The sequence below is a fragment of the Pan paniscus genome, chromosome 18 (assembly GCF_029289425.2).
Source record: "Pan paniscus chromosome 18, NHGRI_mPanPan1-v2.0_pri, whole genome shotgun sequence".
Taxonomy (NCBI): domain Eukaryota; kingdom Metazoa; phylum Chordata; class Mammalia; order Primates; family Hominidae; genus Pan; species Pan paniscus.
Window position 1 is genome coordinate 33,485,883 of NC_073267.2, and position 60,150 is coordinate 33,546,032.

General features: G+C 42.4%; 1 pseudogene; it reads right to left on the minus strand.

Annotated features, from left to right (window-relative positions):
- Nucleotides 1–6,057: 6,057 nt before the first annotated feature.
- On the minus strand, nucleotides 6,058–55,575 carry LOC117976220 (serine/threonine-protein kinase SMG1-like; annotated as a pseudogene).
- Nucleotides 55,576–60,150: the final 4,575 nt, after the last annotated feature.

The following is a 60,150-nucleotide window of genomic DNA, read 5'->3' on the forward strand; positions in this document are numbered from 1 at the left end:
CTCGCTGTGTAACTTCCCTTATAACTCAGCCTGAGGCCAGTGCTAGAAAGGCACATCACCTGACTTATTCTGTGCCTGATTCCACCTAGATCAGTGCAACCACTGGCTTCTCAGGGGGACTCTTGAGTACTGGGCACTGATGAACTGCTGCCAACACAGTCATCATTTCTGCCATTAAAAGGTCCTAAGCTCTCTCCAGTGGCAGGTTCCCCAAGTCCCCACTATGCTCTATAATGCCCTATGCTTTCAGCTAATGACTCAGTCCTCAGAAAAACAAACAAATAAACAAGAAACACAGGCTTTAATTTCCTCTACCCCTACCCCCAATCCACCATACACTGCTGAAATTCTGTCTATACCAACTTTGACTGCTTTCCTTGGGGCAGAGAAAAGGTGAGGGCCAGTTAATCTATCAATGTTCTTTCTCCTGTTTCTTCAACCTCTGCTTTCTAGTGGCTCCTTCCCCTTGGCCAAAAGAACATAATCTCTCCAACATTTAAAATAAACATCTCATATTTCCCTCCAGCAACAGCTTCCTATCCTCAACTTCAAGAAAAACTCACTGACCAAATAACTTACCTCAAGCTTTTCATTTTCAAATGTCTCTACCACTCAATAGTATTCAATCTAGCTTCTTCTGTCTCTCTACAAAACTCTTTTGCCTTATAATCCCTAGAGCATCTGACAAGGCTGACTACTCCCATCTGGATGTCCTATATCTAGGACACTTACCTTCTCAATGTCCCTGTATTTTTTTGAATGGCTTCCTCTTCTATCCTTTCACAAAATTGCTAAACTAGGATTCTGACCCAGGCCTCCCTACCTCTTCACTCACTATTCTCCAGAGGCTTCTCTCTGGTTTGGTTGCTTACAAAGGCTCTAGAGTATAGAGACTGAAAAGGAAAGAGGGCCTTTTCTGTGTACTAATCATCTGCAAATCTCTCAAGCTTAGACTTTCTCCTTAGTTCAAAATCCAATTCTTAACAGCTTACCCAACAATCTCGTCTGCACATTTCATTAGAAATCTTAAAACATGGCTTGTTCTCTGTGTGCTCCTACTCCAGTTAATAGCATTGTTTCTCTTCCCTCTACCATTGCCCCCACAAATTAATGGTCTCCATGCTTCCATACTTGCCCCCCACCTCCAGTCTCTTCACCATAGCAGAATGAACCACCAAGTCAGATCACAACACATCTCTGTTCAAATCCCACCTGAAATTTTCAGTCTTACTAGAATAACAGCCAAAGTTCTTTTCTCAGTTCCCAGCTACTTCTCTGCCCTTATAACCTACTGTTTAAGGCGCTCCTAAACACACAGGCCTCCCAGCTATTTCCAGAACACTCCAAGCCCATCATTCTCACATCAGGTCTAGGCCCAAAGGGCATCCCGATGGGCATGTCTTAACCTTGTGTCTTCCCTCCAAAGAAGGTCAGCTTTACCTAACTGCTTTCCTTATGGCACAGAAAAGGTGAGTGAGGTCCAATTAATCCTTCTATCAATAATCTTTATCTAATCTTTGCTTTAAAAGGTTGGAATAGCGCCCACATCTGATCATGTACAAAAAGTGGGAGATAGCGCCCACATCTGATCATGTACAAAACAAAGTAAGTTTATGGCTTCTCCAAAATAAGCACAAGCATACAGAGTTTATCCTTCAAAACAGGGGTATTTGGACACTTTTAAATTAAAATTACAGATTGGAAGGGATCTAGTACACTACACCTGGGACAAATATTTTGTGAAGTCAGTAAAGCCGTTGCGTGCAATATAGCATCTCTATGCAATGCAGCAACTCCTCGTCTATCGCTACAGTAAGAAAACAGCCACAGGTCAGGTGTTGTGGCTCACACCTGTAATCCTAGCACTTTGGGAGGCTAAGGTGGGCAGATCACTTGAGCCCAGGAGTTTGAAACCAGCCTGGGCAACACAGCGGGACCCCATCTCTACTAAAATTACAAAAATTAGCTGGGCATGGTGGCGCACACTTGTAATCCCAGCTACTCGGGAGGCTGAGGCAGGAGAATCGCTTGAACCTGGGAGGCAGAGGTTGCAGTGACCCGAGATCATACCAATGCACTCCAGCCTAGATGACAAAGTTAAGACTCTCTCTCTCAAAACAAAACAAAACACCAGCCACACACAAAACACAGGAATGAGAGTACCTGTGTTCCAAGAAAACTTTCTTGAGTCGGAGTCTCTCGTTCTGTTGCCCAGGCTGGAGTGCAATGGGGCGATCTCAGCTCACTGCAACCTCTACCTCCAGGGTTCAAGCAATTCTCCCTGCCTCCGTCTCCCAAGTAGCTGAGATTACAGGTGCCCATCACCACGCCCTGCTAACTTTTGTATTTTTTTGGTAGAGATAGGGTTTCACCATGTTGGCCAGGCTGGTCTTGAACTCCTGAGCTTGGGTGATCTGCCTGTCTCAGTCTCCCGAGGGATTACAGGCGTGAACCACTGCGCCCAGCCCAACGAGAACTTTCTTTACAAAAACAGGCACTAGTGTTGCGATGGTTGTACACTTCTGTGAATATACTAAAAATCAGTGAAGTATACACTTAAAATAACAGACAAAAAACAGGTGCTGGGCTGTATTTGGCCCACAGACCATAGTTTGCTGATCTCTGGTCTAAACAGAGCCCTTTGTATGTGCCTTTTGTGGAAGTAGACTGTATTTCCTCAATTTTCCATATACTGCAAATGGCAAGGTGCCCTGTTCAATAAGGAAACAAAGGCACACCCTGCCACCCTACACCTTTTCCATCCATCTTTTTCCTTTACACTGCGAAGACACTCCATTCCACCTGACTGCCCCATCCCCACCCACTTTCTCCTTATTTCTAGAGTACAGGACATAAACATCTTTGAATCTGTAAATAATGTGAATAATTTTCCTCAAAAATCAAGCTTTCATGTTTGAAAAAGAGTTTATTGTGACTTCAAACATAAGCTGTAACTGGTAATAAGCGAAGCAGCTATGGAATTATACAAGGCAATCCAATCAAACAACACGGAGCACATTGAAGCGCAAACATCAAATTTTACCTTCTTCCTCCTAAAAACTTTATTCCCTAATTACATCCATTTCTTTCTTTCTTTGTTTCTTTCTTTTTTTTTTCTTTTGAGACAGAGTCTAGTTCTGTAGCCCAGGCTGGAGTGCGGTGGTGTGATCTCAGCTCACTGCAACTTCCACTTCCTGGGTTCAAGCAATTCTCCTACCTCAGCCTCCAAAGTAGCTAGGATTACAGGTGTGCACCACCACCCCTGGCTAATTTTTCTATTTTTAGTAGAGGCGAGCTTTCACCATGTTGGCCAGGCTGGTCTCAAACTCCTGACCACAAGTGATCAGCCTGACTTGGCCTCCCAGAGTGCTGGGTTTACAGGTGTCAGCAACCGTGCCCAGCCTACACCTATTATTTTCTATTAAAAATAATGTTTTTCAACTCTGTGTGGTCCAATAGGAAGAAGAAATACACAAACCATAAACAATAAATACAAATCAAGAGCAGGGCCACGTCGAATTACTTAAAAAAAAAAACACACGGGCTGGGCGCAGTGGCTCATGCCTGTAATTCCAGCACTTTGGGAGGCTGAGGCGGGTGGATCACCTGAGGTCAGGAGTTTGAGACCAGCCTGACCAACATGGTGAAACCAAGTCTCTACTAAAAATACAAAAATTAGCCCATCGTAGTGGCAGGTGTCTGTAATCTTAGCTACTCGGGAGGCTGAGGCAGGAGAATTGCTGGAACCCGGGAGGCAGAGGTGCCAGTGAGCCGAGATTGCACCACTGCACTCCAGCCCAGTTGACAACAGCATGACTCTGTCTCCAAAAAAAAAAAAAAAAAAAAAAAAAAAGCCCCCCCACCACCACCAAAAGAAAGACTACAGGTTGAGTATCCCTTATTCAAAATGCTTGGGACCAGAAGTGTTTTAGACTTTGTATATGTTTGGATTTGAGAATACTTGCATACATATAAAATGAGATATGTGGGGGATGGGACCAAAGTCTAAAGACGAAATTCACTTATGTTTCATAGACACCTTCTATTCATAGCCTGAGGGTCATTTAATGCAATATTTTAAATAATTTCGTGCATACAACAGTTTGGACTCATCACATGAGGTCGGGTGTGGGATTTTCCACTTGGGGCATCATACTGGTGCTCAAAAAGTTTCAAATTTTGGAGCATTTTAGATTTAGGATTTTCAGATTAGGGATGCTCACCAGTAAGTGTTATGAAAATATTCCAAACTCCGGCTGGGCATGGTGCTGCCCACCTGTAATCCCAGCATTTTGGGAGGCCAAGGCAGGTGGATCACCTGAGGTCAGGAGTTCACAACCAGCCTGGCTAACATGGTGAAAACCCATCTCTACTAAATACAAAAAAATTAGCCAGGCGTGGTGGCGCATGCCTGTAATCTGAGCTACTTGGGAGGCTGAAACAGGAGAATCGCTTGTACCCGGGAGGCGGAGGTTGCAGTGAGCCAAGATCGCGCCATTGCACTCCAGCCTGGGCAACAAGAGTAAAACACTATCTCCAAAAAAAAAAAAGTATTCCAAAATCCAAAATCGAAAACACTTCCAGTCCCAAGTATTTCAGATAAGGAATATTCAACCTGTATGAATGTTCCTAGGGAAAAAGAGACAGCCAAAATATAAGACCATGTATAAGAACTAACTTCAGTAGACAGAAAGAAAAAAGTACCAGGGGAAGAAGAAAGAGACCGCATTTTAAAACAACTATACAAATTTGAGCTGTAAGAAACACTGACATTTTCTGTAAGCATGCTAGAGCAAATAGGAGAAATTCATAAGACGTTTTCTAGCAAATAAAACTAATATAAAAAAACTTACCAAGATTTTTCAAGGAAAAAGAAGAAAAGTTAAATATAATGGCAAGAAAACATTCCTACCAATTTTATTTATCCAGGCATGTCTTAAATATGGCTGTTTGTTACATACAGTGATTCTGCAGACATGTTGACATGACAGTGAAATACATAAATATGTAATGAGAAAAGGCTTAACTGTGGATAAAACAAAGTCATTACAATTAAAGACTCACCCCTATTAGTGAGTTTTTGGCATTTCCAATTGTAGTCAGGGCACTGAGGTCAAATTTAACTACAAATTTTGCATTGTCTACATTGAACACATGATTCTTAAAAGCCTCGTGTTTTATTTCAGAACAGGCCTCAGGAAGTTGCAGACTGTGCAGGAGGTTGTTTAGGGCACAAGTCATTTCTCCCAATATTAACTTATAGGCAGTCTCCAAAACAGGAATATTCTTCAAGCTGAGCATTGCTTGATAAACAGCACGGGCTACAGCAACAACCTGAAAAACAAAAAATTCAAGGAAGTGATAAATGGAAAATAAATCTTCTAAAATTATATGGAAAATAAATCACTATCTGTATTAGTGCTGATGATACAAATAAATTTAAGATCGATCAATTCACTGTCCGTAGCACTTAATAATTTAATTTTTTAAAAGCCAATCAGAAAACTGACACAGATCAGTATGCTATTTCAAATCTATTAAGTTTTATCACAAATAAAGAGTACTATAAATGAAAACTGTCCATAGGAAATTTCCAAAATGGCCGTTTTGTTTTTTTTTTTTTTAAATAATCAACATCAAAAGACGTATGCAAACAGCAGTTTAAGACTGGGTTTCTTAAATCTACCAGGAAAGTCTGTGGTGGATTTGACTAGGGGGTGGTTGAAAAGCCAGTCATTTTTGTTTACCAAATACAGTACTTCTTAATTTATAACTTTATAAATGTGTCAACTTGTTTTACCCTTATGAAAATTTAATAAATTTAATAACAGCAAAAGATGCATAGTTTGAAAAGAGTATCTGGCACACCATTCATGAAAGTATTCAGTATGATTATCAAGAAATATAAATTTAAAAGAACAAATACAATCACTATATTCTAAATCAAACATTTCACATTTCACTCAATTTCACTTATATAGCCTGGTAAGCAACATTAGGTCCAACTCTTCAGTGACTCAAGTTGTCAAAATTCATTATCAGTGTATTACTTACCTCTTTTTCTTTATGATAACGCAAGAATAGTAGTTTAGATGATGTTATAAACAGTTTTTCTACAAATGATGATGGCAGTTTCGTATTTATCTGTTCAACAATCTAAAAGAATAAATTTTTTTAAAAATGAGCTTCTCAAATTACAAAAAGACATGGAGAAACCTTAAAGGCACACTGGTAACTGAAAGAAGCCAATTGAAAAGGCTACATACTATATGACTCCAACTACATGGCATTCTGGAAAAGGCAAAACGATGGAGACAGTAAAAAGATCAGGGGTTGCCATGGGCTTAAGATGGGGGGAGGGAGGAGTGGGGAGAGGGAACGAGGAAGGAGTGGGTAGAACATAAAAGATTTTTAGGGAAGTGAAACTATCCTGTATGATACTGGTAATAGGGGAAACATGTCATTACACATGTTAAAGTCCATAGAATACATAACACAAAGTAAACTATAAAATTAGTTAATAATAATATATCAATATTCACTCCTTTGTAATAAATGTACCACACTAACACAATATGTTAATGAGGGGGAAACTGTTGGGATGAAGAAGGTATATGGGAACTCATTGTTTTCTGCTCAATTTTCTGTATATCTAAAAAAGAAAGTCTTTTAATTTAGAAAAATATATCTAAGCTATATTTTAAGGCCTTAATACTGTGACATTAAAGTGTTTAGACACCTAAATAGGACACACGTATTTTACAGTTATCATGGGCATTTTTTCACATTAGCAAAGAGAGGTGTAATTCCGGCAGAAATGCTCAGCAGAATGTCATCTAGAATTTGCTTTAAAATAATCCAGTTGGAGATGAAAGGATAGCAAAGAGGCCTAGATGAAACCAGATGGGCCATTTGTTTCTAATTATAGAAGCTGAGTGTTAAATATGTACAAATTTATTATACTATGCTCCCTATTTTTATGTGCTTCAGAATGTCCATAATAAAAGTGGGGGGAGGATATTTATGGTTAAGAAATTAAAGGAGGCCGGCCGGGTGCGGTGGCTCACACCTGTAATCCCAGCACTTTGGGAGGCCAAGGCAGGCAGATCACGAGGTCAGGAGATCGAGACCATCCTGGCTAACATGGTGAAACCCCGTCTCTACTAAAAATACAATTGTGCCACTGCACTCCAGCCTGGGCAAAAGAGCGAGACTCCGTCTCAAAAAAAAAAAAAGAAAAAAAAAAAAAAATTAAAGGAGGCCAGGCATGATTGCTCACACCTGTAATCCCAGCACTTTGGGAGGGCAAGGCAGGAGGATTACTTGAGACCAAGAATTTAAGGCCAGCCTAGACAATGTAGCGAGACCGCTTCTCTCCAAAAAATATAAAGGTTAGCCAGGCATGGTGGCATGCATCTGTAGTCCCAGATAGTCGGGAGGCTGAGTGGGAGGATCACTTGAGCCCAGGAGTTTGAGGCTGCAGTGAGCTCTGATTGTACCGCTGCACTCCAGCCAGGGGAATACAGCAAGATCCTGTGACCAAAAAAAAAAAGAAAGAAAAGAAAGAAAGAAAGAATCTGGTGCGTAGAGCAATGTTTCCTCAGAAAAAATGAGTAAAGCTACACTAGGACTAGCTATCAACCACTAAAAATAGAGGCCGGGCGGAGTGGCTCATGCCTATAATCCCAGTACTTTGGGAGGCCAAGGCAGGTGGATTGCTTGAGCCCAAGAATTCAAGACCAGCCTGGGCAACATGGCAAAACTCCATCTCTACAAAATAATATAAAAAATTAGCCAGGTGTGGTGGTGCACGCCTGTAGTCCTAGCTACCTGGGGGGCTGAGGTGGGAGGATCACCTGAACCCAAGAGGTCAAGGCTACAGTGAGCCAAAATCATGCCACTGCACTTCATCCTGTGCAACGGAGTGAGACCCTGTCTCAAAAAAAAATTGCATTAAAAATAAAAGTAAATAGACACTAAAATGAAAGCATAGATTATAAGACTGATGAATGTACTCTAAAAAAATTATATAATAAAGCAAAGCCCTTATTTTTTTTTCTTTTTTGGAGACAGGGCCTTTTTTGTCACCTTGGCTGAGTGCAGTGGCACAATCAGAGCTCACTTCAACCTCAAGTTCCTGGGCTTAATCGATCCTCCTCCCTCAGCCTCCCGAGTAGCTAGGACTGCAGGTGCACACCACTACACCAAGCTAATTTTTGACTTTTTGTACAGATGGGGTCTCACTACATTGCCCAAGCTGTGCCAGAATTCCTGGATGCAAGCAATCCTTCTGCTTTGGCCTCCCAAAGTGCTGGGATTGCAAGCATGAGCCACCATACCCAGACAAAGCCCTTCATTTCTTACATATCGATTTAAGGGCCTGAATAAACCAACACATTAAAAAGGAAAAGAATAATTCACATACCAGCGTGAGTAAATTCAAGACTGAGATGATATAATCGGTACCACAAGTCTGGCAATTCTCCAGTTGGTCTAATCCATATGTAATGACCATGTCACAATGTATAGTCATGCTAGGATCCAAGCTGCCGAGCAAAACACCAACACACTCATTAGCAGCTGTCAACACAGCCTCAGAAAAAAACACCTGGTTTGCAGCCGTCACACATCTCATTACTCTGTACAGAACCTGTAAATGGGGAAAACCAGCAGCTTTTTAAAAAAATTCACGTGCTTCCACAAAGCAAGAAAATACTTTTTATTTAATGCAATTTCAACTGAAAATTAACTGCTTGCCTTGCCAGCAGTCTCTTAATATTCTAGTTCTCAGTAGCTGAATAATAATGATGCCTTTACTACAATATGTAAACATGATCTTGGCTAAAAAATCCTAAAGTGCTACTATGACAGGAAATGGAATCTGCCATCCTCTATTTCCCATATACCCAACTTCGTTTCTCCCAATGTCACTAAATGGCTGAAGCTCAGAATCTTTATCATGAAATACACCACGACAGTAATGGTATTGACAGCATGGGAATAGCCTGCCCACACATACTACAAGCTAGCTCTTGGGCTTTTGGGAGTCAATCTTTCAAAACTGAACATACAAGTCACTTTAAGCTTATTAAAGTTTCTATCTACTGATGGTCTCTTTTGAAAGATAAGCACTCTCATGCTTACCACATAATATCTTCAAAAATCATATTATTTCCAATACACACACAAACAAAATCCCCCACTTCACTATAATGGCCAATTGTGTACTAAATTTCTAATAAAATAGGGGAGAAAACAGAGCAAATGTTAAAAAATATTTCTATAATATTTAACAACCAATACATACAGGATTTTATTTAGTCTACCCATAGTTTTCATTAAAAGTATCCTTGGAGGTTGGGCATAGTGACTGACATCGATCATCCTAGCACTTTGAGAGGATTAGCTGGAAGGTTCTCTTGAGTCCAGGAGTTTGAGACCAGCCATGTCAACATAACAACACCTCATCTCTACCAAATTTGTTTTTAAATTAGTTAGGCGTGGTGGCTCACACCAGTAGTCCCACCAACTACTTGAGAGGCTGAGGTGGGAGGATCACTTAAGCCTGGGAGGTCAAGGCTGCAGTGAGCCAAGATCGTGCCACTGCACTCCAGCCTGGGCAACAGAGACCATGTCTCAAAAAAAAAAAAAAGAGTGTGGGGGGAGAGGGCGGAGGGGGAAGCATTCTTGGCCATGCATGCACAGTGGCTCATGTCTATAATCCCAACACTTTGGGAGGCTGAGGTGGGAAGACTGCTTGAGGCCAAAAGTTCAAGACCAGCCTGGGAAACGCTGAGACCCCATCTCTACAAAAATAAAAAATTAGCAGGAGCTATGCTGGGAGGATCACTTGAGCTCAAGAGATAGAGTCTGCACTGAGTCGTGATGGCACCACCCCACTTTAAAAAGAAAATAAAAAAAATAAGCTGGGTATGGTGACACCCGCTTGTAGGGCTGAGTGAGGTGGGAAGTTCACCTGGGCCCAAGAGTTCAAGACTACAGTGAGCTATGATCGCACTACTACACTCCAGCCTGGGTGACAGAGTGAGGTTCCAGCTCCAAAAATAAATAAAAAAAATTAAAACCCCACCATTCTACCATTCTCAAAGGCCTAAAAGATCCTCATAAATCAATATACACCTATCCTATAAATTATGTCCCTTTTATTTTATGTCTGAATTAACGGCTTTTTATTTCAACTCTGTACAGTCTTCAAACAACCACCTTTTAGACATTAAAAATGAAGCAAAGATATTAAACCATTTTGAAACCATATTGGTTTAAAATACCGATATGCTGGTTTCATTTAAGTTCTGACATTTCTGCTCAAGCACACAACTTACTATATAATCAATATCCTATTTTATTTAGCAACATGTTCAGCAAAAGTATATGCTCCTAAAAGCGAGTTTTATCCTAACGGTAAAATTTTCATCAGTTAGATTAAATTTTTTATGACTGTATCACACATGCTTCTTTCTCCTTATTCAAAGCAGAGTACAATGCCTGGGGTTCATTTCTTGTGTCTTTTCCACTGAACCCTCATTGGATGTGCTATATACAGTGCAGCTAATGTCTGAGGCTGCTGAAGTGTGGCAATCTAGCTACCTCATTTTTAATTTGTTTATGTTCTTTGATATCAGGCTATCAAAGAATATAAAGACACACAAGTTTTCATATGAGTTCCATCTTATGCTCAGAGAAGATTACTTTCTGAGGCTTCTCCTATAGTGTGCTATTCGTAATATGTTGAAAAACTAAAAGGAAACCCAATAATTTAAAAGTAAAATTATAAGAAATATTATTTAAAAATGAAAGGATAAGATTTAAAAATTCAGAGTGGCCTTTTGTCACGGGAGGGTAGGGGAGTTGGATGAAAGGAGGATGAGATATAACAGGATTCCCTGCTTTTCTGGTTATTTAAGAAAGCAGTCAGACGATATATACATATATACATACATACATACATGCTAAACAAATGAAGGATTAATAACAGTTCACCTGGTAAAGAGAAGCATTTACAATGTAAAACAATTTTATTTTTGAATGACACTTCAAATGCCCAAAAGCACTTACATCTGTTACGTATGCCTCAGTAATTGGAAGGCCCGAATTGGGCTGAGGCGTTCCCCAATGCTCCTCACCACAGTACTAAATACCCGGAGAAGCGCAGCCAGCTTTGGTAATGACACTGATGGAGGAGGGACGTCTTCATCCACTGATTCCCCAGAGGCCACATGGCTGAGGTCCTAGATGTGAATTCACAGCATTCTTAATAAGTAGTACATTGTTTAAAAAAAAAAAAAAAAACTCTAAAATATTTCAATCAATTCACTTTAGAATAGATTTTTAGGCTTTTAGAAAGAGAACTGTGGCCCATGAGAATATTCATGACTCTGAATATAAAAATGGGTTTTACCTAATTATTTCAAAAAGCCAACATTAAACCCAATAGACAACAAATTAAGGAAATAATCTCTTAAATCAACTCAGAAGGCTGTTGGGGAAAAATAAATTGTAGCACATATGCTCTAGTTATATGTAGGTATAAATGAAGATGGAAGCTTTTGCCACTCCTGAATTAGTTTTTGGCTAAAAATCTCATTCTAGCTATTCTTTGAGCCACTCAGCTCAACAGTAAGTCCTCCAAACCAAGAGCATGCACATGAAGAGCAAAGGGAGATTACAAGACCTGGTCTACAGATGTGTAACTGAAGAAGTACGATATATGAAAAGGACAAGATTCGCAAAAACTAGGATACTAGAACCAATGTATACATCTACCTAAAATTAAGCACCAAAATAACAGAAGAGAATGAGATCTTAAGGATAACAAGGGGAAGCATCTCTACAAACTAGAATGTGTGGCTTATGAGAGGTAGATCAGCTTTAAACGTGGGCTGTGAAAAAAGACATTCTAGGTGTGGGGGCAAAGAAAAAACAACGCAGAAGCAAAACATTTCCTTGCTTTTCTAGGAAAGAGTAAACACATCAGTACAGCTAAAGGTACTGAATTCCTGTTGACTACAAGCAGCAAAGATGAAAAAAACAAGATGAGGCCAAAATCTTTATGGGAGCCTTGACTGGTTGATCTGAATAGGGGAGAAACACAAAGAGATTCAGATAAGAGATGGCACAGAGTTAAGCCATGACAGTGGGGCCAGAAAAGCCAAGTACCAGTAACAGAGGCTTCAGCAGCGCTCTTAAAGCTCCTATGCTATATTCGTACAGCCACAAAAGCTGGCTGAAGCCAAGGCTTGTCCTCCAAAGTGCGATTCAAGATCTCCTGTACATATGTAAGAGGAAAATCTTTAGGAGCTTTTGGTGTTTTGTGTTTTTTTATAACACAACATCAATTTGCTTTAAGATTCTGAAGACTGGGAACAAAAAATAAAAATAAATAACAAAATATGTCTGTAGAAAAATACCAGCTACTGAGAGTATGTAAAGCTTTGCGAAATACGAAGCTTGCAACGTTTCTTTTAGTCTCTCCAGTATTTCTCCTGGTAACTTAAACACATCTGAAATAAATGTTTAAAATACTGACTGGGCACGGGGGCTCATGCCTATAATCCCAGCACTTTGGGAGGCCGACGCAGCTGGATCACCAGTGGTCAGGAGTTTGAGCCCAGCCTGGCCAACATGGTGAAACCCCGTCTCTACTAAAAATACAAAAATTAGCTGGTCGTAGTGGCGGGCACCTGTAATTCCAGCTACTCAGGAGGCTGAGGCAGGAGAATCATTTGAACCCAGGAGGTGGAGGTTGCAGTGAGCTGAGATCGTGCCATTGCACGCCAGCCTGAGTGACAGAGCGAGACTCCGTCTCAAAAAAAAATTTTTTTTCAAAATATTGCAATGGGCTTGTAATTTCTGCTTAAATGTCAGGAGGTCTGAGCCATTTTAAAATAAATCTAGCACAATTTAAGATTTTTTCTTAACCAAAATTTTAAGAAACAGCTTTCCATATACTCACCTCAGCATATGCTTCCATGTCTTCTAGAAACTGACCAAGAAGAGGCGTAGAAAATGCAAGATCAGCTACCCAAAATGGCTCCAAACTCTGCAACCACCCTTGGAATCGCATAAGAAATTCTGAAAGGGTAGGGGGGAGAAAAAACACCAAAAAATCCAAATTAAAAAAATATAAGAGGCTTCTTTCAAAAAGTATCTGGTTTTCAAGCAGCATACCCTAAAACATGTCCTATATCATAAAATTAAGACTGCTAAACATACTGATCACGATTAACCAATACCTCTTTAATTAATACCTCTTTAATTTCTGCAGAAATTAACAGGTAAATGTTATTTCCTTACTTTTTCAGTAAATTTCATATCTATATTGTCACTACACATGACTTAAGACTAAAATGCCACAATCTACCATTGGCCTGGCTAATCCCAGGGCCACATCTAACCATTAAAGGTGTATACTCATCTCCTCAGTGAAAATGAAACAGACCACTATCACCTGAATATCTTATTTTCAAAAGTTTATTACACCAAGTAAGTTACGAGAAACTATGACACTTGAAACAAGCTGAAATGTGCAAATGAGCCACGCTAGTCATTCACTTAACTCCAAAAAAATGGGAAACAAAACCATTTCTCATTTATGACAATTCTCCAAATTAACCCTATATTTCCTTTTTTAAAAAAATAACCAGAAAAACAATAAAATGTGACAAATAACTTGGATCTTCCATTGTCCACTTCAGGGTATTGCCACTGCAATATATTCTTACCATATACTTTCCTACCAGTACAAACTACAAATAACTTGGGGAAGTCCTGTCTGTACTTACTCTACCCACCTACTAGTAATTTCCTCTGAAAATATATATTTAGCTAACAAGTCATGTTCATTTACAATAAAACATTTCTCTGAATTAGTTTTCTGGCATTATTAAAGAAATGGCATTGATAGATGGTCACTGGGGGACCACTGCTCCTCCCCGACAGTATTTAAATAACTGGTATAGGCTGCAAGACTTACCAGATACCTGCTGCGTGAGCGAAGGTTTCTGAGTATGATCTCTATGCCATCCAACTAATATACCAATTGTATCCTTGATGGAAACAAAGAGAGAGGGGGCCAATCATTTTAAGATATTACTGCCATTCACCTGTGGACCATTTCACAGCAAAAGATCCTAAAAGGAGCATCTATGTTCTACCTACTTGACATTCTAGAAACTTAGAAAGGGGAGAGGGGCAGGAAAATAAAAGAACTACATTTCTCACAACAATGAAATAGTTTATTTTCTTCAAATATTTTAAGGTACGAACGTCAGAAAGAAAAATGCGGCATTTAACCCTGGAACCTCAAATATCACTGATTATATTCAAAGGAGCAGAGGCATTGTTTTCCATCTGATTCCTCAGTTCCTCACACACACAACCATCCCCCTCACCCCATGATCTGAACAGCGGAATGAGGAACTCACCCTAAAATTAGTGCTGAAAATATGAGGGTAACATCGAGCCACCAAAAGAATGCACTTAACACATCTGCAAAGCAATTCTGGTGTATCCACATTTTCAAGAATTGACTGCAGGCTGGTCATTACAAGCTTAAAAATAAAAGTTACAAACCGTGAACATTCAACAAAATAGGGAGAAAACAAGCAAATTAGGTTCATTATTTACTAAGTGACTACATAAAAAACTGAGTATGAGACCAAGAAAAATAGATTCTGTAGTTTTAGTTAAAAAAAAAAGAATTGACTTGTAAATCCCAACTGCTTGGGAGGCTGAGACACAAGAATCGCTTGAACCCAGGAGGCAGAGGCTGCAGTGAGCTGAGATTGCACTGCTGCACTCCAGCCTGGGAAATACAGCCAGACTCCATCTCAAAAAAAAAAAAAAATTAATAAATAAATAAAATAAATAAATTGAAAATATTTCGCTCCACTAAGCTGTTAAGCTAAAAACAAATACTGTTTTCTCTTCTTCAATGTTTGTTAATATTAGTCCTTTGACATCAGTTAACATTAGTCCTTAATAACATCTGTTTACAATATCCCTAAATGCTCTCTTTAAGATTCTACCTGTGATTAAATTTCAAATACAAAAAAGTAAGATGGATTTGGGAAACTTTTCTATAAAGTGCAACAATTACTTTGCAATCCAAAATATAAAGCAAATTTTATATAATTTATGCTTTAGTATATTAGTACTTGCTTCATATGAAAATTAAGGAAGATCAGTATGGCACCACACATGAATAACATGCAGGCTCAGGTTACCATTATACATAAATTTTTAAAATAAATATATGGCAAAAATAAAATAATAAATAACTATTTGTCATTCCATTGAAAGAATATTTATTTTGCAGCTGTTAAAAAACATTTTTCCCTAAAAAAGGAAAAGCTGTGCTTTACATAGCAATCTTATAAAAGAAATGCTAGAATCAGAAAACCATCATTTTAGGCTGGGTGCAGTGGCTCACACCTGTAACCCCAGCACTTTGGGAGGACGAGGCAGGTGGATCACCTGAGGTCAGGAGTTCAAGACCAGCCTGGCCAGCATGATGAAACTTCGTCTCTACTAAAAATATAAAAATTAGCAGAGCACAGTGGCACATGCCTGTAATCCCAGCTATTCAGGAGGCTGAAGCAAGAGAACTGCTTGAACCTGGGAGGCGGAGGTTGCAGTGAGCCGAGATCGTGCCACTGCCCTCCAGCTTGGACAATAGAGCAAGATTACGTCTCAAAAAAAAAAAAGAAAAAAAAACCATTATTTTGCAATAGCCAATGTTATAATCTACACAGGCACAGACTATCAATGCTAAAAATCATTTAAAAGACATCTTGGGGTAATTACAGAAATTTGAATATAGAACACATATGTAATAAAATTCATTTTCTTAGGTATGATTACAATATTCTTGTTATACAGAAGAAAAACCTTATTCTTGGGAGATGCATACTAAAACATTATGGGGTGAACTGTCATCATGTGTATGGTTTTCAGATGCTCAACAAAAGTCTGTGAGAAAATAAAACTGTAGCAAAATATTAGTAACTGGTCAATCTAGGTGAAGCATATATTATGAAATTATTATCGTATTTACAGGTATTTATTTTACTGGTGCATCTATCTTTCTATGAATGTGAGAATTTTCACAAGAGCTGGGAAAATATTCATAATTATGCATGCAGAATAAGCCCAAGCTGGTGGCATTCTGTTCAGTTACAGGTAATTTAATGAATCTTCCCTCAAATTTTTCTCAAACCTCTATAATCAAGGGGGAAAATGTTTCATTTTGTTTTGCTTTTTTGAGACATGGTTGCCTATAATGGAGTGCAGTAGCTTGACCATAGCTCACTGTAGCTTCAACCTCCCAGGCACAGGCGATCCTCCTGCCTCAGCCTCCAAGTAGCTGGGATTACAGGTGCATGCCACCATGCCCGACTTATTTTTTTCCTTTTTTTTTTTTTTTTGTTTGATAGAAACAGGGTTTCACCATGTTGCCCAGGCTGGTCTCAAACTCCTGGACTCAGGCAATTCACCAGCCTCAGCCTCCCACAGTGCTGGGGTTACAGGAGTGAGCCACCATGCCCAGTTAAAAATACATTTTTTATTTAAAAAAAAAAAAAAGAACATTCCTTATATTTCCTTTATATTTTTTAAACTACATACACAAAATAAAGCATATCAAAAACTGTAAAAAAAAAAAAAAAAAAAACCCTAATATCAGATATTCCAAACACAACAATACCATAATTTAATCACTTAAAATCTTACTCAAAACTAAATCAATGATCTTTTAGGCCAGGTGTGGTGGCTCATGACACTAATCACAGTACTTTGGGAGGCTGAGGCAGGAGGATCACTTGAGGTCAGGAGTTCAAGACCAGCATGGCCAACACAATGAAACCCCATCTCTACTAAAAATACAAAAATTAGCCAGGCTAATGGCACACTCCTGCAATACCAGCTACTCGGGAGGCTGAGGCAGGAGAATCACTTGAACCTGGGAGGCAGAGGTTGCAGTGAGCCGAGATTATGCCACTGCACTCCAGGCTGGACAACAGAGCAAGACTCTGCATCAAAAAAAAAAAAAAAAAAGAATGATATTTTAATATATTCAGATACACAAATATGAAATAAAACTAAGTAGACCTGCTATTCATTTATACATAATTATCTTATACCATTTGGAATAAGAATTTGGGGCACATTAGCAAACCAAAAGGCTCAGAAAGAAGTTGTGATAGTTAGTTCTTGTCTCCCTCTACAAATGTGAAGCACTCTTCTATCCGGCATTACTAGTGGAGTTCCTATTTTCAACTTTGCAAATCATTCTGGTCCTAAGCAATCTCAAAAACAACATTTCTAAAAACCAAAGAGGAAAAAAATCTTTTTTTTTTTTTTTTGAGACAGAGTCTGGCTCTGTCTCCTAGGCAATGGTGCGATCTCGGCTCACTGCAACCTCGGCCTCCCGGGTTCAAGCGATTCTCCTGCCTCAGCCTCCTGAGTAGCTGGGACTACAGGCGCGTGCCACCACGCCCGGCTAATTTTTGTATTGTTAGTAGAGACGGGGTTTCACCGTGTTGGCCAGGATGGTTTCGATCTCTTGACCTCATGATGTGCCCGCCTCGGCCTCCCAAAGTACTGGGATTACAGGCATGAGCCACCGCGCTTGGCTGAGGAAAAAAAATCTTAAAACTAACTTATTTCAAATCTAACTTCAACGTGTATCTTTTTTTTTTTTTTTTTTTGAGACAGGAGTCTCACTCTGTCCCCCAGGCTGGAGTGCAGTGGTGCGATCTCGACTCACTGCAAGCTCCGCCTCCCAGGTTCACGGCATTCTCCTGCCTCAGTCTCCCAAATAGCTGCGACTACAGGTGCCCGCCACCACGCCCGGCTAATTTTTTTTGTATTTTTAGTAGAGATGGGGTTTCACTATGTTAACCAGGATGGTCTCGATCTCCTGACCTCATGATCCGCCTGCCTCAGCCTCCCAAAGTGCTGGGATTACAGGCGTGAGCCACAACACCCGGCGTGTAAGCCAATTTTTTAGAAGAAATCTCTCCCTCTCTCTCCACATATATGCATATATGTATGTAGCACTGATCCTTGAACAGTGTATCCTTTACTCAAACTGAGAAAGAGGAATTTTTAAAACATATTTCCTATCAGTAGATAACCCCTATTCTATGTTTCCCTTCTTCAAGCTCCCCTCCAAGGACATGTGTTAAAGGGACAATTTTCTTCCCAAGTACATCATGCATTTTTTCCCCCTTCATTCTTACCTGCATTACAGATGAAAAGGCTTTCTTTTCTCCTACAGTCTCTAGTGCTTTGTAGGCGGCACATAAGTAGAGGAGTTTAACTTCATCTTTTGCAGATGAGCTAAATTTGCTAAAAATCCACTTGAAGATCTTCTCAGCCTCATAGCTCAGAGAAGCACAAAGAAGGCCGAGACAGCAAGCTCCCTCCTGTCTCAACTCCTGAAGCAATTTGCTACTGTGTTTATTTTAATGCAAACAAAAAACACACACAAAAGGCTTAAGTTTTCTATGATGACACGAGTAATACATCTTACAAAAGAATGTCTTAAGTGGTTTTTTAAATTTCTATTCAAACTACATAAAAGGTTGAAATTTTCTCCACTCTAAATACTACATTCTGTCTAGCCTGCATTGCCCTCAAGTATCTGTCTGACATTACTTTCTTTTTACAAAATCAATTATTTACAAACAGTGAGGGAAGGCCCAAAAATGCTAAATTCCATCTCAAACTGTATTAAATAACTCTCAGAAAAGGGCAGCAACAAATAATTACATAAAACACTCTATACATAACTGCATTCTACATAATATCCAATATGTAATGACTATAAAATAAAAAATGGTAATAGTTAAATACAGAAACTTAAAAGGATAACAGTAATGATTTACATAGAACTTGAATAAGTAACTCTATAAAACAAAACCATCAAAAGGCACTAAGGTTTATGACCAGCTGAGATAAATTTTGGGTACTTGCCAACACTGCAAATCTTTGGGAATCACCATAACAAAAAATGACCACACACCTCTGGAGACTCTAATAGCCAGAGAATATATGGTTTGGATCCACTCTTACCCAAAGAAGGAAATTTCTTTTTACCTCTATTCTCTAAGCAGTTTCAAATTCTCTAGTTTCCAAAAACTAATTTTATTCTTCATGCCTGCATCAAGAGTTTATGCCATTCCATAAGTCAAGACTCAGTTATCCAGTGAGACTAGCAAATTAAAAAAATAAAATATTCCAGCCAGGCACGGTGGCTCATGCCTGTAATCCCAACACTTTGGAAGGCTAAGGTGGGTGGATCACCTGAGGTCAGGAGTTCCAGACCAGCCTGGCCAACATGGTGAAACCCTGTCTCTACTAAAAATACAAAAATTAGCTGGCAGTTGTGGTGCACGCCTGTAGTCCCAGCTACTCGGGAGGCTGAGGCAGGAGAATCACTTGAACCCGGGAGGTGGAGGTTGCAGTGAGCTGAGATCGCACCACTGCACTCCAGCCTGGGCGACAGGGTAAGACTCCGGCTCAAAAAATAAATATTCTTTTCAAGTGGATTCCATTTGTATTCAACCGTAATTAACACATAATTAATGCAGATAAAAATGACAAGACCCACTGAAATGTCAATAAATGTTCATAAACAAAGCCAGTGGGTTTGTCTTCTTGTGTATTGTTAAGTAATTTCTAAAAATATTTTTTAAAGTCATTTAAACCGAACCATTATTAGTTACTTACCTTTCATTAAGCACGTCATGTACAGCAGCCAAGATATTATCCAATTGTTTAACTAGTACCTTTAAAAGAAAACACATTTAGAAAAACTTCAAATTCCTATACTTTTAAGAATAGCATTGTGTCCTTTTTTACTTGTCTTCCCCTCCAAATTCTAATTCAACAGTACTTTACTTTCTTTATTATTCCCACTCACCAATGAGCATGTATCAGGAATGTCATGTTTCCTTTCAGCCTATGAAAGAAATTCACCCACTGGAAACATAGAGCTGTGATCATCAACAAAAAAATAAACTCAAAAAGCTTGTTTCATTTACTTTGAAATCCATTTGAAAAATTGACTGACGGATGGAGGGATAGATGGAGAGATATGTGACAAGGCAGTATTTAGGGTAAAATGTTAACGACAAAAATTAGATGACGGGTTTAACAGATTCAATGTCAAATTCTTTCAACTTGCTATATATTTGAAACTACTCATAATAAAATTTGGAAGGAGGAGAAACTTGCTTTGATCCAAGTGTCATCTGTCTCACTAGACCATTTTCATTAATTTTCTCCTGCTCATTGTCAAGTTCTTTTTTTTTTTTAAGATGGAGTTTCACTCTTTTCGCCCAGGCTGGAGTGCAATGGCGTGATCTCAGCTCACTGCAACCTCCGTCTCCTGGGTTCAAGCGATTCTCCTGCCACAGCCTCCCATGTAGCTGGAATTACGGTCATGTGCCACCACGCCCAGCTAATTTTGTATTTTTAGTAGAGATGGGGCTTCACTATGTTGGGCAGGCTGGTATCGAACTCCTGAACTCAGGTGATCCGCCCACCTTGGCCTCCCAAAATGCTGGGATTACATGCATGAGCCACCACACCTGGCCCATATCAAGTTCTTAATTGGTGTAAAGAAAGTGAAGAAAAAAATTTAACCCTTCCTATACTTTGTTACATTTCTGTTGTTGTTTTAAGAGACAAGGACTCCCTCTGTCGCCCAGGTTGACATGCAGAGGTGTGATCATATCTCACTGCAACCCTGAATTCCTGGGCTCAAGTGATTCTTCCACCTCAGCCAGGTGTAGTGGCACATGCCTGAAGTCCCAGCTACTCAGGAGGCCACAGCGGGAGGATAGCTTGAATCCAGGAGTTTGAGACTGCAGTGAGCTATGATTGTGCCACTGCACTCCAGCCTGGGCGACAGAGCAAGATCTTGTCTTTAAGAAGGAAAAGAAATTACATATTAGAGAGCATTAAGTTCTTGATCATCATAATACAGACTTTCCCCATTCTTAAACTACTCAAGGTAGCATTACCTAGTTTATTATGGAAACACAAAAATCCTCCTATTTCCAAACATACTATACTTACCAGCTTATTTTCTGGTTGCTGAATAAATTCTTTCAACTGCTTTACAGTAGCCAATCTTCGGTCTCGGTCGTTTTCCCGGGTGATCCTCCGAAGAAGATTTGACAGTCGAGACTCATCACAATAAGACATCGATCTCTCTGTGAATATATAAACATTTTGTTGTCCACTGAGTATACATAAGCAAAGGAATTTTTAAATTTTAAAATAATTTTTAAATTTTTAAAATTAAAAATTATTTAAATAATAATTAAATTATTATGGTGGCTCATGCCTGTAATCCCAGTACTTTGGAAGGCGGGTAGATCACATGAGTTCAGGAGTTTGAGACCAGCCTGGGCAACATGGTGAAACCCTGTCTCCACAGACACACAAAAAATTACATAAACTAGCCAGCCAAGGTGGTGTGCACCTGTAGTCCCAGCTACTCGGGAGGCTGAGGCAGGAGAATCACTGGAGCCCGTGAGGCGGAGGTTGCAGTGAGCCGAGATCACCCCATTGCACTCCAGCCTGGGTGACAGAGCAAGACCCTCTCTCAAAAATAAAATTACATCAAAAGTCACAGTCCACTGGTCAATAAAAGCTCAGGGAATATAGGTCCTATCGCTCTTTTGTTCAACTCTGTATTCCAAATCCCAGCAGAGTGCCTGGCACATAACAGACCCTCAAAAAAATATTTGCTGAAGGAAACGAGAAATGAATAACCCTAGGCCAACTGAACACCTCATTCCAGAGGACTGGCTGGGAGAGAAAAAAGAAAGGCCTTAGTAACAACTTTCTTTGGGTCCATTCCAAACTGTTTTCAACATGCAGGTAAAGAGCCTGGGTGTAGGTAAATTAAACAACTTCCAAGGGGTATGGATAAAGTCTCAATCGAGTAAAAACAGGATATAGGCTTCTACTTATCATCTAGGTATCCCACTGGAGGAAAGCCTCTTATTCACATTATCATCATTTCCCTGGGATGAAGTTTTGGGGAGCCATAATCACACATTTAGTTCAACAAATGTCTAATTATCATCTACCACATGCAAGGCATGCCTCCACTAGAAAGGTAGCAAACCACAACTTTTCTCCCCTTATTTTTTAATCACAAGAACAAGCAAACAATAGTGAATACTATTAGTATATTAACGATGCCTTTAACAACTAGATTTTTGCTGGGCGAGGTGGCTCTTGCCTGTAATTACCCAGCACTTTGGAAGGCCAAGGCAGGCAGATCACTTGAGCCCAGGAGTTCGAGACCAGCCTTGGCAACATGGTACAACCCCATCTCTACGAAAAATACAAAAATTAGCTGGGCACAGTGGCCCACCTACTCAGGAGGCTGAGGTGGGAGGATCGCTTTAGCCTGGGAAGCAAAGGTTGCAGTGAAATCACACTAGCGCATTCCAGCCTGGGTGACAGAGCGAGACTGTCTCAGAAAACAAAACAAAACAAAAAACTCAATTTTTGCAAAACATTTTCAACTGTGCTATTTACCATAATTAGCCAATACATACGTAAACAACAAATCACAAAGGTTCTGACAGTTTCATTTCTAAGGTATGAGAAAAAATTGATAATAAAAGAAACCAGAAGGCTGGGCATGGTGGCTCACACCTGTAATCCCAGCATTTTGGGAGGCCGAGGAGGGCAGATCACGGGGTCAGGAGTTTGAGACCTGCCTGGCCAACATGGTGGAACCTCATCTCTACTAAAGATAGAAAAAATTAGCCGGGCGTGGTGGCACGCTCCTGTAATCCCAGCTACTCGGGAGGCTGAGGCAGGAGAATCACTTTAATCTGGGAGGTGGAGGCTGCAGTGACCTGAGATCGCGCCATTGCACTCCAGCCTGGGTGACAGGGAGATACTCCATCTCATAAATAAATAAATAACTACAAGGGGAACAACACACACTGGATCCTTTTGGAGGGTGGGGGGTGGGAGGAAGGAGAGGATCAAGAGAAACAACCAATGGGTACCAGGATTAATACCTGGGTGATAAAATAATCTATACTACAAACCCTCATGATACAAGTTTACCAGTGTAACAAATCTGCACTTGTATCCTGAATTTAAGTTAAAAAAAAAAAAAAAGAAACTACAATGTCTGAGAGAAGAATAGGATTTTTACAAATCCCTAGCCCATAGAGTATTTCAATAAGGACAGATACCAAAAATGTCATCAAGTTACCAGCTGGGAAATTAGGCTCTACTTACAATTCTGTCACTAGCAAACTACATGACCCTGAGCCTTTGAAGAAGAGGAATTCTTTACTGAACTACTTTAGAGTCGCTGTTTAGCTTCTATAATATCATAAGTCTAAGGCTTCAAACACTCTATTTTAACAAACAGCATACATAGCCTTTGAATTCATTCCACTTGTGAAAACATAAAAAGAAATCCGTTTTTTTAAAGTTATATACCAACAATAAAAGCTACAGGCACAAAGATTTTCACCAAGATACACGAAGCACACACACAGTATAAAAAAAAAAAAAACTCAAAAACTAAATGTCCAAAAAGTAATTACATCTGACAAAGCCCATAACTCAGCTTTACCGATAAATTTCTCTTTAAGGAAAATAATTATCATTACCTCTAATCCTCTGAACTTTCTTTTTTGTTGTTGTTTTTTTGAGACGGAGTCTCGCTCTGTCACCCAGGCTGGAGTGCAGTGGCGCACTCAGCTCACTGCAAGCTCTGCCTCCCGGGTTCACACCATTCTCCTGCCTCAGCCTCCCGAGTAGCTGGGACTACAGGCGCCCGCCACCGCGCCCAGCTAATTTTTTGTATTTTCAGTAGAGACAGGGTTTCACCGTGTTAGCCAGGATGGTCTCGATCTCCTGACCTCGTGATCTGCCCGTCTCGGCCTCCCAAAGTGCTGGGATTACAGGCGTGAGCCGCTGCACCCAGCCAATCCTCTGAACTTCCAAGGCACTCACCTATACAGTGAGGCTACGTCATAAGGCAGAAATGCTATCAGTGTATTTAACTTTAGAAAAGTGCCCACTCAAGGCAGGGCCTGGTGGCTCACGCCTGTAATGAGCACGTGTGATCACTTGAGGTCAGGAGTTCGAGACCAGCCTGGCCAACATGGTGAAACCCTGTCTCCACTAAAAATGCAAAAATCAGCTGGGTGTGGTGGCATGCACCTGTAATCCCAGCTACTTGGGAGGCTGAGGCACGAGAATCACTTGAACCTGGGAGGCAGAGGTTGCAGTGAGCAGAGATTGCAGCACTGCGCTCCAGCCTGGGTGACACAGCAAGACTCTGTCTCAAAAAAATATATTGAAAACAACAACAACAAAAAAACCAGAAAAGTACCCACTCTAGGGGGCGGGGGGAAGGAGAGCATCAGCAAGAATAGCTTAATGGATGCTGGGTTTAATACCTAGATGATGGGATGATCTGTGCAGCAAACTACCATGGCACACGTTTACCTACATAACAAACCTGTACACCCTGCACATGTACCCTGAACTTACAAGAGAAAAAAAAAAAAAAAAAAGACAGAAAAGTACTCCCTCTCGATATATATCTATATCCTCCACAGGCCCAAGAGTTCAAGGACTTGCTGTAGTAGGAGCCTACTATGCACTATACATTCAATATCTACGATAATTGGGTAAACCTTTTCTGTAAGATCTTATCCAGTCTTCTAATCTTGTTTTAAGAGAATTCTCTTTTAAAATGTACTATAGCCTTTCTAGTGGGAAATTAACAATTCACAGGAAAAGAATGTAAACAATTTTTACCTGCACAGTAGGCTAATCAACTTATGCCTTTGCAAGGCATTAGTAAGAGGCATCCAGAATAAGAGGAGATACAAGTCTTTGGAAGGTGTATGTGATTGGTCCCCGTTTTCCCAGCCTTACCCTGTGATTTCCTCATGTCTTTGGTGGCTAAAGCATGACTGCCATGCTGAACACTGGTGAACTCAGGGCTGGTCACATTGTTAACCCTCAGCTCTTGCCCCAACGACTTCCGACCATAAGTATTTTCCCCAGATCCCCCACTGACACTGTAGCCACCTACAAACAGCCATGTGTACGTCATTTAAATATGATTGTTCGTTTCATTCAGTCAATTTCCTGATAGCTCAGGATCTTATTACTCAATCTGCAGCTCAACCAGCCTTTGCTTCTCCTACCTTTTTCCTGTACTGTCTGCCTTGAAAATCATTTTCATTTCTTTTAATACACCTTTGAAGTTAAATTAATTTTATTTTGATCCCTTCATTGGAAAATAAGCAAAGAAATGAAAACTAAATTAAATCAAATTTTGCACCTTGTTTTAAAACTTTCTTGAAGTTTAGAGACAGTAGCGAAGAGGAACTTCAACCTTAGCTAAATATTTTTGAAAATAAAAACAAAAATAGTATTGTATCTTTTTTGTAAGAAAACTGCATTGATGAATTATGTATGGAAAATTTTTAAATTTTAAAAATAATAAAGTGGATAAACGTCCTATAAAGTTTTCAGAAATAACACTGCATTTGTTATTCGTATTTTAAATATATTAGAAGAAAGCGAGAAAGTTGGGGGTGTAAGAAGGCAGGAAGGTGGGATAGGTAGGTTCAAAAAACATGCTTGTAGCAATAAGAAAATATATATACCCTTTTCGTCATTCTGTATGTCAGCGTGGACTCTGGTATCATCGTGCCTTTGCCGAGACACCACAGCTGAATTTGAAGGTTGCAGTCCGTAAGAGGAAGAACCACCTCTATCTCTGGATGAAGAATATTTTAAATTACCTGGGTCGGCTGATGCACTATCAGTTCTATAAAAAGAGAAAAGTTTATTAGAACTTTAAATAACATAAATAAATCTTTCTTTAAACAAGCCTCTCTTCTCCCAAATTTTACATTTAACCATTACTATTGTATTTAGTGTAATATGTACTATATATTATATGTAAGCACTCAGCCGTCTAATAAGAAGTCTTTCACTGGGAAGAGATTCTCAATGGATGAAATGCCAACTTTTCAGTCTCTTCTACTGTTCTAAAGACCCATTCAGAAATATGAATAACTACTGGGATTAGGGTGACTTTGCTGGTTTTAGCATTGAAAGTCTCCTGTCCCAGGCAAAACAGGACAATTGGTTACTCTGGTCCAGTGTTCTCCTCACATGACTTGATAATAAGAATAATTCTTTCTAAATTCTCCCCCCATGGAGAGGGTTAATCAGTCAAAACATTTCAGCCTTTCCTGTCATAAAAATAAAAAACACTGGCAGCATGTCAGGGACGGGCAATGTCTTACCAAGTTATTTTCTAAGTACTGATTAGGTACTGTAGTATTGAAGACCCCATTGAAGATGCCTTAATTGTAAAGAGTAGCAATCAAAATTTTAAAAAGTAAAAAAGAAGACATTTTAAGAAAATAAAAGGTATCAGAAATGCAATAAAGTTATATCGGAAAGTTGTAGTTCGTAATCTATTTAAAATTCAGGTTCTGTTTAGAATAATACCTGATGCTTATTAGTAAACAAGTAGGGTACAGCCCAGGGTAAAAGTGTGTCCTCATCTAAGTATCTGCTCTATGCTTCAACTGCCTCATAAGTAAAACAGAGCTGAGTTACAAGACTTCTCATGAGTGTTACTCTTTCAGCCATCAATCATAAACTATCAAGAAAGAAGACAACAAAATAATCTGTTATAGCATATGAAAAATCCAAGTAAGTTCTTCCCCTACTGATTTTCTCCTGAGAGGAACAACTTTGAGGAAAAAAAAAAAAAAGAAAGAAAAAGAAAATCACTTCTATGATATTTACTAAAAATGCTTTCTCAACCTTTTAGAACCTGAATCTTTTAGAAAAGTTTAGGACACTGGCAAGGCCAGAAACTAACCTATTCTTCTACGCTTTGCCCCTCCCTCTATGGTGTAAAAGTGACAGCAGTGTTTGTATACTGTATATATTTCGTTTAGAGTTTATTAGTCTTTCCTTGCTCCCAAAAATACTAAACATAAAACTTTGCATGAGCTCAATCAGTTGGACACCTTGATCTGCACTTACTGCAATCACTGTTAATACAGAATGCAGACAATAGGTCCAATTAAACTTGGATATCTAACTGGTACAAGTCATTACTTATAAAGGATCTCAATCTGAAACTTCATGAAATTCAAAACCTAGCATACTAAAATGACTAAGGCTCCATAAGGAGTATCTTCTAATATTCAGAGTTCACTTATTCATAAAGCTAAGTACTTCGAACATAAGGGAAAATAAAATCTATGGAATTTCAAGAAAAATGTATGAGAATATTTTCTGAGTATACTAAGTCTATAATTAAAATATTAACTCAATGGACCATAACTTTTTTAAACTAATGAAAAGACATTCCTTATGTACCTAAAAATAGCACATTTAACATGCGTCTATATAAATCATAGCATACCATTACTTTCTGAAAGGAGACTGAAACGTAAGAGAGCTTATAATCTTTTCTGACAGGGTTTGAACTTTATATGTATGCCACGGTAAGCTCTTATTAGATGAGCGAATAAAATAAGCACTTGACTAATTCAGAAACACAAAGATAACTGAAGTCTGCCAATATTTAAACATATCTTCACTTCCTGTTTTCATCATGTTTACTTATCTCCTATACTACCTTTACTATTAAGAGTTAAATGTTTGTATCATTTTCTGGTGACACAGTAGTACCATAAGGCAGCAGAGAATACAAGTTAAAAAAAGATCTGGGCTCAAATCCCAGCTCCAGCACTGAAAAGTATGTGTGCCTTTGCACAAATTACTTGATCTCCAAGCCTTGGTTGTCTCTTGCATAAAATGAGGATGATACCTATCTAACATATAAGGTTGTTGCGAGGCTTAAATAAGATAATGAATTATAAAGAAACAGTTTGCAGGGTATGTTAAAAGTTATTATGACCATAATACAAAATAAACTCAGTTTCCAGTCTAAAAGACAATGTACAAACAGTTCATGAGTATATGAATATAATCAAAACAAGTTTTTACAGTCAATATAGAGCAACTTAAATACTTCACTGAAGAAAGCAGGTAATCTGTTGCTACCAACAATGTGTTTCCAACTAGGAAGCATCTGATTTCCAACTAAACTGTAAAACCAGGAGCAGCTTCCCCGTTGGTTAGAAATAAGGTTTCTAAATCCCCTCAGTTATGAACACTGAGATTTTTTTCCCAAAAAAATTTGTGTTTTCAGAAATATAACAAAAAAACTGGAATAGAGCCACTGTCTCAGAAATACCTGAAAACTTCCTAGTTGCCAAATTATTTTAATACAAATTGATCAAAGCATCCCCAACCAGAACTCAGGTTGTAAGCATTCTGAACCTAAAAGCACAAAATGGTTTACCATTTATACGAAATTTCTATTTTTATACAATCTTGACTGCTTAGGTTTCAAAAAATGTCAATGTCAGGCTGTTAGCACCAACAAGATCATCCCAGTCCAATAAATAGAAAACTGTTAAAGAACGGGAATGAGCACTTAAAATGAGGCAATCAAAGCCACAAAATAGAAACTGCAGATTTGAACTCCAAGAAGCAGGCATGAATGTTAGGCTAGTTAGTCAGAAGAGCTGAAAGGGATATCATCTGCCAGAATTAGTGTCTCAATTTAGTGAAAAAAGAAAATCTATCTGTTAAGTCTAAGAATCCTAACAAGGATCCAAAAATACTTCTACAGCCCCTTTAATATTCTAAAAATATCATGGAGAGAAAAAAAAAGAAATGCATAAATTTCCCCAAAACGATCAAACTAAAGTTAAAGCCTGAGGTACATGCCACATGAGAGGTAAGTTTCTAAAGCTCATACCTCAAAAATCGCCTTTGTGATGTTTTGCATCAAGTCAATCTGTAAGACAGTAGTTACAATATTAGTGAAGACAGTGGGTTAAAACATTTGTTGTTCAAACATGGAGCAAATATCATTCATGAGTTAGGTGCCTTTAGTTGAACTATGGTCCCATTAGGGTTCATACATTAAAGCAAAAATTGAGGTGGAAAGCCACTCCGTGCCTTACAGGATAAAGAGGCTTAATGTGGCAACCAAAAAATTTTTAGTACATAAGAGAATTTAAATGTTAACTATAACATACAAATCACATGCAAATATAGTTACCACTTATTTTAGTTACTTCTCAATATACAGAAAAATGCCACAAATCTAGGAGGCCATTCGTTTCAAATGACCGGAATCCTTAGACCTCACACCAACAAGCCACCATGTGCTGGGGATGGTATCGCCTGACTAAATGTAGCCTTGCAGTCCATTCTTTTAAGTATTAGAAAAAAAGAGAGAGCGTCATCTCTGGAAAGTGTGAAGTCAGGGACTTCCCTACTAGGAAGCATTTCCATAAAGCACCCCAAAATGACTTGATGCAAACACCACACCTAGTGGTGTCACTGGAGTAAGCATCATATTACTTCAAATTGCTTTTACCTAGGTTTATTAAGGGATTTTGCTCTCATGGTGAGATCTAATTTGTAATGGATATAAACCAGGAAATGAGATTTGCACTAAAGCCAATGAAGTAGGAATGTACTTATTCTCTAAAGTAGCAAAGATAGTCTCACTGTCACAGAGCAGTTATAGGATATGTTGCTTTCCATACTAATGGTTAATACCACTTGGAAATGATTTACCCTTCAAAAATAAATTCAAGGTTTTCCCCTGTAATGCCTCTTACCTGGATTCAAACATGCTTTAATGAGGAATAACAGAAAGGGTGAAACTATGAATAACCCTGGGCCTTGTATCATTACATTAGAAACACTGCTCTAAATATGAGTCTATGGCTAAAATATTAATTTGAGAGGCTCAGGGAACTTATTATACAAATCTCTTCTTGCAGAGAACTTTAAGTTCAAATTTAATAAAACAAAACAAACCATTCCACGTCAAAAGTGTAAATGAGTATGCATCAGTTTTGCAATACTGAGATACTAAATTAATATAATTTATTGGTAAAACTAGCTTAGCTACCTAAGTATTAAGTGTCTATAATAACCAAATCTTAATTATCCATTTATGGGTGATTTGTTTCCTTTTTTGAGACAGGGTCTCACTCTGTCACCCAGGCTGGAGTGCACTGGCATGACCATAGCTCACTGCAGCCTCGACCTCATGGGTGCAGCCTCGACCTCATGGGTTCAGCCTCTCAAACAGCTGGGACCACAGGTGCATGCCACTCCATTTAGCTAATTTTTTATTTTTATGTTTTTTGGAGACAGGTGTCTGATTATGTTGCTCAGGCTGCTCTCAAATTCCTGGACTCAAGCAATCCTCCTACCTCAGCCTCCCAAAATGCTAGGATTAGAGGCATGAGTGACCACATCTGGACTGTCACCAATTTTTAACTGTCTGTCAACTAAACAGCCAATATAGACTGATAAAATATACTTAACTATTGTAAAATTGTAAAGAATTGTATCTTCACCAAGGAGAGGTCTGGCTTTTACCTGTGAATTCTGGAAGGTAATCTCTAAACTCTTGAAATGTCATACCTAATAAGAGGGTCCTGGCCAGGAGCAGTGGCTCACACCTGTAATCCCAGCACTTTGGGAGGCCAAGGCGGGCAGATCGCTTGAGGTCAGCATTTTGAGACCAGCCTGGCCAGCATGGTGAAACCTGTCTCTACCAAAAATACAAAAATTAGCCAGGCATGGTGACGGGCACCTGTAATAATCCCAGCTACTCAGGAGGCTGAGGTTTCAGTGAGCTGAGATCATGCCACTGTACTCCAGCCTGGGCAACAGAGCAAGACTATCTCCAAAAAAAAGGGGGGGTGGGGCGGCGGTGGGAGGAAAGTGTCCTTGTTCATCTGGGGGCTTTAGGCCACAGCAGAGTCTAATAATGTGGCTTATGGTGGGGGCTTTGAGTCACATGGATCAGCTTGACCTCCAGTGGGGCTGGAGACTAAGGTTAGCCACATGGGCATGCAACCATGGAACCCCAGTAAAAACGCTGGACATAAAAAATAGAGTGAGCTTCCTTGGTTGGCAATAATCCATGAGTATGGTCGCACACCAGTGCCACCAGGAAGGTGTCATTTTTCACAACTCTACAGGGACAGGACAATTCAAAACTCCAACATTTGGAACTTCCCCGAACTCTGCCCTATGCACCTCTACCCTTGGCTCATTCTAATCTAAATCCCTAAACTGCAATAAACTCTAACCATGGGTATGAGAGCTTTCAATGAGTTCTGGTGAGTCCTCCTGGCAAATCATCCAACCTAAGAGTGGTCTTGGCCAGGCACAGTGACTCAAGCCTGTAATCCCAGCACTTTGGGAGGCCCAGGCAGGCGGATCACTTGAGCTCAGGAGTTTGAGACCAGCCTGGCAATATGGTGAAACTGTCTCTAAAAAATATAGAAAAACTAGCCAGGCGAGGTGGTGTGTACCCATAGATCCAGCAACTCAGGTGGCTGAGGTAGGAGGACTGCCTGAACCTGGGAGGGAGGAGTTCAGGGCGCAGTGAGCCGTGATCATGCCACTGCACTCTCGCCTGGGTGACAGAGAGAGGCCCTGTCTCAAAAAAAAAAAAGAGTGGTCTTGGGAACCCCCAAACTTGCAACTAGTATTAGAAGCAAGGGTCATCTTATGGACTGGACTCCCTCTTACTCTGCATTCATATTTAAAACCATTAAATATACTGTAGCTCAAAAGAAGTTGCTTGTTTGTTTTGAAAAAGGGTCTCACACTGTCGCCCAGGCTAGAGTGCAGTGGCGCAATCCGAGCTCAAGCAAACCTCCCACATCAGCCTCCCAAGTAGCTGAGACCACAGGCTTACTCCATCACGCCCAGCAACTTTTGTATTTTTTTGTCCCATTCTCTACAACATTCCCAAAATGCTGCCCAAGCTGGTCTCGTACTCCTGAGCTCAAGTGATCCACTCACCTCAGCCTCCCAAAGGGTTGGGATTACAGGCATAAGCCACTGCACCCGGCCATAAATATTGTTTTTTAATAACATTTCTAGCAAACATGATAAAGATTTGGCTTCAGTGTTGCTTATTTTCCTTCCAAGGAACCTCTAATATTCTCTATTTTCAGAACTCCAATCAAATTAGCCAGAAAGAGCAAACGAAGCCAATAAATCCAGGAGGGCAATAGATCTGATTTTAACCCTTGTTTCACATGCACAATTGTCTTCAGAGAAAAGCTGAAGAAAGTACCCCCTCACCTCCATGCCCCAATGCTCCTTTTCTCTGACTTCAAGTGGGCCTCTGATGCTGCCCACATTTCCCTCACCAGGTTTCTTTCCTTTCCAAAACATCTGTAAAACTTTCTGCACCTTCTTCCTTCTCCCACCGCTACCAGTGGATGACCTTATAGATTTCTGCTCCATGAGAAATAGAAGCCATTTGACAGCACCCTCAGCAAGAGCTAACATTTTAGCTCCTAACAAGAGCTAGTGGGCAACTGATCCAAGCAGTTTACATATGTTTATCATGTCATTTCGTGTTCAACACAATCCTATTAGTTATAACTTGATAACTAACGTTTCATAACTGGCCTAAGGTTGCACAGCTTGTAAAAGGCAGAGTCAGAACTCAGACCCAGTACTGTCTAATGTTTGAGCTCTTCAACACTCCATCGCTGCCTGTCATCTTCCTTCTAAAATATCCACAAATTCACCTGCATCTCCACATACAGCTTTTCTTCCCATCATCTTCGCATAATGGAACAAATAAACCTCCTATCCATAGAAATCATCTGGATCTGTCTATTCCCCCCATTTTCCAAGGTATGTCTTGTCTTTTTATTTTTTTGAGATGTAGTCTCACTCTGTCAACCAGGCTGAAGTGTAGTGGCGTGATCTCGACTCACTGCCTCCCGGATTCACGCCATTCTCCTGCCTCAGCCTCCCGAGTAGCTGGGACTACAGGCGCCCACCACCATGCCCGGCTAATTTTTTGTATTTTTAGTAGAGACGGGGTTTCACCATGTTAGCCAGGATGGTCTCGATCTCCTGACCTCGTGATCCGCCCACCTTGGCCTCCCCAAAGTGCTGGGATTACAGGCTTGAGCCACTGCACCCGGCCTGCTTCTTTTGTACGTTGCAAAATCTCCCATTTTACTACTGCTTATCACATCATCAACATATGAGCACTCTCAAAAGTCTTACTTTAAAAAAAACAAAAACAAAAACAAAAAATGGCCGGGCACGGTGGCTCACACCTGTAATCCCAGCACTTTGGGAGGCGAAGACAGGCAGATCATAAGGTCAGGAGATTGAGACCACCCTGGCCAACATGGTGAAACCCCGTCTCTACTAAAATAGAAAAAATAAAACTACCTGCGCGTGGTGGCACGCACCTGTAGTCCCACCTACTTGGGAGGCTGAGGCAGGGGAATCATTTGAACCCGGGAGGCAGAGCTTGCAGTGAGCCGAGATCGTGCCACTACACTCCAGCCTGGTGACAGAGCAAGACTCTGTCTCAAAAAAAAACTAAAGGCCGGGTGCAGTGGCTCACGCTGGTAATCCCAGCACGTTGGGAGGCCAAGGTGGGTGGATCATGAGGTCAGGAGTTCAAGACCAGCCTGGCCAATGTAGTGAAACCCCGTCTCTACTAAAAATACCAATATCAGCCAGGCGTGGTGGCAGGCGCCTGCAATCCCAGCTACTCAGGAGGCTGAGGCAGGAGAATTGCTCGAATCCGGGAGGCAGAGGCTGCAGTGAGCCGAGACTGCACCATTGCACTCCAGCCTGGGCGGCAGAGAGACTCCATCTCAAAAATAATAATAGTAATAAAATAAATTTAAAAATTAAGAAAATAAGGCCGGGCACGGTGGCTCACGCCTGTAATCCCAGCACTTTGGGAGGGTGAGGCAGGCAGATCATGAGGTCAGGAGTTTGAGACCAGCCTGGGCAACATAGTGAAACCCCGTCTCTACTAAAAATACAAAAAATTAGCCGGGTGTGGTGGTGGGCGCCTGTAATCCCAGCTAGTTGGGAGGCTGAGGCAGGAGAACTACTTGAACCCCGGAGGCGGAGGTTGCAGTGAGCCGAGGTCGCGCCATTGCACTCCAGACCGGGAAACAGTGTGAGACTCTGACTCAAAAAAAACAAAAAACAAAAAAACCCTTTAACTGCCTTTCTCCCTCTATCAATCTAATAGCCTGGACTCTTCACAGACAAACCTGTTGAAAAATTTATCTTCCTTGCCTTCATTTACTTTTTAACCCACTTTAATCTGGGTTCCACCTGCAACACACCACTGAAGCTATTCCTACTAAGGTAGGAACTGCCACTCAAGGCCTTCTTGGCTCTAAAATCCCATGAGCCTTTTTCAGTTCACCTTACAATTTCTCAATACCACTCTAAAGTTTATGAGTTTTTTAGTTAACTTTAATCCAGTGACTCTTTCTACTTTATCCCAATCCAAGTATTCTCCTCCTTCTTCACTTCTTTTTTTTTTTTTTTTTGAGACAGACTCTGACTTTGTTGCCCAGGCTGGAGTATAGTGGTGCAATACTGGCTCACTGCAACCTCCACCTCCAGGTTCAAAAGATTCTCCTGCCTCAGCCTCCCAAGTAGCTGAGATTACAGGCCCCTGCTACCACACCCGGCTAATTTTTGTATTTTTAGTAGAGACGGGGGTTTCACCATGTTGGCCAGGCTGGTCTCGAACTCCTGACCTCAGGTGATCCACCAACCTTGGCCTCCCAAAGTGTTGGAATTACAGGAGTGAGCCACCGTGCCTGGCCAGGATGGTCTGCTTATAATGGCTCAATTTTGATGTCCAATCTCTGCAGAGCACAAGGCCCCCCCTTTGGGCCAGACATACAGATGTCCCTGGGCAAGCACAGAGATGATCCCAAGGCCCTGGCCCCACCTGTCTGCTCAGTGTTGAATCAGGTTTCTGTGAAAACAAATTACTAACAGGCTGGTGTCACATTTTCAAATTCTGTCACCAGGCCTTGAACACATGTCTTTGTACTTTTTTCCATTTTTAACCGGGGCTGAGTTACGCCCAACCACACTGTCCTGGCTGGCACGGGAGAGGAGGTGTCAGCTGCTGTCCAGAATGGGGCTGACACATTCATTTTAAACAGGCCAGGAAGATGCAGATTTGGCAAGCTCTGAAATTTGCCGACACCCCAAGTTGAGGGTAAGCAGTAGAACCGGAAAAGGGCAGCTTCTCATGTGGTCAGGTTCTCCTGACCCCTCAAGGGATCCACCCGCCTCAGCCTCCCAAAGTGCTGGAATTACAGGTGTGAGCCAACGTGCCCGGCCCCTTCTTCACTTCTTTAACCAGCTTAGATTTCATTGTGTATCATTTCAACAACACTCTTGCCTATACCCTTAACACAGCCATCTGGCAAAACCCCAATCCTGGATAAACCCAACGATCCATCAATAAGCACCACACTCCCAGGTCCTCCAGTGTTTACTTCCCATTCTATACATGCACTATCCAGACATTCCCATTCTCTTCAAATTCCAAAATATCCTATCCACCTCCCCTCCCCATACACACATTCTACTTCACCAACAAAAAAAAAGGTACCAGCTGGGCACGGTGGCTCACGCCTGTAATCCCTGCACTTTGGGAGGCCAAGGCGGGTGGATCACTTGATGTCAGGAGTTGGACACCAGCCTGGCCAAAATGGTGAAACCTCATCTCTACTAAAAATACAAAAATCAGCTGGGTGTGGTGGTGCGCACCTGTAATCTCAGCTCCACGGGAGACTGAGGCAGGAGAATCGCTTGAACCCAGGAGGTGGAGGTTGCAGTGAGCCAAGACTGCACCACTGCACTCCAGAGCCTGGGCAATAATAAGAGCAAAACTCCATCTCGGAGTGGGGTGGGGAAGATACCATAAAATACCTGCACCCGATTCTAGACCTTACTGAGGATTCCATCTACTTCCACCTTACTGTAACTTTTCAAATACTTTTCCCACTGAACTAAATCCCTCCCATAAACATGCAACACTTTCTAATGTATCCCACTGAAAAATACAAAAACATATAAAAAGGAAAAACTCCATCAATCCCACATGTCCCTCCATCAAACAATCTGCCTTTACTTGCTGCAGCCAAACTAAAGTTGTCTAGACTCCCCTCTCCCATTTCTTCACTTCTTCTAGCTCCTTAACACACACTGGTCCAATTTCTGCCCCATCACTCTTGGCAAAATCCATTATGACCTCCAGGCTGCTAAATCCAAGATACAGTTCAGGCCTCAATCTGCTCATCCTTTCAGCAGCTTTCACAGGGCTGCTGAGTAGGGTTGAGCAGTTTTGCCCTGCACACAGGTGCCCTGCAGAGGAATGAGGTGGGCTGAATGCAACTCCTTTTTTAAAAATTCTCGGCTGGCATAGTGGCTCACGCCTGTAATCCCAGCACTTTGGGAGGCTGAGGCGGACGGATCACCTGAGGTCAGGAGTTCAAGATCAGCCTGGCCAATAGGGTGAAACCCCATCTATTAAAAATACAAAAATTAGCTGGGCGTGGTGGCGGGCACCTGTAATCCCAGCTACTCGGGAGGCTGAGGCAAGAGAATCACTTGAACCCAGGAGGCGGAGGTTGCAGTGAGCCGAGACTGTGCCACTGCACTCCAGCCTGGGCAACAAGAGAGAAACTCCATCTCAAAAAAAAAAAAAATTGTTTATGCCAACTAATTGTACACCTAAATGCACCAAGCTCATGACTTTCTCCTTGCATTTATTTATTTATTTATTTATTTTTTAATTAGGTCTCACTCTATGTTGCCCACGTTGTAGTGCAGTGTGTGATTACAGCTCACTGCAGCCTTGAACTCCTGGGCTCAAGAGATCCTCTGGTCTTAGCCTCCCCAGTAGCTAGAACTACAGGTATGGAGTGGCTCTCTGCCTTTATTTCTAACCCAAGCTACCTTACAACCTTAAAAAGAGATGCTGCTTTGCCGGGCACAGTTGCTCTCGCCTGTAATCCCAGCACTTTGGGAGGCCAAGGCGGGCGGATCATGAGGTCAGGAGTTCGAGACCAGCCTGACCAACATGGTGAAACCCTGCCTCTACTAAAAATACACAAAAACTTAGCCGGGCCTGGCGGTGTGGTGCCTGTAGTCCCAGCTACTCAGGAGGCTGAGGCAGGAGAATCATTTGAACCCGGGAGACAGAGGTTGTAGTGAGCCGGAGGTTGTAGTGAGCCGGAGGTTGTAGTGAGCCGAGATCACGCCACTGCATTCCCACCTGGGCAACAGAACGAGACTCCAAAAAAAAAAAAAAAAAAAGAGAGACCCTACTTCAGCTCTCAATTGCATCGCTTATCTTCCCCTTTTGTCAGTTAAGTCCTGGAAGTACCCTAGAAACCTATCTTTTGGCCTGGGAAATTGCCAAGATTAAAAGGAAATGTCTTACTTTATGACCTCTTTAACAGATGAAGGACAAAAAAGGCTGAAAATGTACAAAGATATGCATCCCTTCCCCACCAGTTAAATGCCAAACATAGGCCAGGCACAGTTGATCACACCTGTACTCCCAGCTGTTTGGGAGTCCGAGGTAAGCAGATTACCTGAGTTCAGGAGTTCGAGATCAGCCTGGCCAACATGGTGAAACCCAGTCTCTACTAAAAATACAAAAAAATTAGGCAGGCGTGGTGGTGCACATCTGTAATCCCAGCTACTCAGGAGGCTGAGGCAGGAGAATCGCTTACCCAGAGGCGGAGGTTGCAGTGAGCTGAGAGCTCGCCACTGCACTCCGGCCTGGAGAACAGAGTGAGACTCAGTCTCCAAAAAAAAAAAAAAAGGCCAAACATAGCCCATTCCAACCAAGATTAAGAATCACTAAGAGTTACATTGCACCACTGCACACCAGCCTAGGTGACAGAGCGAGACTCCGTCTCAAAAAAAAAAAAAAGAGTTACACACTGCAGAAATCTAAAGAATCTCAAAAGTAGACTGGGACTTTATAATCAAGGTAAAGGTGAAGTAATGTTTACCAATATAAGAAATGAATGGGCCAAGCGCGGTGGCTCACACCCGTAATCCCAGCACTTTGGGAGGCCGAGGCAGGAGGATCACAAGGTCAGGAGATCGAGACCATCCTGGCTAACACAGTGAAACCCCGTCTCTACTAAAACTACAAAAAAATTAGCCGGGCGTGGTGGCAGGCACCTGAAGTCCCAGCTACTCGGGAGGCTGAGGCAGGAGAATGGCGTGAGCGCAGGAGGTGGAGCATGCAGTGAGCTGAGATCGCGCCACTGCACTCCAACCTGGGTGACACAGAGAGACTCCGCCTCAAAAAAAAAAAAAAAAAAAAAGAAATGTATGCAACCATTTTTTTCAACTCCTGAAAATAGTCAGATAATAACTGTAGTTATTCTGATAAAGTTCCTTTAGCCAACAGGTTGAAGCACATTCCCAGGGAATAACATGTTTATAAGATTTTCTAACAATTGCATATGTTAAATCTTCTCTTTAAAAATAATCCTGGCCAGGCGCGGTGGCTCACACCTGTAATCCCAGCACTTTAGGAGGCCGAGGCAGGTGGATCACTTGAGGTCAAGAGTTCAAGATCAGCCTGACCAACATGGAGAAACCCTGTCTCTACTAAAACTACAAAATTAGCCAGGTGTGGTGTGCATGCCTGTAATCCCAGCTACTCGGGAGGCTGAGGCAGGAGAATCACTTGAACCTGGGAGGTGGAGGTTGTGGTGAGCCGAGATGGCGCCATTGCACTCCAGCCTGGGCAACAAGAGCAAAACTTCATCTCAAAAACAGGAAAAAAATAAAATAAAATAAATAAAAATAAAAATAATCCTAGGCCAAGCTGGCTGCAGTAGCTCACACCTGTAATCCCAGCTACTCAGGAGGCTGAAACAGGAGGATCACTTGAGCCCAGGAGTTTGAGACCAGCCTGGGCAACACAGTCAGACTGTGTCTCTAAAGAAAAAAACCGTTATCATCCTAGGCCAGTCCAGACAACATAGCAAGACCTCCAACTCTAAAAGAAAATGAAATAAAAAATTTTAAAAGTCAATTTAATTAGAGGTCTCAAGTAATTCCAGAAGATATGGTCTCACAAATCAAATACTGAAAAAGGAAGACGCCTTTCAAGATAATCACACTATTATTTTAACTGTAGGAAAATGTATTAAATGAAGACAGCTTTTACTAGCTGCTGAAACATACTAGTAAGAACAGGAAACGATGCTCCCACCATGCTCAGCAGTAGCCAGAAATTTATTGAGGTCTTTGTATTTAGCCTTAAGTATAAGACACCTAGGAAACTTCAAAATCATCACTTAAGCCACTTTAAACCCACAGTCTATACAAACCCTATCTTTTTCTTTTGTTACATTTTATACTAAACACACTTTAATCAGATTGACATAAGTGATTTAAAAGAAGTAACTTTTATAATTCCCTTTTACAAGAAAAAAAGAAACAATGTTTCCAGATACTAAGTTCCTTAAGAGACAGCAATCATTTATTATAGATTTACAGTACTACAATTTCAAATAGTACCAGAATCTTTTTTTTTTTTTCTCTGAGACAGTGGCACAATCACAGCTCACAGAAGCCTCGACCTCCTGGGCTAAAGCAATCCTCCCACCTCAGCCTCCCAAGTAGGTGGGACTAGAAACTCATGACACCATGTCCAGCTATTTTTTTTTTTTTTTTTTTTTGAGACAGAGTCTTGCTCTGTCGCCCAGGCTGGAGTGCAGTGGTGTGAACTTGGCTCACTGCAACCTCTGCCTCCTGGGTTCAAGCAATTCTCCTGCCTCAGCCTCCCAAATAGCTGGGATTACAGGCATGCACCACCATGCCCAGCTAATTTTTGTATTTTTAGTAGAGACGGAGTTTCACCAGGTTGGTCAGGCTGGTCTCGACTTCCTGATCTCGGTGATCTGACAGCCTCAGCCTCCCAAAGTGCTGGGATTACAGGTGTAAGCCACCATGCCCAGCCAATTTTTTTATTTTTTGTAGAAACGAGGTCTCACTATGTTACCCAGGCTGGTCTCCAACTCCTGGGCTCAAGTGATCCACCCACCTCCCTGCCTTGGTCTCCCAAAGCACCACCATGCCTGGCCCAAAATCTTGTAATTGCTTAATACTGTATATACATTCTTATAATGATATGATATTTCCCATCTTTGTTTAGAAGATGCGTGTGGTTCTTCTCCACCCCCTCAAGTACTTAAAACTATCACATTGGCAGAGTACAACTAAATGTTTCTGGCATCCTCCCTCCTCCCATTAAAAAAAAAATTAAAATAAAAATATGTATATACACACCCATACACACTACACCAGAGGGAAAAAAGCAACTCATCGTTCAACTGGTGTTCTTATAAGAATCAGTTCTTAAATTCCAACTGTGTAGTAAAAGGTAAGCAAGTTATAAGCTACCTTTTAACCTAACCTTTCTCTATATACATTCCATTTACATTGTACTTGCCCTCCAATCTATGCAAACAGTCACAAAGATTAGATTATGTTTGCTGGCTTATCATTTCAACTAGTAACAAATTCTTAAGGTGTGAATACAAGATATGGAGAAAAAACGATGATGCAGAGCTATGCTGAAATTTCTTATTGTTCAACTTGAAATAGGTTTACAGCCTAATGGGAGTATACTAGAAAGTGTAGAAAGAGGGCAGGCACGGTGGCTCACACCTGTAATCCCAGCACTTTGGGAGACAGAGGTGAATGGATCACAAGGTCAGGAGTTCAAGACCAGCCTGGCCAACAAGGTGAAACCCCGCCTCTACTAAAAATACAAAAAAAAAAATTACCTGGGTGCGGTGTCACATGCCTGTAATCCCATCTACTCAGGAGGCTGAGGCAGGATAATCGCTTGAACCCGGGTGGCGGAGGTTGCAGTGAGCTGAGATCGTACCATTGCACTCCAGCCTGGGGGACAGAGCGAGACTCCGTCTCAAAAAAAAAAAAAAAGAAAAAAAGAAAATGTAGAAAGAGAGCCACTCCACTGCAGAGCAATTAATTCTGTCTCCACTAATATTTTTCTAAATATTCACTGAAACAGTTTTAAAAATAATTTCCTGAACTTTAACCCTCCCAACGTCTTCAAAAGGCAAAAATTACCCCCTCAGAGGGACACAGCTGGTAGTGCCAATACAAAAGATCTTTGTCTTCCCATTCTTAGTCCATAGCTTTTTTCATGACACCAGCCTCTCCTAAAATAAATATCTGTGAAGGATCAACTTTTTAAAATACACACATTCTAGCTGGGCACGGTGGCTCACATCTGTAATCCCAGAACTTTGGGAGGCTGAGGTGGACGTATCACCTGAGGTCAGGAGTTTGAGACCAGCCTGGTCAACACGGTGAAACCCGTCTCTACTAAAAATACAAAAATTAGCCAGGCGTGGTGGCATGCACCTGTAATCCCAGCTACATGGGAGGCTGAGGCAGGAGAATCGCTTGAACCCGGGAGGTGGAGATTGCAGTGAGCCAAGATGGTGCCAACTGCACTCCAGCCTGGGCAACAGAGCAAGACGCCATCTCAAAAAAAAAAAAAAAAAAAAATACATTCTTAAAAATAAAGACACTTAGAGAGAAATCTAAAACACACTGGTTCTATTTTTATGCTAAGACAGCAGGTGGATTTTTTTTTTTTTTTGAAAAAGAAAAGGGAACAAATTTCACATAGGAGAAGAGTTTTTGAAATCTTTGCACAACAGGGTGGCCATAGTAAATAATGATGTATTTATTTGCAAAGAGAAGACAGAGATAACAATAGCAATAATAATAATGTATTTCAAACAATTAAGAGTAAATTTCAAATGCCTCACCACAAAATATAAGTAAGCAAAGTAAGGCGATAGTATGCTAATTAGCATGATTTAATCATACTACATTACACACATATATATAAACATTACGTTGTACCCTATGTGTACAATTATGATTTCTGAATTAATATTAGAGTGGGGAGAACAATAATGATTAATTTTTACTTCTTCAGTAAGATTACAATGAAAATGTAGAGAGCACTAGCATTATAGTAACTATACGATAGGCCACTTTAAATAAAAGGCATTTTTTACAAAATTTTTAGTCAATAAATTGATTACCACATACTTACGACCTATTTGCTATTAAGTGTAATTTATAATTTTAGTATTTTCAAAAAAGGAACATATTAAAATCCTATCAATATTTCAAATGACAGAATTAATCATTTTTAATAGAATCCTTACTCAGGTCCTTCAAAAACAATATAAACTATGACTTAAGGTAGATTCCTTTAAATCTGACTAATGAATAAATGTTAAATCTCAAATTTCATAGTCCCAGTGCTGGAAAACCTATATTTTTATTTTTCTTCACGTTTATACAAAGAACGTACAGACAGGCAAGAAATGTAATCAACCTTTTTAGGAAAGAATCCCAGGATTTGCTTTCTTTTCAATTAAATATATATGAATTCTGGGGGATACTGGTGATCATCTCTGGATCTTTTTACTCATCTAATGAGAAAAGAGTCTCATTATACAAAGAGGATAGTCAAAAAGCCTAATGATTTCCTCACATAAGTAGATTTTTCTGTCTGGCAAATCTGAAGAAGTCAACATAGAATCTGTCATTAATGCATTGAATCTGAACTTCCACTATTCAAATCAAATTAGGACCTGGAAATAAAGTGTTAACACTTCAGACAAGAAATTCCAGGGTTTGTATCATCAGGAATATAAACCAGGGACACTCTCAAGAGGCTGAAGAGCAAGAGTCATGCACTGCTTCAGAGAATTAAATACTCCAAGATGAAAGTTAAAATTTCAAACACACATATCACACATACACATCTTTTAACATCAGGTTGAAATGCTAAAGGGAACAGAGTAAAGGTATGTTTTCAATTAATAAATTTAAATGAGAGAAAACTTTAAATTCAAAGAGCTTCAGTAAAAAAAAAAAAAGAAAATATTAGCAATGTTATCAAATGTGGACGAAAAGCTAATATATGTCACTATGTAATCCAAGACATATTCATTAGTGGCGCCTTTTTTCTGGGCTATGAATATATTAGATGCCATCCAAAAACAAATATCTAGTAAATATTAAGTTTAACGACTTCTTAAAAACCTGTAGGTTCCCAAAGACATATACATGTATGTGCAGTGAGGCCACTGCTAAGCCTCTAACAATATTCTTGTAGACTACTAAAGTTCTCTATGATGATAAAAAGGATGATAAAAAAAAATCTAGTGTCTCCCCTTAATAAACAAAGAACGAGCATAACTTAGGAAGTTCGGTAACAAAAACAATCTATAATTCTGGTACCAGAAATCCCTCTGAGGCTGGGCGAGGTGGCTTACACCTGTAATCCCAGCACTTTGGGAAGCCAAGGCAGGGGGGATCACCTGAGGTCTGAAGATGAAGAACATCCTGGCTAACAGGGTGAAACCCTGTCTCTACTAAAAATACAAAAAATTAGCCAGGCAAGTGGCACATGCCTGTAATCCCAGCTACTCAGGAGGCCAAGGCAGGAGAATCACTTGAACCCAGGAGGTAGAGGTTGCGTGAGCCTAGATCGTGCCCTTGCACTCCAGCCTGGGCAACAAGAACAAAACTCCATCTCAAAAAAAAAAAAAAAAGCAACAAGTCCCTCTGAAAAAAGTTTTAAATAATAAACAAAAAAGTCTATAACAGGTTTTTAAATGACTATAAAGTCCTACACATATTATATGAATACCAACATAATAATATGAATATGAATATCAACAGGGTATCCAAATCCTTTTTTGAAAAGGTCTGAAAATTAATATGAAAGAAGTAATTCAGTATGTTCAGAAATCTGTTGATTCTAGGCCAGGTATGGTAGCTCACACCTGTTATCCCAGCACTTTGGGATTTACAAAATGGCATTTCCTCCTCACCTAAGGTCAGGAGTTCAAGACCAGCCTGGCCAAGATGGAGAAACCCCATTTCTACTAAAAACTACAAAAATTAGCCAGGCGTGGTGGCAGTCGCCTGTAATCCCAGCTACTCAGGAGGCTGAGGTAGGAGAATCACTTGAACCCGGGCGGCAGAGTTTGCAGTGAGCCAAGATCTCACCACTGCACTCCAGCCTGGGTGACAAATAAAATAAAATAAAGAAATCTGTTGATTCTGGAATATTTGCGTTTCATTCCCCAATCAGCAGGCATGCAATTGGCAAGAAGTGTGTTTCCCCAGGCATTCTAATGGGATGCCAGAAGGCTCAACCCAGTGCTTAAATTTTTAGTGATTACATTGCTTAAATAATGTAGACAGATACAATAGACTCAAGATAAATCAATGTGTAAAAAGACTTTAAATATGTGCACAAGGTATTTTTCAAGATGGATAAAACATATGAATCTTAAGTTACCATATTCCTTTTTTTTTTTTTTTTTTTTCTGAGAGGGAGGTTTTTTTCCTCTTGTTGCCCAGGCTGGAGTGCAACGGCATCATCTCCACTCACTGCAACCTCCGCCTCCCAAGTTCAAGCAATTCTCCTGCCTCAGCCTCCTGAATAGCTGGGACTACAGGCGTATGCCACCATGCCCAGCTAATTTTTGTATATTTTTTAGTCGAGATGGGGTTTCACCATGTTGGCCAGGATGGTCTTGATCCCTTGACCTCATGATCCGCCCACCTTGGCCTCCCAAAGTGCTGAGATTACAGGTATGAGCCACTGCGCGTGGCCAAATTACCGTATTCTTTCTTCTGTAGAAAGATCTGGCCACTCCAGTCCATTACGATACTGTCCTTTTGAGCCTGCTCAATCAGTTTGTTTAAGCCCTGCCTCAGGCCAACAGGGCTGCCATAAGAGGAATGCTTTCCCCAAAAAAACATCCTACAAGAACAGTGTTGCAATCTCTGGAGTTAACACTTAATATAAAAACACAAACTTGCAGGATCTCATTTTCATGAATTTACTTGAGGAAAGACACAAATATAGAGTGGATGCTATTTATTGATGCACTTAGTAGGAAAGAAGGGGATAGCAAAAGTAACAATTTTACCAGATCCATGCACATATGCAGGTTGTATTTTACTGGAGATGGCACACATAAAAATTCCACATAGTGGTAAGGATATGAAAAAAAGTGGCAGGAATGGGTGTGATAGGGAAAAAGTCACTGCATATCTGTACCTTGACTGAGGTCATGGTTACACAGGTGTATACATTTGTCAAAATTTACTGAATTTAAGACCTATACAGGCCGGGCATGGTGGCTCACGCCTGTAATCCCAGCACTTTGGGAGGCCGAGGCGGATGGGTCACCTGAGGTCAGGAGTTCCAGACCAGCCTGGCCAACATGGTGAAACCCCATCTCTACTAAAAGTACAAAAACTAGCCAGGCGTGGTGGCAGGCATCTGTAATCACAGCTACTTGGGGCGCTGAAGCAGGAGAATCACTTGAACCCGGGAGGCGGAGGTTGCGGTGAGCCGTGATCGCACCATTGCACTCCAGTCTGGGGGATAAGAGCGAGAATTCATCTCAAAAGAAAAAAAGAAAAAACACCACCACCTATACATACATAAATTTTATCTCAAAGAAGCACCACAATAGAATTCAAAAACGAATTCAATTTAAAGAGGAAAAGTACACTCGATTAATACAAGATGGAAAAGAATAACATTATAAAACCAAGTATCTCTGCATGAGCGAACTCCACAAGAATTTAGTAAGTTATACTCTACATTAAAAAAAAACAAAAAACAAAAACTCAGAATAAGGGAGCATTTCCTATACATATGAAACCACAAAATTTCTGTACTCTTTACTGTTAGGCCTCTACACAAGGGGAAGTATGTTTCATTTTATAGTTCCAAAAATAAAATGGGCTCTGAAAAGCTTCAAGATAGTCAAAGACAGGTAACCAAAATGATGACAATGTGAAAAGATTAACAAACAACAGCTCCTCTAAATCATTAAGGGTGGTCCAATGAAAGGAGCCTCAGGGATTTGTTTTAGGTGATAGGATAAGGAACAAGAGCCAGGTAACAAAGGCAGAAAATCCTAAAGAATTTAACAATTCAATGTTCCCAAAAGACACCATGGACCACACTCCATTTTATATGACACTTAAATGACATTCCATACATGTGTCTAACATGAAGATTGAGCAGATAAAAGGTATCACTTTAGTAATCATCCTCAATCAACACCAGATAACAAATGAGGGGCTTTTGCTTATGGAAATTCTCACATATTGAGCTGAACACTTTTACCTTAATTAATTAATTTATTTTTTGAGACAGAGTTTCGCTCCTGCTGCCCAGGCTGGAGTGCAATGGCCCGATCTCGGCTCACCACAACCTCCGTCTCCTGGATTCAAGTGATTCTCCTGCCTCAGCCTCCCAAGTAGCTGGGATTACAGGCATATGCCACCACGCCCGGCTAATTTTTGTATTTTTAGTAGACACGGGGTTTCTCCATGTTGGTCAGGCTAGTCTCGAACTCCCGACCTCAGGAGATCCACCCACCTCAGCCTCCCAAACTGCTGGGATTACAGGCATGAGCCACCACGGCCAGCCCACACACTTTTTCAAGAAGCAACTAGATTTAATCTTCCTAAATTGTGCCACTTTCCAGCAGGTAAAATTTCAATGATTCCCTAAAGTCACTCCAAATACACTTAAACTGGGCCAGGGTGGTGGCTCATGCCTGTAATCCCAGCACTTTGGGAGGCCGAGATGGGTGGATCACCTGAGGTCATGAGTTCAAGACAAGCCTGACCAACATGGTGAAACCCCGTCTCTAGTAAATACAAAAAATTAGCCAGGTGTGGTGGTGCGTGCCTGTAATCCCTAGAGCTACTTGGGAGGCTGAGGAAGGAGAACTGCTTGAACCCGGGAGGCGGAGGTTGCAGGGAGCCAAAATGGCACCATTGTGCTCCAGCCTGGGCAACAAGAGCAAAAACTCTGTCTCCAAAAACAAACAAACAAAAAGACACCTGAACTATGATTAAAGGTCTACAATAGGGTTCCCAACCCAGTGCTTCAGCTTCACCTCTTATTTGTATTACTCCTCATAAGTACTCAATTCCTCTACACACTGACAATTTGCACCTGGCCTTATCCTAATTTTCTTCTATTTTGGGGGGGATTCTCCCCCAAATTCACAGTGAAAATTGTACAGACCAATTCCATCACCCCATTTCCCTCCTCTAACCCTCCAGGTTTTTGTTTTTGTTTTTGTTTTTGAGACAGTCTCACTCTGTCACCCAAATTGGAGTGCAATGGCATGATCTTGGCTCACTGCAACCTCCACCTCCTGGGTTCAAGCGATTCTCCTGCCTCAGCCTCCCAAGTAGCTGGGTCCAGCTAATTTTTGTATTTTTAGTAGAGACGGGGTTTCACCATGTTGGCCTGTAACCCCAGCACTTTGGGAGGTCAAGGCGGGCAGATCACCTGAGGTTAGGAGTTTAAGACCAGCCTGGCCAACCTGGCGAAACCCTGTCAATCATGCCACTGCACTCCAGCCTAAGTGACAGAGCAAGACTGTCTCAAAAAAAAAGAAAGAAAGGAAGGAAGGTATACTGAGAATTACATCACAAAATCCACATGCTCTCCCCTTTACAAAGCCCTTTACTTTTCTCCCATAATAACTTATAGCCTCCTTGAAGACAGTGGTTTTACAAGTCATAAAAATCCTGGCCATGGCCCAGTGCAGTAGCTTGTGCCTGTAATCCCAGCACTTTGGGAGGCCAAGACAGGCAGATCACTTGAGGTCAGAAGTTCGAGACCAGCCTGGTCGACATGGTGAAACCCCGTCTCTACTAAAAATACAAAAATTACCCAGGAGTAGTGGGCACATGCCTGTAATCCCAGCTACTCGGGAGGCTGAGGCAGGAGAATCGCTTGAACCCAGGAGGCCGAGGTTGCAGTGAGCCAAGATTGCACCAGTGCATTTCAGCCTGGGCAACAAAGTGAGACCCCATCTCAAAAAAAAAAAAATTTGTGACCGGGTGCGGTGGCTCATGCCTGTAATCCCAGCACTTTGGGAGGCCGAGGCGGGCGGATCACGAGGTCAGGAGATCAAGACCATCCTGGCTAATACGGTGAAACCCCATCTCTACTAAAAATACAAAAAATTAGCCAGGCGTGGTGGCGGGCACCTGCAATCCCAGCTACTCGGGAGGCTGAGGCAGGAGAATGGCGTGAACCCAGGAGGTGGAGCTGGCAGTGAGCCGAGATTGCACCACTGCACTCTAGCCTGGGCGACAGAGCGACACTCCATCTCAAAAAAAAAAAAAAAAATTTATATATATATACATACACACACACACACACACACAATCTCCCTAGAACCATCAATATTTACTGAATTAGAGTATTTCATTACCTGTTATAAAAAACAAACAAAAAAAACCTTCCATTACACTAATTTATAAAGGAATCAAAACAAAATGGGTTGGGGGGTCCAGGCACGGTGTCTCACTCCTGTAATCCCAGCACTTTGAGAAGCCAAGGTGGGAACTTGAGGTCAGGAGTTCGAGACCAGCCTGGCCAACATGGCGAAACCCTGTCTCTAATACAAAAATTAGCCGGGCTTGGTGACACGCGCCTGTAGTCCCAGCTACTCGGGAGGCAGAGGCACATGAATCACTTGAACCCAGGAGGTGGAGGTTGTACTGAGCCAAGATCGTGCCACTGCACTCCAGCCTGGGAGACAGAGTGAAACTATGTCTTTAAAAAAAAGGCGGGGTGCAGTGGCACACACCTGTAATCCCAGCACTTTAGGAGGCCGAGGCAGGTGGATCACCTGAGGTCAGGAGTTCACGACCAGCCTAACACAGTGAAACCCCGTCTCTACTAAATATAAAAAAATTAGCCAGGTGTGGTGGCACATGCCTGTAATCTGATCTACTTGGGAGGCTGAGACAGGAAAACAGCTTGTACCTGGGAGGCGGAGGATGCAGTGAGCCGAGATTGCACCATTGCACTCCAGCCTGGACAACAAGAGTAAAACTCCGTCTCAAAAAAAAAAAAAAAAGTTGGAGTGAGGGGAAGGTTCAACTTAAAGATACAATTACTAAGTGTTTCATAAGGAATGACTTATTTCATAATGGAGTAGGAGTTTGACACCAGCATGGGCAACATGGGGAGGCCCCATCTCTACAAAAAAATAAAAATAAAAAATTAGCGTGCCAAGCATGGTGGGTCACACCTGTAATCCTGGCTCTTTGGGAGGCCAAGGAGGAAGGATCACTTGAGCCTAGGTATTCAAGACCAGCCCAGGCAGCATGGCAAAACCCCGTCTCTACAGAAAACAAAAAAAAATAAAGTAGCTGGGGGTGGTGACATGCACCTGTGGTCCCAGCTATTGGGAGGGTGAGGTAGGAGGACTTATTGAGCCTGGGAGGTGGAGGCTGCAGTGAGCTGAGATGGTTCCACTGCACTCCAACCTGGGCAATGAAGTGAGACTCTGTTTCAGAAAAAGAGAGAGGCGGCCAGGCGTGGTGGCTCACGCCTGGAATCCCAGCACTTTGGAAGGCCGAAGCGGGTGGATCACCTGAGGTCAGCAGTTCAAGACCAGCCTGGCCAACATGGTGAAATCCCATCTCCACTAAAAACACAAAAATTAGCCGGGCATAGTGGCATGCACCTGTATTCCCAGCTACTTGGGAGGCTGAGACAGGAGAATCACTTGAACCAGGAGGTGCAGGTTGCAAGTGAGCTGAGATTGTGCCACTATACTCCAGCCTGGGCGACAAAGTAAAACTCTGTCTCAAAAAAAAAAAAAAAAGAGAGAGAGAGAGAGGAAAAATAAATAAATTAGTCAGGTGTGGTGGTATGCACCTGTGGTCCCAGCTACACAGGAGGCTAAGGCAGGAGGATTCCCAGAGCCCAGGAAGTCAAGGCTGCAGTGAGCAGTGATTGCACCACTGCACTCCAGCCTGGGCAACAGAGCAAGAGCATATCTCAAAAAAGAGGAAAGAAAAGAAAAGAAAAACATAAAAACAAACATTCCTTTAGTTTTAATTTTTATTTTTTAGTTTCTTATGGCTGTTTTACTCTCCTCCAAGTAAAACAGCCATACACAATTTGCTGAAATTTTCCTTAGTGTACTTTGAAATCTGTGGAACAGAACTGGCAATCGCTAAATTCTATTTGACTCTAGTTCCATTTAAAATTAGACTGGTGTGAAGTAACTGCGGTTTTTGCCAAAACCGCAATTACTTTTGCACCCACCTAATATGTATAAAATATGTAACTTCACTTAATTTTATCCTTTATGTATTTCCCTATATTATGTACCTATGGACATCAAACTTACTACAGACTGATAGCAGGCTGAATAGACAACTCTGGTTTCAAAAATCCAGCTTCTCACAACATCAGACATACTAGTATACAGCTTTTCTAATTTCACAACACATTTCCATTTTTTGGTCTTTCACAATAGAGAAGATGTGTGTACTTTTGAATACTCTGATCTGTCTACAATCTACCAAAATTGGAAGGTGTTTTTATTATACAGTTTCATCCTTTTAGAAATATAGAAAGATCCTAAGTTTGGGCACAGTAAGACACTCAATATAGATCTACTACTAAACAAGTAAGACCAAGTACATAATTAACGTCCTAACACCCCGAGTGGAGAAGTAAAATCTACTTGTTTTCTGTTGAGTTGAATGCCTTCTCTTCTTTGTTGAATTAATCAATCTATTTGACTCCAATGTCAAATTAATCAATGTCACTTTAGAACATTAAAATGTACAATTATGAATTACACATTTAATTTTAAAACACATCATTCTGATCTCTGTCTTGATTGATACTAGAAGATTATCTTCCAAACTAAGGTGGAAAAAATGACAGACTTTAGCTATTGGCAATGATAGGTCATTTTTTTAGGGAAGAGGAGTAAAGAGGGCAACCTCCATAGGTCAGATATCCCTTTGTTCTAAGAAGCCACCACCCCTGTTTCTTCATATGAAAAAACCCAGAGACATCCAGTGGTTCCCAAAACCTTCTCAACTTTACGCTTGAGGAACCCACAGATTTCAAATAATACAACTGACCTAAGACCACTCATTTGTTTAACCATTCTTTTTTTAATTTTTAATTTTTTTTTTTTTGAAAAGGAGTCTTGCTCTGTTGCTCAGGCTGGAGTGCAGTGGTGTGATGTCGCTCACTACAACCTCCGCCTCTCAGGTTCAAGTGATTCTCCTGCCTCAGCCTCCCGAGTAACTGGGATTACAGGCATGCACCACCACATCCCGCTAATTTATTTATTTATTTATTTTTTAGTAGAGATGGGGTTTCACCATGTCGGTTGGCCAGGCTGGTCTTGAACTCCTGACCTCAGGTGATCCACCCACCTCAGCCTCCCAAAGTGCTGGGATTACAGGCGTGAGCCACTGCCCCCAGCCTATTGACCATTCTTAAATGTCGGGTGCGGTGGCTCACACCTGTAATCTCAACACTTTGGGAGGCTGAAGGTGGGCAGATTGCTTGAGTTCAGGGGTTCAAGACCAGCCTGGGCAACGTGGTGAAAACCCCATCTCTACAAAAAATACAAAAATGAGCCAGGCTGTTGGCAAGTGCCTGTAGCCCCAGCTACTTGTGGATGCTGAGGCAGGAGGCTTGAGCCTGGGAGGTCGAGACTGCAGTAAGCCAAGTATCTGTGCCGCTGCACTCCAGCCTGGGTGACACAGCAAGACCCTGTCTCAAAAAAATTGACAGAAGAGTTGACTGAGAGCACAGTGAATGAAAAGGAAGACTATAAGCCAGAGCCATATAAATGCTTACTGTTGGAGGTATGCTTCTATGGAACAGGGGTTTGCTCTCTTGCCATATGACATTCACGTATTCAGCCACCTGGAACACTTCCTGTCAGTATGTGTGAAGTATCATGTGTGGTCAAAATTGACTCAACAGTCATTTTCCACACCAACTGGCAAACTAACACTAAAAGAAATCAACAAGTATTGCTTTTTCAAAAGCCTAAATCGGCTGAGTGCGGTGACTTACACCTGTAATCCCAGCACTTTGGGAGGCCAAAGCAGGCGGATCACCTGAGTCAGGAGTCCAAGAACAGGCCGGCCAACATGGTGGAATCCCGTCTCTACTAAAAATACAAAAATTAGCTGGACGCCTGTAATCCCAGCTACTCAGGAGGCTGAGGCAGGAGAATTTTTCCCTGTAACCGGGAGGCAGAGGCTGCAGTGAGTCGAGATTACACCACTGCACTCCAGCCTGGGAGACAGAGCAAGACTCCATCTCAGGAAGACAAAAAAAAAAAAAAAAAAAAAAAAGCCTACATCAAGGAAAACAGAACCAAAACACCAGGGACAAAATGGTACATAAGAGGCAAAAAAATTTTCACCAAAATTATTCAGATGAACCATAATAAATGTGCCTGCATCTGAACATGTTCTAAACCTTCATTTAAGTAAGAAGCAAGATCAAGATCCATTCCGTCAGTTACCTGGAGTCTGTCATCTTTCTGAATAAGGGACAGAATCACCTCAAATTTAACTAATAAAAATTTATGACTTGGCAAACACCCCAGGTATTTTTATTGACTAACAAATCAGCTATGACAATCTTAGCAACAAATCAAGTTATGCTATGGGGTATGTCCACACTTCCCTGTTCCCTCTACAACAGGAGAAAATCAAATCTTTCCAACATCCTAACAAACTGTTACTCCCTGTAACCAAATGTATCACAGTATCGTCTACCAAGGCGTTACATCCTGAAACTTTCCTACAAAAAGCACAGCTTCAAAGAAACCTTGCAAGCTTTCTTGTAAGCTCCTCCCTTCCCCCATCGCCCCTCCCCAGAGCCAAGAAATAAAGCACTTGAAAGAAACAACATGGATAATATTTATTAATAGCTCATGTACATATTCCATAACTACATAAGCCATTTGGCTTCATACCTGTCAGCAATGAAGTCAGCTGGCCCTAGCACGTGGCTGCGACTCTTCTCTATGTATTTATAACTACAAACTACAATTTACACTTTACAAAAGCTGTAGGACTATTTGGGAAGGCACTTTATTCTTCTAAAAGGTTACTAAATTCTCTTATATACTTATACTGATCACAATACTGAAAAATAATAGAAAATCCATTGTCATTCATTTACCACCTGATTTGTTAGATGCCAGATAATCAAATTTCACACATTTCAATAAAAAGGCAAAACTAAGCATGTCAATCATAGGAAGAAAAATACTTAACTAATTTTATTTAAAGCACTCACAAACTCTTAAGTGGTACAAGACAAGTCAACGCTGTTTATCGAACAATATTTTTTTTTACGACTAAACATCTCAATTCTAGACTCAGGCACTAATTATTAAAGTCATCTAGTTATATACACCAATTCTCAACAGACAGTTTTTTTTGGAAAGGCATATTAAACAGACTAAGATGTGTACTACCCATTAGCCAAAGATAATTTTATTGATTTTTCTAATGAGTCTTCAAACGTTACATTCTAACATCTTAGCAAATTATTTCCAAATACTGCTGGAATTACATGTAACTATCAGGAAACAAAAGGGCTTCTCAACAACTTGTGCGTTCTACATTATCTGGCCAGTTTCCGGACAATTATAATACAGTTGTGCTCCAAAGCAGGAGAGTTCCATGAATCAATTGCCCCTAAAATATATTTCTGTATATTTAAGGAGTTCTAAGCATTGGGTTAAATTCCAAACAGACTCTGGATACAAGCATTTATTTAGTAAGAGAGGTTAGAATAAATCAATCCTAAATTAGGCACAGCTGCCCTCCCCCCATTGCTCAAAAAGACAGGAAATTACATTTATTTAAAAAGTTAATGTTCCTAATATATTCAAATCTAACTAAGCCCCAAAACGGTCTGAGATCAAATCCTCCATAAAAGAGGAAATTCTCTAGACTTCTAAGTGGGTGCCCAAAGAGTTCACTCAAGTGTCCAGGTATGAATTACGATTCACCAGAGTAACCGGCCTTGCACTTAGGGAAAACTTCCATCGCCCAAGACCAGAGTGGGTCGATCCCATCAACAGTCACACAATCTCATCTCATGCTCCACTAATGAATGTTCTGCCTAAAGTCAGAGCAATGCCTTAGCCGGAGTTTTGTTTTGGTTTTTTCAATATTAACACGTGGGGGTCACAGAAAGGAACAGAGGTTAGAAGAGCTCTCACGTGGCGGCTGAAAGACTGGGGAACTGAGAAAGTGAATGAGTAACAGGGAGGGTCCTGGACTCTCAGGATCTCCCAACTCGGGGTCAGGGGGAGGCGGTAAGTGGAATGCCCCCCCACCCCCGCCTCTTTCTCACCTCCTGGTCCGGACCCTAGGCCAGTGCCACCGCCGGGAGCCCCGGGTCTCGGCTTCAGCCCCGGGCTGAACAAGCAGGGAGGGGAGAGGCACTTAGGCCTCGCCTCCCCGCGGCCTTCCTCCCCCAGCCGGGGCGGAGGAGACCCAGGAAGCCGCGCCCGGCTCCGGTGGGTGGAGGGCCTAGGCCGCGCCTCCCAGCCCCGCGGCCCTAGGCCTCGGCCCGCCCGAGGCGGAGCCCGGGAGGTCGGGGCGGGGTCCCGGGCCGGTCACCCACCTGGGTTGCCAGTATTCCAGCTCCGCGGATAGTTGGTGCCGCCGCCGCCGCCGCTGCTCAGCCGAGACCCCGGGGCTCTGCGGCTCATTACCTTCCCCGACACGACATGGCCAAGCGCCGCCGCCCAGAGAAGCGCGAGTCGCCGCCCGAACCGGCCGCCGCCGACACCCCGCTCCGGCCCGGGGCTGAAGAGGAAGCCGAGAAGGAGGAGGAGGAGGAGGCGGCGGCGGCAGAAGGCGGGGTAAGAGGACGGCCGTTCCGGGTTCCGCCTGAGCCCGCAGCGCAGGACGAGGAGGCGGGAGCGGCGCGGTGAGAGAGGCGGATGAAGGCGAGGCGACGTCTCTTCCAGGGCCGTGCGCGGCCCACGACGCCGGGGCCCCGGAGGACGAGGACGACGAGGAGCAGGCGGTGGCGGCAGCTCCTCATGCTCACAAGGCCACTGCTTCCCCGCCTCCCGGCTCCGCCCGCCGCGCCGCCACTGTAGCACGGCAAGCTGGGAGCGAGAGGCGGGGTCGGCCCCGCCGGGCCTGGGGAGAGAGGCGGGTCCTGTCGGCGGGGCGGGGCCGATAGCAGGCCGCCCCGCCCCCCACGGCCCCAGGCTCTTGCACGGCGAAGCTGGGCATGGTGGTGGGCACCTGTAATCCCAGCTACTCAGGAGGCTGAGGCAGGAGAATTGCTTGAACCTGGGAGGCAGAGGTTGCAGTGAGCTGAGATCACGCCATTGCACTCTAGCCCAGGCAACAGAAGTGAAACTCTGCCTAAAAAAAAAAGAAAAGAAAAGAAAGAAAGAAAGGTGGTCCCGTTAATGTTTATGCCAAGACAGCCGGCATGACCTGGAAGTGTCCCAAGCCACAGGGCATCTTGCTTCCGGGGAGGATGAATGAATCAAATCGCACCTATTTTGAGGCAAGCAAGGACTCTGTGACTTCAGGAGCCCTGGTGGGTGGACAGAAGCTCCCTGCTCCCCCAGCCTGTCTACCCAGCAGCGCTTTGGCCAGTCCCATTCCTGTACTTCTGAGCCTGCCTGTCAGTCCCTCCTCACACGCACACCGTGGCTTTGTGCCTGGTACTGAGTGTCCCGGAGCCCCAAACCACAGGGTCAACCCCATGAAAGAAACAGGGACTCTGCTCCCATCCACTTGCCCCCACCCCCCGCGTAATCCCCTGGTGCTCACGCAGCCCCACCATAAAGTTTTTGTAGCTCCCTGGCAGACTTGTGCTCCTGTTTGCCAGATCAAAGCCCAGTGACCTGAGCGGCCTGTCCCCAGCAGAGGCCACTAGTCCCTGTGGACCCACCCCATTGGGAAAGGCATGGGTTGAACTTTAACCATTAGGCTCAGGGATTGGGATGAGTTTCTACAAAAAGAGGTGGGTACACGCCAGTCCACAGTGGTCCTGATCAAAGTGAGAACAGACAGCAGGGAACATCACCCTCTTCAGATTGGAGTCAGTGGGAACAGACCTAAGATGTTGGGGAGGAACACTTGGAAGACCTCAGCTTTCTCCTTCTGAGTTGAGCAGATGTGGGCCCCTCTCTGGAGTCGTTCGATGAGGCCAGGGTGATGGTGTTCTCAGCGTTCCTGTGCGCGGCGAACCAGCAGTAACACTTGTAAGTAGAGCCTCAAATTTCCCAAATGCAACTGGATCCTTGTCTTAGCTGATGGGGTCTTTCAAGATGAGAGAGTAGAGACCGTCCCGAGCCACACGGGTTCAGATTTCCACTCCGTTTCTATTTTTTTTTTTTTTAAGATGGAGTCTCGCTCTATGGCCCAGGCTGGAGTACAGTGGCGCGATCTCAGCGGCTCACCACAACCTCCACCTCCCGGGTTCAAGCGATTCTCCTGCCTCAGCTTCCTGAATAGCTGGGACTACAGACGCATGCCACCACTCCTGGCTAATTTTTTGTATTTTTAGTAGAGACAGGGTTTCACCGTGTTAGCCAGGCTGGTCTCGAACTCCTGACCTCGCGATCCGCCCGTCTCAGCCTCCCAAAGTGCTGGGATTACAGGCGTCAGCCACCACGCCCGGCCCTCTTTTTTTCTTTTTTTGATGAAGTTTTGCTCTTTTGCCCAGGCTAGAGTGCAATGGCATGATCTCGGCTCACTGCAACATCTGCCCCCCAGGTTCAAGTGAATCTCCTGCCTCAGCCTCCAAAGTAACTGGGACTACAGGCACCCACCACCGCACCCGGCTAATTTTTTGTATTTTGGTAGAGATGGGGTTTCACCATGTTGGCCAGGCTGGTCTCGAACTCCTGACCTCAGGTGATCCACCCACCTCAGCCTCCCAAAGTGTTAGGATTACAGGCATGAGCCACCGTGCCTGGCCACACTCTGTTTCTCTTGTATTTGGTGACCTTGGGTGAATCGTTTAGCCTCCGTTTCAGGGGTCCTGGGGAGGGCAAGATGGCGGGAGCAGGCGGATAGTCCGTGTTCGCACAGGACACACTGGCATGACTCACCATCCAGACCCGGCAGAATGGCTTGCACTAACCAGTCACAATCGCTCCTAAACTCTTCGGCAAAGCGCTTCCAAGCAAACCTGTAGCAAATAAACCACTCAGCCAACTCTGCCAAGAAACTGCCCCGTGCCAGCCCCTCCTGGCTTCACGGTCAGTGCCTTGTGACCTTGGACGAGGCCCTTCCTCTTTCTGGGTCTCAGGTGCTTCCTCCGTAGAATGAGAGGCTGCTTTGGCAGCTGCCAAGTTCTCTTCTAACTCAAATCTTCCACGCATTCCATGTTTGGGCCATTGAAAGAGCATGGGCTTAGGAGCCAGACCCCAGGCATGCGGTGCTACTGACGCTTGCTGAGGTGGAGCTTCGGCAGGTCTTCACCCCCAAACCTCTGTGTCCTCATCTCGAGATGGGGGTGGCCAGACTTTCTCTCCAGGGCCATGGAAGGATGACACGATGCATGTAGAAAGCCTGGCCCACCCCAAACTGTCAGTGAGCTCCACTCATTCCTTCTGTTGGGGTCCACGCCTGTGGACTGGAGTGCAGTGGTGCGATCTCTGCTCACTGCAGCCTCTGCCTCCTGGGTTCAAGCGATCCTCTTGACTCAGCCTCCCAAGTAGCTGGGACTACAGGCGTGTGCCACCACGCCCAACTAATTTCTGTATTTTTAGTAGAGATTGGATTTCGCCATGTTGGCCAGGCTGGTCTCAAACTCCCGATCTCAAGTGGTCTACCTGCCTTGGCCTCCTAAAGTGCTGGGATTACAGGCATGAGTCACCTCACCCACCTCCCTTTTTTATTCTTAGTACAACCATTAAGAGCACTAGCCTGCCTAGGTGGAATCTTGGCCCCACTGCTCTATGGCTGTTGCCCCTCTGTGACTTTCCTTTATTTTTTGAGACTAATTTCTGTCTTGTTGCCCAGGCTGGAGTGCAGTGGTGCGATCTCCAGCTCACCGCAACCTCCACCTCCCAGGTTCAAGCAATTTTCCTGCCTCAGCCTCCCGAGTAGCTGGAATTACAGGCATGCGCCACCACATCCGGCTAATTTTATATTTTTAGTAGATACAGGGTTTCTCCATGTTGCTCAGGGTGGTCTTGAACTCCCAGCCTCAGGTGATCTGCCCATCTCGGCCTCCCAAAGTGCTGGGATTGCAGGCATGAGCCACTGCGCCCGGCTGTCCCCTCTGTGACTTTCTTAACTTCCCCCAGCCTTAGTTTTGTCGTCTGTAACAGGGGGTTGATAATGGTGCTTACTGCGCAGTGTCGTTGGGAGAAGGGTCTGAGGTGGGGCCTGCAAAGGCTGGGGACAGCACATGGCTCCAGGAAGCCATTGCTAGATGCCAGCTGCTGCTGTTGCTAACACAGGCAGCGGTGGGTACCCTGTGTCTATTTAAGCATTTCCCTGTCAGTGGGCAGCAGGTAGCATTCCATTTCTTACTATGGCAACATGTCCTCTTACATCTTGTGCTAGAGAGAGTCATATTCTGTATCGGCACCTAAATCCATTTACACCATGGTCCTCAATCTGTTCCCAGTGAACAGAGGGCTCTGCCAAATCATTTCAGAGTTCCACAAAGAACAGAATATTCTGCCAAGCAGAGAAGATTGGAACATTGTAAGGAATTCATCCTTCTATGTCGGTGTTTTATTTATGGGCATTCTGAAGATTATTTCATTTGGGAAAAGAATATTGTTACTAAAAATTATTGAAAAATCACTGGTGGTTTGGCCGTGAGAGAAAAGTCAAAGAGTTACAAAACGTTCAGTGATAATTTTAGAACCAGGCATGGTGGCTCATGCCTGTAATCCCAGCACTATTTTGGGAGGCTGATGTGGGAGGACAGATCAAGCCCAGGAGTTCAAGATCAGCCTGGGCAACAAAGCAAGAACGCATCTCTAAAAAAAAAAAAAAAATTAAAAAATTAACTGGACATAGTGGCACACACCTATCATCCCAGCTACTGGGGAGGCTGAGGCAGGAGGATCGCTGACCCCAGGAATTTGAGGCTGCAGTGAGTCCTGCTCAGGCCACTGCACTCCAGCCTTGGCTACACAGCAAGACTCTGTCTAAGAAAAAAAAATAATAATAATTTTAGGGATCATTTAATCATGTTTTCTAGTCATGTTTCAGTGCGTTTTTTAATCATGTTTCAGGGCATGCACTGGCAGTGCCCATCTGTTCCTAAGTGTGTGATCAGCAACATTACGTTGGTAACTTAAAATTGGCCATGGTGAAAGTGTTTACACCACAGTCATTGGCAAACCCTAGAAATCGAAGATTCTAAATTCCTGGGAGAACGGCTTATTAAACCTCAACCAGCACACCGCTGCACGTTGTTGGACATTTTACTGGCTATTCCTGCTCAGGTGTGTGTAAGTGTTCTTGCGTTTGGCTCCCCCCGGGCTGAGCGTGGCTGGGCTGGGCTCCCCACTCTGGGTGGGTCCAGGCCTGCTCACTGCATCTCTCATCCTCCCTCTGCAGCCACCTGAGGCCTGTTCTTCTCACGGCGGAGGGCAGGCACTCACAGGGTGAGGCCAGCGGTGCCCATGTATTCCAAGCTACTGTTCACGTCATGTCTGCTAATGTCCCAGTGGTCAAAGCAGGTCACCAGGTGGCCAAGCCTAGTGACAATGGGGGAGGGGATAGCTCCTCCCATGGAGGTCAAGGGGGAAGGAATTTGAGATTTGCTGAACCACCATCAAACCTGGAGACTGAGAATGCATTGGGGAGAGGGGGTCTCCTTCCAGACTGTGCCCGTGTGAATTAGGGGCAAATACTGGCCTCCTGGGGCAGGGGACTTGGCGTCTTTGATTCCATGTCCCCTGCACCTGGGCCAGGGCTTGACCCATAGGAGCAGCTCTGTAAATATTTGTTGACTGATTGAAAAAGAGGATAACATTTGTATTACCTCCCATCGGAGCCCTACTGGAATTAGCACAGAACCCACGTTGCTGTGCACCAGGGTCAGCTGTGTGGAGATTGGAAGCCTATTCAGCATCCAGGTGGCGTCGCCTCCGTGCAGGTGGCAATGAGCCCATCCTTTTGTTGAGTGACACACGCTGAGTTCAACGCCGGTGTTTCATTGTTGGTGGGCCCGTTGGTGCAGCTCAGCAAGCA